Here is a 66,578-nt window from a genome sequence, read left to right as displayed (position 1 = left end):
CAAATGGATTTCTCTTGTTAATCCTTAAGTATGTGAACTTCTGTGCTACTCTAGTGTCTCATGCAAGCTCCTGAGTGTCTAGCCAAACTCACAGTAATTCAGATTAGCAAATGGAACTGGATGGAACTGAACAAGGCAGTGGGGCTATTGTGCAAACGCACTGCAAGTGGAGGGGCAATGAAGATGGAAACCGAAAGTGTTTGAAATTTTTATAATTGAAAGATTAGTCTTTTAAAAGGGAGAGAACTGAAGGGAAGAGAAGTGAGGAGGATGTGACTCAAGCTCTGTGGTGGTATCGGCAGACTTAGGTTTTCAAGCCAAATAATTTTTTTTTTTGAAAGAACAGGAAGTAGAGCAGTGAACCTCAAATCTGTCCACAGACCAATGCCAGTCTACATATACCAATGGCCTATGGCACGATAAGAGGTGAAAGAGGCACTAAACGTGGAGTTAATTGCTATTTAATTTTTATTTTTAGTTATACAACTTGGCGCTGAAATAATTTGAAATTATTTTTAAAAACAGACTTTTGTAAAAGATATTTGAGAGGTGAAGCATTAAGGTAGGGGACCATAACATACTTTCAAAATATATAGCATAAGGGCCAGCACTTTGGCATTGAGGGTAAAACCTCTGCATGCAGTGGCAGCATCCGATGTGCATACCAGTTTGAGTCCCAGCTGCTCCACTTCTGATCCCACTGCCTGTTAATGTGCCTTGAAGAGCAGTTGGTAGATGGCTCGGGTGCTTGGGCCCTTGCCCTTACCTGAGAGATCCAGAGGAGGCTGCAGACTCCTGTCTTCAGTGTGACAGCCCCAGCCATTGCTGTCATTTCAGGAGTAAACCAGCTGATGAAAGATCTCTCTGTCCTCTGTCTCGTTCTTTCTCTGTATAACTGTGATTTTAGGATAAATGAATAAATCCTAACAAAAAATACAAGTGTATCATTAGAAATATATCAACACAGGAAATACTGGTGTGCTTAAGTAATCAGACTTTTGAGGGGTTAAATACTCTTTTTAAAGTATTTTCATGGAAATAAACATATTAGTAAAGAATGAGCCTAGATAGTTTAGAGAGGATGAATTAGGAATTTCAAGAAGGAAATTGCTCTCACTTACTCTAACCACTCCAACAGTTGACATTTACTGGAAATTCTACTAGTTGTCTTTCCCTCTAATTAAGATCTTCAAACCTCAAAGTGTAAATGCCTCTAGAAATAAGTAAACTATCATTCATGTACATCTTAATGTGAGTAAGAGTTCAGATTAGTCTGAAGCACTACTCAAGGCAGAGAGAAGGGAGCAGTGGCCGTAGTAAACCAGGGATAGAGTTGCCTGGTTCCTTCCTGCGGAGTTTTTCCTAACTTGTATTTACTGGTGAGCTAATATTAATGTTCTTAAGATGTTAGGGTTTCATCTCACTTGATGACAAGCATTCTCAAGAGTCATCCACTGGAACTTTGAAATCGTCGTCAAGCCTCATCTACTGCAGGTCTATAAGAGTAGGAGCTCAGAGCCTTGGAATGAAGGAAGTTCCTTCCCACCTCTGTGCCCCACCCATGCACAGAGTGTACCAGAATGCTTGAAGACATTAACATCTTAGGTTGCTGTGCTGCAGTTTCAAATAGATTCTAAAGATGATGTCCCTGTGCTAGTCAAAGAAGGCATAGCCGTGTCATCAGGGTGTCTGCCTAGTAATTGTACCGGTCTTGTGTTCTGATTGACTGTTTGGCAAAGAAAAAAGTGGAACTATTTTCTGTCTATATAAATCTATTCACACAAATAACCATTAAACGATTTTGTATATGGATTATTATGGTGTCAGTAGTTTAAAGAAACAGCTTTCTTGGTTTTTTTTTTTTTTTTTTTTAGGACAACGCTCTTGACAAGAGTTACCGTGACGAGATTCATCCTAAAGAAAAGTTTTGTTTAGAAAAATACAGTCAGAAGGTGGTCATCACATATGTGAAAGAAGTTCAAAAGCTTAAAAAAATTTACCAATAGCCAGATCCCCAAAACACACAGTCTGTCTCTCACAGACACTCCTAATCCCTACAGAGGAGTCGGACAGATAGCCCCAATAAATGAAATAGAGTTAATTTCTCTGGGTATTTTAACCTAATTAAAGGAATACTCTAGTTTTGTGGACATTGGAGATTGCAAAAAATTTGTATCAATAGAGAGCATTTGCTGAAATCTGGACATGAATTTCTATAGTTCTATGTGACAGGTACTGTAATGTATGTTATAAAAAGTGGCATCTTTCCACCAAATAACTTTATAGCGCTAAGTATTATATTTAAATATTTATGTAAAAGGTGATTCCTTAGGTTACTGTAGCTTCAGGTTTAGCACCATCACAATAACTAAGAAAATGGCATTGCTGTGGCTAGAGCTTCCAACTGGTACAATTATGAATGTCCTTCTTGTCCAAAACTTTTTGTCACCAGCAGGGGCACCATGCAGTTTGCAAATGCTTCTGATGTCAGGGGCACCAGGCAGTTTGCAAACGCTTCTGATGTCGGTGGTACTGGTATAACCCTTCTGCAGATATTAGTTCATCAAAATGTATTGAACATCCATTGGTAAGAGGTGTCATGTTGTCTCTGAAGATACCATGGTGAAGCAAAATGAAAGCCCTGTAAGCAGAGTCTAGAATTTGTTAGTTGCTTGGCATCTTCCCTTGGCACCAGGAAAGTATCCTCTCGTCCAGAGAGCCATAGGGCTTAGAAAGCATCTTCTTTGGGCCCCCAGAAACTTTCAGAAGGATGGAAAGGATTCCTTTTTCCTCCCCAGAGGCTAGAACCATCACCCACACTAGCAAGGCAGACACCTTACAAGTACCTCGACCTCTTGTTATGCCTGCTGCTTCTCCAGGTCTCCTCATTGCTCTTCTTAAATTCATTACTGGGATCCTTCACACATCCAGACAGAAAAGATCCCTCAATTTCCATGACCATTATAGATTTAAGGGATGTGGGGTTCTAATCTGAGTAAAAATTCATGATTTGATAGATTGAAAATGGCATACTGTAATCTGTCTACCTCCTTTAAAAACTCATCTTGGGACCAGCGTTGTGGTGTAGTGGATTATACCAGTGCCTGCAACAATAGCATACCATGTGGGGGCTAGCCTAACTCCCAGCTACTACATTTCTGATCCAGCACCCTGATAATGTGACTGGGACAGCAGTGAAAGATGACCTAAATGCCTGGTATCCTGCCACCCAAATGGGAGACTCAGATGGAGTTCCGTGTTTCTGGTTTCAGCCTGGTCCAGCCCCAGCTGTTGAGGTCATTTGGGGAGTGAACCAGCAGATAAAAGATCTCTCTGTGTATATCTCTCCCTCTTTCTCTGATTACCCTTTAAATAAATAAATCAACATTTTTTAAAAGGCATTATCCTTTGTGGATTTTGTATAAATAACTTTAATATGCAAGAAAAATTGCATTGAAAAGTTCATTTAAATATTAACTTTTAGAGCATGTCTATCTAAAATAAGGGTCTTCCTTACTTAATAGATTCTCCAAGAAGGAAGTGTTAACTGCATTGAAGTGCCATCTCCCAGTCCAATTCCAGCAGTCATGAGCATTTGGCGAATAAACCAACAGAGGGGTAATCTTTCTCTGTCGCTGCCTTCCAAATAAGAAAATGTTAGGTTAACAGCAGAAATATAACAAAAACTATTGCTGATTATTTTTTCTTTGAAAGTAATATGTGTTTATTAAGGAAAACACAGGAAATTGGAAAAGACTTCATGGTCCCATCTCGAAAAGAAAATCAATTTTAGGAGAAAGTTAAGGTCTTACCAAAATATCGTCGATGATAAAAGGTAAAGTGACAATGTCATGCAAATTTTCTTAAAAAAAAAAAGAATTAAGGACTAGAAATTTTAAGCAACTGATCTAGCACTTACTGTATAAGATGCAAAATCAAAAGACTTTGGCTTTGTTTACAACAATACCGAAATTGTTGCTTTATACTGCCTTCTGACCTTACATAAAGTAGCTCATTTGATGATGTCATGACTGAGCTAGCAGCTCAGGAAACAGAGCTAGTGATGCGTGATCTCTCCTGCTGAGAGTCGAATGAAATGTGTGTACTGAGTTAAAACTTCAGAGTCAACGTCTCAGAGTGCGGTGCTATGGAGGCCTTCACTGTAGGCAAGGCCTTGCAACTGAACTGGTGAGTACTAAGCTCACTGACAATCATTTGACAAACAGCAACACTAAGTACAGGAATCTAGCCTAACCACCTGGAATACCTGTTGTTACGGAGGAAAAATAAGCCAAATAAATTAGATAATATATATAAATTAGAAGATGTTGATAATCAGTAGAGCTGGAGAATAAGAAGGAGGGATAGACTGGAAGGGTGGGGTGAACATAGAACTGGAGAAAACTTGAAGGAGAAGCCAAGGAATCAGCTATGTTTCTCTCCCTGCAGGGAAGAAGTTCAAGGTCTCCATGGCTAAAGCAGGCCAGGAATGATGATGAAAACTGCAAGAGCAGGAAACAGGAGGAGACCAGACAAGGAGGACAGATTGGAGAGGCCTTGGAAGAACTCTGGCTTCTATTATAGCTTCAAAGAGGGGCAAACTGCAAGAATTCTGCCCAGGGAAGTTCTGGGTAGCTGCTTATGTGGATTAATTGCTAATGGTGCAGTACCTATCCTTCAAAAAAGACAGGGCAAATTCTGTTCTGTCAACCAACACAACATGGTGACACAGGTTACCGTTAAGTTATTCTCTTAGTGGGCCTGGCCCCACAGACTGAGTTCCTAGGGACATAGTCCCCAGATGACAGGATTCTGTCTAGAGTATTTTTGAAGTGCCTAGAATGGCAACCTCTGCTTCACAGACAGGTTTTTGAGAGTTTCTTCCTTCTGTTGACACGCGTTTATACTCTGGGTAATTCCCTGGGCAGAAATGGAATGACATATCCAGGGCACACTCTGTAAATTGATCATAACAGTTTATATTCTCTAGAAAGCACCATTTGCCAAGTACCAAGGGGACTTTTTTTTCTGAGATTCTTTAACTCTTGCAATTCTATGAGATAGGACTATCATTGCTGCAATTTGACAAATGAGGAAACAAAGAGATAGACAAGCATGTTGGCCGAAGACTGCCTGTTAACTAGTGGATCCTCATAGAACCTTTGAAACTACAAACCATATTCTTAGCCACCAAAATTCACTGAATAAGATTTAATGCTCCTCATTGCCAACTGTGCAAACTAGAATTTTAAGACTGAGAGAAAGTGTAAAGTGGATAATTTTGACCTATGGTCCCCAAGTATTCTCAGACTAGTAAATAAACTTCTTATATTCTTGTAGAAAAATTTTAGCTTTCATATCTTATGTGTTGAATTGTGTTGTCTAAATATGTGGTGGCCCTAACTCCAAGCATCTTAACTAGTGACGTTATTTGAAATACAATTAGAGATGTGATTAAGGTGAGGTCATATTAGAGTAGGGTGGGTCTAGTCCACCATTTATGGTGTCTTATAAGAAGAGAAGATGACATGTTGGAAAGACAGAATCAAAACATAGAGACACACTAAGAGGAGGACCCTACTTAACAGCTGAGGCAGAGACTGGAGCTGTGCGAGCTGCAAGGTAAGGGGTGCCAAGGATTGTTGGTAATAACCAGAACCTGTGAGAGAAAATAACCATGCCATTGCCAGCACCTTCAATTTCACACTTCCTACACTTTCAGAACCATGAACGAAAAGATGTCCTTTTAAGCCACTAAATTCTTTTAAGCCATTAACTTTATTGTTGCAGTCTTAGGAAACTAGTATATAATTCAGGAACAATCTCAGGTGCTTAAAAAAATAATTTATTGTTTCATTGACAGAAAGATCTCCCACTCACAGATTTACTTCCCAAATGCCAGCAAGGGATGGGGCAGGGCTAGGCCACAAACAATATCCAGGAAGTGTTTCCAGACTTTCCACATATGTGACAAGGACCCAATTCTTGAGCTACCTGCTATCTGAGTGCTGCTTAGCAGGAAGTTGGAATTGGGATTAGAGCCAGGACTTGAAACCAGGTACTCTGATATGGGATAAAGGAATCAGGACCAGTAGCACTACACCCACACCTGCCACCCACACTCCGTACACTGACACAATTTGCCCTTAGTCTCTGCTCCACAGGCGCAAGTAAGCAATGGAACATGTAGAACATAATCCTCCTTGCTACCCTATATAAGAGAGAAAGGAGTTTGGAGGTGTCACATGTAAAATGAGCAGAGATACTTGGGGAAGATTATCACATTTGTGAGTACGATGAAAACTTCGTGGTTTAGAGTTAAATACTCAGAAAATTTTCAGAATAGTTCATTTCTCTGTGGCCAAATGTATTTCTTTCTGAGTCTACCTTAATAAAGAGGTGCTGCTGGGTAGGACTTTGGCAACCTCCTACCTGGGCCCTGGCATTTAGGCCTTGGCATTCACAACTCACTCATCTTCCCACAAACATTTTCATCTTTGCTGCAAAAGGCTGTAAATTTACTGTCTGCCTTCACATTCCAGTTGCTGAATGAATAGATAGCTAGATCATCCCACAGCAGCAGAGGGATGAGCCCAATTCTCCAGAAGATTCAGCCCTCCAGCCTCTTCCAGGACATTGGAAACTGTTGCACACTTTCTGAAACTCCACATAAATAGAGATTGGAGTCTCTTCCACTCTCCAAAAAGATGTAGTGTGTGCACGAGAGGGAGGAAAGGAGGAAGGGAGAAGAGAGAGAGAGAGATTGGCACAGTGGGAGGAGGCATAAAAGATATAAATCACACATGCCAAGCCCTTCCAGATGTTACACAGTCTTTAAAATGCTCACTACATGTTACGCTCTTCCTTCCCATCTTTCTACCTTAGTTTGTCCTTAGTTCACCATCTGTAGTTTTTCTACTTTTCTGGTAACTTATCAAACTGCCTATTCAGACTTTGGCAATCGAGCTCTTACTATGTGTCAGGCAGTATTTTAAGTGCTGACAGACACTATCTCACCTAATACAATATATTTACGAACTGGAAATCATCATGAAGGAAAGGTTACAAGGTCAGAGTAAGTGAGAGAACCAGGATCTGCACCTGTGCAGAGTGACTCCAGAATCCACACTTCACAAAAAAGTCATTTGTTTTATTTTATTTGAAAGGTAAGAAGACAATGAAACAGAAGCAGAGAGACTGCATGTGTCTACTGGCTTCTTATCCAAGTGCCTACAATAGCCAAGGCTGGACCAGGACAAACCAAGGAGCCCGGTACACCATTTGAGCCATGTGGGTGGCAGGGGCCCAAGCTTTTGTGCCATCACCTGCAATCTCCTAGGGTGCACATTAGCAGGAAGCTGGATCAGAAGCAAAGGAACTAGAACTTGGCCCAGGGACTCTGATACGGGATGCAGATCCCCAGGTGCCAATTTAACTGCTGTACCAAAGGCCATCCTCTAGAATTCATACTTTTTCATTATTTGAGTTTATCACTGTTTTATTGTGCAACACCTAAAGCATACACAGAAGCAGAATACTGTCATGAAATCCCATGTACTCATGTCGGTATTTGTGAACTCATGCTCAATCAAACAGGACTCTCAGGGAAGTTGCTAAAGCTCACACTAACACCACACTGACAAGATGAGAATATGATTCTGAGAATCCAGGCTGGTGTTTTGTTTCCTGTTCTTTGTCCCACATGTGGAGGGGGAAAAGAAGAGTAGTTTCAGATGTCCACAGGGAGATGAAGTAATAAAGTCAGCTTCCCGTGCTTCAGAGTTGTCATCAGTGGAAACTAATGGACTCACTACACCACTTACTGAATCTAAAACTAAATCAACATTGCTCTCCCTTTGCATACCTCTCTTTGTGTAGACTGTTGAGAGCCGAAGCTAAGGGATACCAGAGATGTCCCTCAAGGAGGATGCCAAGATCAATGATTTCTGCTGTGCTAAATGAGGAATGTCCTTTCTCACTATGAGGGGACTGAGGTAGACTTCAAGAAATACTCAGTTGAGAATCAGTCATTGCTAACGGCTCCTTAATAAACACTCACAATATGAATGTCTAAGTCTGTGTTGCACATTTGCCCCAACTAAATCATGATTAATTTGAAAAGTTTGATTCTATCCCCCTTGAAAAGGCTGGCCATGATCATATTCTATCATGTTAGAATTACTAACTAGGGAGCAGTGCTGTGTTATACAAGGCTAAGCCTCTGCCTACAGCACCAGCATCCCCTATGGGTTCCAATCCCACACGAGCTCCAGCTGTTCCGCTTCCATTTCAGCTCCCTGCTAACTGCCTGGGTTGGCAACATAGGGTGGTCCAAGTTCTTAAGCCCTTGCACCTATGTAAGAGACCTGGAAGAAGCTCCTGGCTTCGGGTGGGCCCAGCTCTGTCCTTTGCAGCCATTTAGGGATTAAACCAGTAGATGCAAGATCCCTGTTTCTTATTCTCTTCTCTTCTCTTCTCTTCTCTTCTCTTCTCTTCTCTTCTCTTCTCTTCTCTTCTCTTCTCTTCTCATCTATCTATCTCTCAAGAATACAAATTAGGATATTGTGGCAGTTTGAAAAAATATGATGTGATCTCTTTCATTCATGGAATTGGCTAGTCATTTTACAACTATTTGCTTTGTACCCATGAGGTGCCAGATGCCATTTGGGAAAATGGCATTTTAAAAAAAAAAAGGACTTATCTTTAGGTTTGATAAACATTGAAGAGAAAAAATAATTACAACATTTACAACTAAATTCATTCAATAAGTTTGACTTAAGAAGAAGGAAAAGTGCTCGGTGTGATAGCTCAATAGCTAAATCCTCACCTTGCAAGTGCCGGGATCCCATGTGGGCATCAGTTAGTATCCACTGACCATCCAGCTCCCTGCCCATGGCCTAGGAAAACAGCAGAAGATGGTCCAAGACTTTAGGACCCTGCACTCTTGTGGGAGACCCAGGGGAAGCTCCTGGTTCCTGGCTTCAGATAGGCACAGCTCTGGCCATTGTGGCCACTTGGGGAGTGAAACAGAGCTGGAAGACATTTCTCTGTCTCCCCTTCTCTCCATAAATTTGGCTAACAATAAATAAATCTTTAAAAAAAAAAAGAAAGAAAGAATGGGCTTGGCGGCGTGGCCTAGTGGCTAAGGTCCTCGCCTTGATCCCATGTGCCCGCTGGTTCTAATCCCGGCAGCTCCACTTCCTCTCTATCTCTCCTGCTCTCAGTATATCTGACTTTGTAATAAAAAAAAAAAAAAAAAAATACATCTTCAAAAAAAAAAAAAAGAAAGAAAGAAAATCGGTAGAAATCACATATTACTCCAAACCTGCAGCAGGAATTCATGGCTATGCTAAAATAGGATAAATCCAAACCGTATGCTTTTGCATCCAGGAGAGTTCCCATGGGTCCCTAAATCTATTGCAGACTCTGCTTGGAAATCATTGGATGCTTTTCTCATCCTTTGCAATGTTCAAACTGATAAACCGGGCCTCACATTACACAGATACAGAAACTATCAAGGAACAAAAATGCATGCTGGAGAGTGCACTGAGGGACCCTCCCCCTGGGGCCTGCTCATATGACACCCTGGCTACATTCCTAGTCCTTGTATACCTAGGGATGTGTAACTTTTCACTTCAGAAATCATGCTGTCTCTTAGTTTATCCAGCAGATGGCAGTATGACACCACAATTCTCAGAGAGCTCCTCCCAGTCACAAACAGCCTTTTGGAATTGCTCCTGTGGAGTTAGGTACTGAAGAGTAAGACTTGTCACTGGATTAAAAACAAATTCTGGACAAAGCCAGCTTTGGATAAGTTGCTGAAAGAGAGGATGGTTATTTTAGACACTGTTCACAGTCTGTCCCATCAGGATTTCTTGTGATACATCATCTAGTACAAAACTTTCTTCCAGGTTCGGTTGCTGGTGGCCCAATCTTTCAATGTCTTTCCAATCCTCCAGCTTTGACACACCTGCTGAAATCATGCAATATCTCCATGGTCTTCTGAGGCCAACCTTTACACAACCGTGTTCCCACTAGGGCACTCTGCACGTGCTTGCCAGCGATTCTCCTGTCCCTGCCCTCTCCTGCGTAATCCACAAAGCAGGAAATGTTGGCTACAAACTCACACTCAGCAGAAGCTGAGTAGTCAGTGTAGGGACAAACAAATATAGACTCTTTTACTTAACATTTGTTTATTTTTTATTGGAAAGACAGATATACAAAGAGGAGGAGAGAGCGAGGAAGATGTTCCATCTGCTGATTCACTCCCCAAGTGGCCACAATGACTGGAGCTGAGCTGATCTGAAGCCAGGAGCCAGGAGCTTCTTCCAAGTCTTCCACGCAGGTGCAGGGTCCCAAGGCTTTGGGCCATTCTTGACTGCTTTCCCAGGGCACAAGCAGGGAATGGATGGGAAGTGGGTGATGCGGTTGCCTGGCAGACATTCCAAGAGAAACGTAAAGCAGAGGACTGTGTGTCGGTGCAAGGCTGTATGTAGGCCTGGATTCCTGCAAAGACCTGACCCAGGGTCTGATGTTTTGTTGTCCGTTGGAATGTTGCCTGATTCCTTCTTCCCACAGGAGAGCTACTTATCTACCCTGTGCTTGGAACTATTATGGGCTGCTCTGACCTTGTAAAAACTCAGCTAATCTGTGCTCCCTGCACCTTCTTTCTCACCACTTGTATTATGTTTGGTAAAAGTATAAAAACTCTTGTTTGTTTTGGTGTGTCATCTATGAGATGAAGGCCACCCCGCTACAACAATAAAAATCCAGTTCTGCATGCCTTCTCACATTCTCTGTTAATTCATCTTGGACAGTGGGGCTGCCGTGACACAAACCAGCACCCATATGGGACCCCAGCATGTGCAAGGAGAGGACTTTAGCCACTAGGCTACCACACTGGGCCCCAAAATATAGACTCTTCATCACATCAAACTTCCTCCAGCTCCTGATGCCCTCCCCGTTTTTGGCTCTCGTTCTTTTCACACAGACCTGTCCGTGTGCTTCTTAGCACTGCTGCAGCACCACTCGGCTCCCCTTCCTCAGAGGTGACAGCAGTGTGCAAGGCGTAGAGCAGCAAGAGTCTCTTCCCCATTCGATAAAACGCCCTCCACTAACCTCTGAGCTGGCATGCTCTTCCAGGAAAGCAGGATGTCTGAGCAGAAGGCTGTCCCCAAATAGGACCAGATGCCACAATGCACACAGGAAGGGCATGGCCCACCCTTTCCAGCTCCCATGCCCTTTTCCCTACTCTGTCCAGGGAACGTAGACCCATGTCCAACTCCACCAGTTACTCACGAAGGGCTTCTCAGCGACTGGTGAGAAGTCTTGCTCCCAGTAATTCTGGGTTCTTAGCACCAACAACGTGGAGAGAAACAGGAGAGGGGCCTTCTCTTTCAAAGGCTCCATCTGACCACGTTATGCCAGGGGCTGCTTCCATCCTAAAACCCCTCTAGGATACAGAAACGGGTACTTTCAAAGCTTCCTCTAACTCCAACCATGCAAACCAATTCATTTCCTTTTGGGGGGGGGCATCAAACTCCCACTAACTGCTTCAGGAGCCACTCAGTGCGTTCTTGTCCTAGGCCCCCTGAGCTTCACGCTAATTCGTGCAAATCCAGCAAGGGGGTTTGCTTCAACAAGCAGCAATAAAAGTAAAGTTACTGTCTACACAGGCAGTAAACGGCCAAGACAGCAACCCACAGCTCCGTGTGAGGCTTATGACGCTCACGTCCCGGCATTGACCTATTGACCTATTAGGAAATGAGATTCCTGGGCTCCACCTCAGCTCTAAGAAGTACAAACTGCCGGGTCTCTAGGTTATGTTTGCTTTTTAAAAGTTTCTTGGACTGATGGACAGCTTTCCTCCTATTTTATTTTCCTCCTGAAAATGTCTCCAAAGTAGAATAACGCAGAAAGACACGTTTCATGAAAGGCCCGGGAGGCTAGCACACCTAGGACGGTATTTCACCTCAGGTATCCGCTTCTTCCTCATCACGCAGTCTATTAGAACCCGCTGCGTTTGCCTTTTTGATTCTGATCTCATTGCGGCTGCAAATTCAAACCAGACTGAGCTGGGCACCTTCTAGTGCTCGGGGCCCACGAGGGATGACTACCTAGGGTAATGCCCCTCGTGGGAGGAAGAGAGTTGAGCTGCAGGGACCCCACAGGGGATGGGGGAGTCCGGGCCACCCTGAGACAGCTGCCTCAGCTCACTCCCCAGCCCTGGACAGCAGAAACTCCATCATGAAAAATCTAGGGATCTGTGTCCCCCAAAAGTGTGGGTCTGACTGGAGGACACATTCACCATGAATAACCCCGACACGTTGTGGACGGGGCCCGGGTCCCTCTTCTCACAGCTCAGAGAGACGAGCGTCCAGGGCTCAAGGCGCCGGACGGCTCGCAGTCCCTCCGCAGCTCCTTAAACCGCCTGCAGCCACCCTGGATCTCGCAGCAAGAATGAACCGCCTCCTGCTCCTGGGCGAGGCAGCTCCCACGTCCCACCCTCAGGTCCACGGGGTCCTGGGTGAAACCGAAAGGGGCATGGCCGAGGCCGGACCGCCCACCAGCCGCGCCTCGAGATCCCGGCCCGGCCTGCGCACCGCGAGAAGGCGCAGTGCCGCGAATGCGCACGCGCAGGCCCGCCACGCCGCTTCCAAGCCCGCCCCCGGCACCCAGGCCCCGCCCCCGGGAGTCCAGTCCAGGCCCCCTCCCCCAGAGCCCAGCCCAGCCCCACGGAGCCCAGGCCCCGCCCCCGGAGGCCAGACCCGTCCCCCGGCGCCCAGGCCCCGCCCCCGAAGCCCCGCCCCCTGGAGTCCAGGCCCCGCCCCCAGCCCACGGTCGCCCCGGATGTTTGGCGTTACCATGGAGCCAGGGGAAGTTCGCCGACTCGGCCTGTCGCCTCAGCAACTAAAGCCGACCGAGCCTGGCCTAGGTGGCGGGGAGAGTACCTGCTGCGATGGTGTCCAACCCGGTGCACGGCCTGCCCTTCCTGCCAGGCACGTCCTTTAAGGACTCCACGGTGAGGACTGACGTGACCAGCCCCGACCTTTACCCAAATCGAGAATCCCTGGCGAGTTCGCTGCGAACTACACCTTGCAGGCCTTTCCATCCAAGTCTGTCCTTGTTTCTTCTATCCGAAGTTCTGTCAGCCCTCCTTTGCTCTCTGTGCCTCTCTCTGGTTTTCCCACTCCACCTTGGCAGTCTGTGGGCCCCTTTCATTCTGTGACTCCACGCCCCGTTTCTTGCTTGCTTTGCTCCCTGGATGAGTTTCCGCCTCCTTACTCAGGCGCAGCTTCCCTGGCTGTTCTCTCACTCCAGCTCCTGTCTGTCCAGCTCCATCCTTGCTCTCCAGGTCTCGTCTCGACCTTCTCTCCTTTAACCCCCATCCTGTCCACTCTCCCCAGGTCATGGTTGTCCCCCTGCCGCCTTCCTCTCCGGAATCCTGAACCCAGTCATCTCTCCCGCTCCCAGCTCCAGGTCTTGCTTTGAAAGGCCATATAGTTTCTGCTTGTCCCCTCTTCCCGCTGTGTGGGCCTGTTGTGTGTGCCTCCCAATTCCTGCCTTTTCTAGTCCCACTCCCTTCCTCCTCTTGATTCCATCTCCCAAGGGGTTGTCTTCGAGGCTTGCCCATTTGCCTGCCAAGCCATCCTTCCCTGCTTGCTGGGAGATACTGCACGCCATCTCTTTCCCGCAACCACAGTGAATCCGTTGTGCCTTTCCCTTCTGACATTTTTGTGAAATTCTTGTTTCATTTTTGTTTTGTTCTTTCCTCCAAAGCAAGTGTTTAGTAACTTCTTTGGTTTCGATTCTAACATGGTGCTGAAATATATATTATGGAAAAATCAGCACCTTAGTAAATCTTATAGGTTGAGGCAACAATAATTTGTATTATTATTTAATAATTTAAACACTTAAGTTGTTTTCCATGTTCATAAAACATTTGGTCTCTTTTCTTTAGAACAAAGAATTGAAATAGAACTTTTGGTAAGAGAGTTTGTATTCTTACAACAACCACAGATTTTCAGTTCCTGTCGATTTTTCAGTTGAATGTGATTTAGACAATATTGTACCCACTTTCCTGCCCGGTGCAGGCTGAGTTTAAACATTTGGTGGTGTGGAGTATGGGTTATCCACAAGGTAGGGTTGAGTTGGTTCGGGGAATAAAAGAGGTGCAGACGAAATGAAAGAGTCAGGCTCTACGGGTACACAAATAAGATGCATTGGACATGTTTCGTATATGTTTTATAATCTCTACTTCTTTATTTGATAAGGAGAAAGAAAGAGAACCAGGCAGAGTTAAATTTTTCCTGTCTGCTCATTTATCTACCAGATGCCTGTGACAGACTGGGTTGTGCAGAGGTCAAAGCTGTGAGCCAGGAACTAAATGGACGTCTCCTGCCCGTGTAGGTGGAATCCAGTCACCTGAGCTGTCAGCACTGTCTCCTGCACTCTGACTTATTAAGCTGAGTCAAGAGTATGGTGTTAACCAAAAAGTTCTCCAATGTGGTATGAGGGTGTCTTCACTAGATCGAACACCTGCCAATTGCATATTTTAAACATGCCAGTAGTGTGTTGAGCAAATAGGGAGTGCCTTATTTGAAATTTGAAAACCATGTTCCATATCGCTCCAGCAGTAAAGGGCTAGCTCTGTGTAGCAGGAAAGGTATACAGAGGGTGAAACCCTAGTGAATAAGGGGGGTCAGGTGGGAGGCCTTCCGGGGCCGTGCTTCGGGTACCCCTGGGTCATCATCACATGATGATAGAGACCTCTGTCTAAAGCAGCAAAGCAAACTGAAGTGCTGGTGTTGCTTCTGTATTCAGAGGGGGAGGAAGTTATCCAGGGAGGAAAGCAGCTCAGCTCGCTTTGGTCATGGCGTGTGCCCTGTGTACTTGGTGCATACCCTGTCAAGTGACCAAGAGCAGTGTCCACAGTCCATAACTCTTTCTGCAAAGAATCTCATTCTGTTACACTTCAGTGTTAGAGCAGATCGTAGAAGTGTGTAGGCTGGGCTCTGAAAGAAATTAGGATATGGCGATAAGTCTGTTTTTTTTCTTCATTAAAATATATTTTATGATCAAACCTAAATTTATTTACATCTTAGATAAAATTCTGCAAGTAATTTCGTGTTGTATTACAGAAAAAGGAAAGTCTTTATCAAATATATAGTAGTAGTGTGACTGTTATGAAATGCAGTATGGAGGTTCCTCAAGAGACTGAAAATAAGAGAAAAGAAGCTGAAAATAGCTAACCTATGACCCAGGAATCCAACTATTTTATACATATATAATTAAAAGGCAAAGCAATGAAACCATATAGCAAAGGTCTGAACGCCCATGTTTGTTGTAGCAGTAACCATAGGAACCAAGATACAGATGCAATCAAGATGTCCTTTAACAGACTAATGGATTTAAAACCTGTGATATTATTATTCAGTTATAGAGGGATAAAACCCTCTTGTGGCAACTTGAATGAAATAGAGGATATTGTGTTCAATAAAATAATCCAGGCCAAGAAAGAGAAAGGGCACATGTTGTCCTTCAGTTGAAGGAGCTAAGAATAGTTGAGCACATCGAAGCAGAGAGAAGGCACTAGACACTAGGAAGATGGGATGAAGCAATTTTAATGTTACAGAACTGAAGAGGATAACTAAGCTACAGCATTTAATTATACAGTTAAAATAATTAGACTATTTTGAAGCTCTCCATGTATAAAAGTGATAATATTTGAGAAAATTTTAATGATTATCCAATGTATACATGCATTGAATTATAGTATGGTACCCAATAAATAAGTGCAAATATATCAATGAGAAAAGTTTTAGAAGAGGGACCAGGACATCCACAGCACATGCAAGAATGCTGACTTGGGTCCTGGTTCATCTACCTCTAGTCCAGCTTTCTGCTAAAGTATATTCTGGAAAGTATATACCTGATGGCTCAGGTACTTTCTCTGCTAACCATGCAGGAGACCTAGATTGGGATCTGGGCTCCTGGCTGTTCCTGCTACTTGAGGACTGAACCAATGGATAGAGTCTATTAGCTTTATTGGTACAGTAAAAGGAATTTCAACAAAAGGATTTGTTGGTACAAAGCAAAACAGAATGGGTCTGTCAAACATCACATTTAATCTGATGCAAAGGCTCTAGGAAAAAATGAATATTCTCAACACAAAGACAATACAGCAGAGGCTGGTTCAAGTCCTTGGGCCCCTGTACCCACGTGAGGCACCCAGAGGAAGCTCCTGGCTCCTGGCTTCTGGTTTCACATTGTCTCATCCCTGGCCAGTGCAGTCATTTGGGGAGTGAACCAGTAGATGGAAGATCTCTCTGTCTGTCTCTGCCTCTCTTCTTTCTGTAAGATCTGCCTTTCAAATAGAAATAAATATTTAAAAATTTCAATGTGTGTATATATACATACACATCTATATTAAAATTATAAGCATGCACATTTGTATGAGGGACTGAAATTGATGAAATGGGGCTTTATTTCTTAAGAAAAAAATAAAAGGATTTATTTGGAAGGCAAGGTGATAGAGAAAGGAACGAATAAGACAGCTCCATGTACTGACTCACTCCCCAGATGGATGGAACAGCCAGAGCTGGGCCAGACCGAAGCCGGCAGCCAGGAAATGCATTCAGCTCTCTCACATGAGTGTCAGGCTCTCAAGAATGTTGGCTATCTTCTGCTGCTTTCCTGGGTAAATTAGCAGGGAGTTGAACTGGAAGCAAAGCAGCCTATAGTCAAATTAACACTCCAGTGTGGAATGAAGACATTGCAAACAGCAGCTTAACCCACCATGCCACAATGTCAGCCTCTGATTTTCGCTATTTTTTACAAGAAACACATTTTTTAGTATCACTTAAAAAAACAAAACTTGAATAAATAATTAAAAGGCAAAGTATAGGTTATATTAATTTGATAGGTTTTGTTGTCTTTTTTTTAAACATATATTCTTTTTAATTTGAAAGGTAGAGAGAGTTAGAGATCTTTCTTCTGCTGGTTTGCTTCCCAAATCTCCTGCAACCCCCAAGGTAGGGGGCCAGCATGAAGCCAGGAAGCAGACACCATCCAGGCCTCCCACATGGGTGATGGGGGTCCAGCTGGTTGAATCATCCTCTGTTGCCTCCCAGGGTATGCGTCAGCAAAAAGCTGCATCAGAAGCCTGGACTGGAACCCAGGAATTCTGCCGAAGGATGCGGGCAGCCTAAGTGGGGTCTTGACCACTGTGCCAACCACCTCCCATTATACTTTACATGTTGCCCTTTGGGTTTATTAAGTTGGCAGTTAAGATGCTGGGAAGGACTCAGGCATCATAAACCCGAGGGGATGCATTTGATCCCCAGCTCTGCGTTTGCCCCAACTGGGCTGATAACATCTCAGCAGTGCTGGTGGAAGTAACTGGATTCCTACTTTGATTGGATTGCCAGCCCCTAGTGTCAAACCACTCCCATTCGACTCCTGTCTCTGCCCTGCCATTTGCAGATATTTGTGCAGTGAATCAGCAGTGAGAAGTGCTTCTCTCTGTCTCTCAAAGATAAATAAATGTCCTCACCAGATTACTTCATGGACCTAAAATTATCAGGTTTTTTTCATGGCTGCATTATAGAGCACTGAGTGAGTTTTGTTTTTTTTCCATTTACTGACATGTGTATATCTTTGAGATTCTTTTCAATATTTTACTATTATAATGTTTAGTGGGTTGGTTCAAACATGTCTTTCCCACACTTTGTATTATATCCTTAACTGACCAAAGTTGGAATTACCGAATCAAGACTTTAAATGTATACTACTGTTACTTTCTAGGAAGGCTTTTCATTGCAGATCAAAATAAAATTTATGGATTTTCTAGATCCCACAGTTTATGACAATAGGATAATATGAAAAAAAACCAATGATTAATGAGAAATTAAGAGTTTAATAAATAAAGTACCATTTTTTCTGTCTCATGTATGATGGGTTGGTACCTAAAAAGGAATGTTGTAGAACTTAGTTCTATGTTTTATTTTAAGCTCAGGTGGTTACTTTCTTCCTTGTTCCTGTTTTAGGTATTTTAGCAGAAAATATCAAATCTTTTAATACAGTAAATTCTTGATATGTTTTGTGATTGCTTATAAGCAAATATTTAAGGTGTGATTTTTTTTCAAAATTCAGCTGTCTCTACCTGACAGATATGAATTTGTATAATGTTACTAATGGCACACTTCTTTTCTTCTTCAGAAAACAGCCTTCCATAGAAGCCAGACGCTGGGCTACAGGAACGGCTATGCAGTTGTCCGCCGACCAACAGTTGGGATAGGTGGGGACCGGCTCCAGATCAATCAGCTATCCCAGGCTGAGCTGGATGAGTTGGCGAACAAGGCACCCATTCTAACTTATGGCGAACCTAAGCAGGCCCCACCTGCAACTTTTATTCCTGCGCATGTGGCCTTTGACAAAAAGGTATCATGTAGAATTTTAGGGTACCTTTGGTTTTCAACTGTCTTGAGAGTCAACTGCTTGCAGAAAAGCAAAATAGTAAGCCACAGGAGTCCCACAGTGCTCTGGAAATTGTTTGAATGTCCCAACCCTTAGTCACAGGCAACTGAACTATGGCTTTGAAAGAGGCTCTCTTTAGTCACCAGGAAGCTGTTTATACAAACTAATGCCTGGTAGACTTCACTGGAATGTTTTCCAAACACAGCAAAAGAGAAGTTGTGTGGATTCTGCATTCTTGAATTTGTATTGCTATGTGGCTACCTGCTCCGTATTTCTTGCTTTTTAAAAGTGCTGTATTTTGTATTTTTGAGCAATCCTTAATTTCTATGAAATGTGAAATGATACCATCTCTTGACAGTTTTCTCCAAGCTGCTTCTAAGTTTTCCTCTTTTCTGAGAATATTTCGTGCTTGATATTACATAACCAGAGGGCGATGTAACATGTTTGGTCGCAGTATGCGTTGCTTCATTTCTGTCTGTTGACATTGCATTGTCATCCTTGCTTTTCCTTGTTGATAAGGCTCTTCTTCTCAGTGGAGGGAAGTGATCCTAGAGCAATCTCTAAACTTTAAAGCAACTCAGCTGTCCTCTTAGCCCAGATTGGTTGCAGTTTTCAGGTGATTTTATGTCTAACTGGATCTGAAAACCACCTACCAGTTTTTATGTTAACATCATTAATTTCCTCCATCCCTGTTTTTTTAAAGATCTATTTACTTTTATTGGAAAATCAGATATACAGAGAGGAGGAGAGGCAGAGACGAAGATCTGTCCATTGATTCACTCTCCAAGTGGCCACAGCAGCCAGAGCTGAGGTGATCCAAAGCCAGGAACCAGGAACTTCTTCCAGGTCTCCTTTGTGGGTGCAGGGTCCCAAGGCTTTGGGCCATCCTCGACTGCTTTCCCAGGCCACAAGCAGGGAGGTGGATGGGAAATGGGGCTGCCAGGACACAAACTGGCACCCATATGGGATCGCAGTGTTTGCAAGGTGAGGACTTCAGCCGCTAGGCTACCATGCTGGGCCCTGTGGTTTGTGTTTTTGTTTTACAGTATTAATTTTCATTGTACTATTTCTTTTTTTAAAAAGATTTATTTATTTTTACTGCAAAGTCAGATATGCAGAGAGGAGAGACAGAGAGGAAGATCTTCCGTCCGATGATTCACTCCCCAAGTGAGCGCAACGGCCGGTGCTGCGCCGATCCAAAGCCGGGAACCTGGAACTTCTTCCAGGTCTCTCACGCGGGTGCAGGGTCCCAAAGCTTTGGGCCGGCCTCAAAGCTTTGGCCCTGCTTTCCCAGGCCACAAGCAGGGAGCTGGATGGGAAGTGGAGCTTCTGGGATTAGAACTGGCGCCCATATGGAATTCTGGTGCGTTCAAGGCAAGGACTTTAGCCGCTAGGCCACGCCACCAGGCCCCATTGTACTATTTCTATTAAATGTCTCTTCCCTTTTCATCCTTTTAGTCAAATTTTATTGAGTATGGATTATAAACTGCAGAGAAAGAGCTATGCCATTTATGTTAGTAGTCATTTTTAAAAACATCTTTAAATTGTTATTATTTTCCATGATACTTTTGCAGATATAGGCATTCCCTCCTTGCTTTCCCCTTCCTCACTTCCCTTTTTTCCCTCCAGCCATCTCCCCCCACCCCCATATTTTTAGTCAGTGCCTTGGGATGGAGAGGGTCAGTTGATGTCCTGTTAGAGATCCTGCATGGGAGGAAATGTTCTGAGGGTGCTGCTTGAGTGGTCTTGATAGTTCTGAGGTGTTCAGCTTTGTTGCACCAGAGTTGAGAAAATCTTTCTGAGATCTATGGGCTGACCAGGCCTACTTCAGTGTATCCACAGACCTAGACATTGCTCTGCAAGGCCTGATCAGGAGAGTTGTGCAACCTGTTGTGTTTTCTAGCTTTTGCTGAGGTGGGTGCTCGACATCCTTCATTAGCTTAGATGAGCTGGCTGTCATGGCTTTCACGAGCATCTGGGTATGCTTTCCTCTGCATGGGCTTCAGCAACTGAATAGGCCCAGTCTTGATACCCATATTCAAAGGTCAGATCATATATCTTGTGATTTTTCTTTTCTGAGGCCGGCATCTGTGTCCAACAGTCTCAGTGGGGAGTCCCACACAACACCCTGCCTGGCGAGTCCTCAGACTTGACTCTTGTGTGCACGTGCTAATACAGTGTCGGGTTTGTTCTGTCAGCCACACCAGCCTACCCACATACTGGTAGAGGTAGATTCAACTACATGGTCAGTTCCCCACCAGCCCCATGTCATGCTAATCAGTGGGTGCTGTGTCCTAGCCCTGCCAGCCAAGCCCACCACAGGCCTGGCCCTCATGCACACCGATAGATGCTGCAGCCTAGTTAGAGTGACCCCAATAACCCTCACAAGGTTCACACCCATCCCTGGTTTTTGTGTACGCTGAAAGTTTCTGTTGTCTAGCCTGGCATCCCATCCAACTCCCGTGCTCACACATGGGTGCTGTGGCCTAGCTCAATTCAGCCTGTCAGTAATCACTTTAAGTAGTTTTTAAATCTATCAGCCAAGATCCCTTCTGTTTCCTCTTCATCGCAGTTAACTTATTTCCAGGAACATTCTTAGATACCCATTCACAGACTGAACTCAAACAGCCACAAAACAGTATGATGCAATCAAGTATGTGTTTTAATTTTGCTTGTTTCTTTTGTTTATTTATAACTTAAAATTAGTGTAGCGGGTGGGCATAACACAAGTGAGAAGTAGACCAGGCCTTTAGTAACTGTAAGATATACATCCTGGGCCCAGTGCAATAGCTTAGTGGCTAAATCCTCACCTTACATGCACTGGGATCCCATATCAGTGGCGGTTCTTATCCTGGCAGCCCCGCCTCCCATCCAGCTCCCTGCTTGTGGCTTGGGAAAGCAGTGGAGGATGGCCCAAAGCCTTGAAATCCTGCACCCATGTTGGAAACTCAGAATAAGCTCCTGGCTCCTGGCTTTGGATTGGCTCAGTAGTGGCCATTGTGGCCACTTGTGGGGTGAACCAGCAGACAGAAGATCTTCTTCTCTATATATATCTGCCTTTCCAATAAAAAAGTAAAATAGATCTTTACCAAAAAAAGGTATAAATCCTGATGTTCCATTTTTACAAGAAGTAATAAAATTACTTATAGTTCAAGGACTTATTAATAAGATTCAGAGGAATAAATTGCACCTGAGAGGATATAAGGCTCCTCTGTTTCGTCTCTATGATATTTTATATTACTTGGCATTACTTAGCTTATACTTTATTGATATTGTTCATAATTCACATAATTCATAGTATGCATGAAGAATATTATTTGATCCCAACTCATTTTACTTGGATCTGCACAATTTCCATATAATTCATGTAGCCTCAATAATGAAGTAGAGAGTAAATGTGTGATATTGAAATGGGACGTTTTGAAATTAGGTTTTTTTGTTGTTGTTGTTGTTCATTTATTTGCATTAAGGGAGTTATTTTTCCTAATTAACCCAGAACACAGGTCTTTTTTTTTTTAAGGAATACTTCATTACTAGCTAACACTTATGTCCACATTTTGGATATTGTTATGGCTGTTCCTCATAGTTGGAATACAGTTCCACTTCTTAGGTGATAAATCAGCCTTCTGCTGTGAGTGTCCTCACCCTTTCCCCTTGCTCCCCTGTGATTTTCTCTAGCATTACTCACTGGTTTCTACTTTTCCCACTGTGTTCCTGATGTCATTGTTGTGTCTTTTTCAGACACTCCAAGACCACTTCTGCATTGCAGCTCGTATTATCTTGTCCTTGCATTCTGTCTTTCTACCTTCTAACTTCTTTAGCAAGAGACCTTTACTCCACCCTTGACTTCAGTCCACTTAAACAATCTGATGTTTCCCTTCCCCAAAGCCCTAAATGATATCTTTATTTTTTAAAGGTAGCATATGTTGTCGTTTTTGCCAAATGTAGATAGAGAGGTTTGCTTCACACACATTCTGTTTGACCTATTTGCAAAGTTTGACACTATTGGCCTGCCCCCCTCCTTTTTGTCCTCCTCTTCTTTCTCCTCCTCCCCTTCCTTCCTTCCTTCATTCCTCCCTTTCTGCCGCCTTCTTCTCCTCATTCTTCTATTTAAAGATTTATTTACTTTATTTGAGGAGAGGGAGGGAGAGGGGGAAGGGATTGAGAGAGATTCTCCAAGCAGTAGTTCATTCCCCAAATAGCCACAGTGGCTTAAGCCAGGTACCTGGCTCCTGTTTCCTTTGTGAGTGGTAGGGGCACAGGTGCAGGTGCTTGGGACATCCTCTTGTGCTTCCCCAGGCATGTTAGAAGGGACTTGGGTCAGAAATGGAACAGCTGGCATTCAAACTAGTATTCTTGTATGGAATGCCAGTGTTAACAGGTTGTAATCTAACCCACCGTGCCACAGTGCTTGCCCCCGCCCTACTTTTTCTGGCTGTGCTCTCTCTGGCCTCCCTTTCTCTTCTCACTGCTTTTCTGTAAGCATTTACAAACACTGTGTTCTTTTTGTTATTATTATTATTTCATTTTATGACACAGTTCTGTAGGCTCTGGGATTCCACCAACCCGTCCCCAAGCCCTCCCCCCATATTGATTTCCCCCATATATTACAGTAGTACAGCTCATAACCAGTCATAATTCCATCATTGTGGCCATGGACCATGTAGAGAGTCCAACATCTTATTGTCCAGATAAATTCAACAGTTTCATTGGGAGACCATCCTTGGCCTAAAAGTAGAGCTGGCAGAATATCATCCCCTCCAGTGAAAAGCCACAACACAAATTCAATAACAGGAAGAAACATGGAAATTTACAACATCATGAAGTTAATTGACATGGCACTGAGTGACCAATGCAAACACTATGTTCTTGAGAGCTTGTTTGGAGGTTCTAGCAGGGGAGTGCAGCTTGTCGTATACCCTTGACCGAAGACCGGTCCTCCTCTAGCGGGGATGGTCGTCCTCTTCGACCGAGCGCGCAGCTTCGGGAGGGACACATGAAGTGGTGAGGGAGGAAGGGGACACCCACCTAGCCAGCCAGATCAGCCGAATCAACCCTGGCGATCAATGGGGTGACAGATGTCGCAGCCAGATCGCCCTCACATCCAACACTATGTTCTTGAGACAGCCCATTCAATTGTTTGGTTTCCCTGCCACCTAGTATAGAATAATTCTCAGTGTTTCCAACTTTGGACTCAGAAACTTCAAGTAGCATGTCCTATCGCTGATGAGGTATCTTTACCAGGATGAGAAGCTGGCACTTAAGTTTTCTTTCTGACTCTGTAACTCACTTCATCTCCTCCCCTAGGTGTTGCTACCAGGTCATCTGGCTTCAAATCTGAGCCATGTTTGTCTTTTTTCTGCCCTTTCATGCCAAGGCCGAGAATCAGTCACCTTCATTTCCTCCACCACAATTATAGTTCAGATAAGCAATCTAACCACTTACTGCTCTCATCCATAATCTTTTTTTTTTCATTTGCGAAAATTTATTGATATTTCAGATGTTCACCGTCTCTTCCAGGAGAGTGCGAACAACTCCCTGCAAGACAGACAGCACCATCAATGCCAGTGGATCTCATCCATAATCTTTAAACTCATAACTGGTCTACTGCCAGCTGAACTCCAAAGCATAGCTCTGATTATGTCTTTTCTCTGGGAAAACACCTTCAGACTCTTTCAAATACAACTCATTTCTTGCTCTGTATTCATTTCAGAATGACTTTGTAGAGAAAAGAATAATTATGTATGTATGGTATTTGCCTGAAAAGTTGACTATCCAGCTAAGGTATTTTTTTTTGTCTAAATTTTTTATTATTTTTTTTAATTCATTAATTACATTGTATTATGTAACACAGTTTCATAGGTACTTGGATTCTCCCCACCCCTCCCCAAACCCTCCCACCATGGTGGATTCCTCCACCTTGTTGCATAACCACAGTTCAAGTTCATATCCAGCTAAGGTATTAAATTCTCAAGCTCACTACCCATGTGAGAGCTCATTGTTTGACATAAATCATAAATAGTCAAATTTTTCTATTAAAACTTATCCTGGAAGGTTTTTCTGTTTATATATTCATCTCCATTTATTCAGTATATAGGAAACTATTTTAAAAAGCTCATGAAAAATGAAATCAAGAGATGAGATAATTGTAGTGCAAAAACCCTTGAAATCCATGTGTAAATTTTAATACACATAGTATGTACATACCTTTTGGAAGCCTCTCATATGTATGGATTCCAAAGTCTTTTGCACTAAGTAAAACTTTATTTTAATTCCATTTTCCAGATTATTTTATTTACTTTAAATGGAGAGGGAGAGAGACAGAGACAGAGAGAAAGAGAGAGAGAATGAGAATGAATCTTTAACGCTGGTATATTGGCCAAATGGCCTTGGGGATAGGTTAGGCCAAACACAGGAACCTGCATTCCATTCAGGTCTCCTACATGGTTGGCAGGGGCCCAAGTACTGAGGCCACTCTCCACTGTTTTTCCCAGGCACATTAGGAGGGAGATGAATCAGAAACTGAGTGAATGAGACTTGAAATGGGAAGTTAGCTTTTCAGGCAGAGGCTTAACCCACTGTATCACAATGCCAGTCCCTCCAGGAACTTTTTTTTTTGTCATCAAGATTCATTTTATTTTTTTTTTGTAAAGTCAGATATACAGAGAGGAGGAGAGACAGAGAGGAAGATCTTCCATCCAACGATTTACTCCGCAAGTGGCCACAGTGGCTGGAGTTACGCAGAACTGAAGCCAGGAGCCAGGAGTCTCTTCTGGGTTTCCCACATGGGTGCAGGGTCCCAGGGCTTTGGGCTATCCTCTACTGTTTTCCCAGGCCACAAGCAGGGAGCTGGATGGGAACTAGGGCCACTGGGATTAGACTGATGCGCATATGGGATTCCGGCATGTGCAAGACAAGGACTTTAGCCACTAGGGTACCACACTGGACCCCCCAGGAACTTTTTGAAACACCCTTATCTGTCTAGTAACATAGTTTCCTTTCAACAGCATATGCTGCACACATTTAATTAACATGAAATATTTTCAACATGCAATTCATATTAAACAGAACCAAGCTAATATGTGTGTTCATTCATAATTTAGGGAAGAAATGCTGAATAAATATTTTAATTTCATACATAATTATAAGAAGTCTAGTGACTCTTGTGCATGCATTACATGTTCAGTGTGTCAGGTTGCATCAGGGACACTGACAATAATTCATCTAATTTTTAATTATTCATTATTAATTATTCATCTAATTTTTAACCAATATTTAATGAGTATTCATTATAGACTAAAACAGATTAGTCTGTGCCCTCTATGAAGTATTCATGCATTTCTTGGGGAGAATAAACATGAAGCAAATCAGGCATACAAACTGCATTATAGTGCTGTAAAAACAAAACAAAACAAAAACCCAAAGTAGCAGAAAAAAGCACAGAGGGATTTACTTAGTACACTGACCAGGGGAAGCCTCGTCTAAGATGGTGTCAGCCTTAGGCCATCTTCTGCTGCTTTCCCAGGCACATGTGCCATTTTGATATCACAGCAATGCTGGTGTCCTTCAGAGGACAGTTGGCTTTCAAAATCTGAAGGATCTTCAAGCAGTTCATGAAAAATGAACTTCATGAGAAAACCCATGGAATTTGAAATTCTTTTGTACCCAAATTATCTTTTAATTGACTTATTCCCTGAAACTTTTGCAGTGTGCTTGTATATATATTTCTGAGCATAGTGATGGTGTCGATGCACTCTCTAAATGTTCTTTGGTAAATTGGTGACTTGAAAGTCTTTTATAGAAGAACTGTAAGTACTAATGCAGGACACTGTCACATAGTGGATGAAGCTGCCACCTGCAGTGCCAACATCCCGTTGCATGTCAGATTGAGTTCTGCTGCTCCACTTCCAATCCAGGTCCTTGCTAATGTGCCGAGAAAAGCAGCAGATGATGGCCTTAGGGCTTGGGCACCTATACCCATGTGGATGACCAAGAAGATCCTGGCTCCTGTCTTCAGACTGGGATAGTTCCAGCCACTGTGGCCATTTAGGGGGGGGTCCATCAACAGATGGAAGATCTCTATCTGTCTTGTCCTTTCTCTCTGTAACTCTACCTTTCAAACAAATAAAACCTTTTTTTGAGAAAAAGTAATGAAGGTGTCATTCATATGAATTTATAGGAACTCCACTCTTACTATAATGCAATGGAGTCAGAACCAAAAATCATGGTTGTCAAAATGCTTTACTCCTTCCAGAAATTTGAAAGAACTTCTAACATGGAAGTGAAGCTACCAGAATTAGGATTTGTAGGCTGTATTAGCAATAAACAAGCACAATAATTAGTGTACACATCGTATTTAGAACAAATTTCAGCAAACTTCCTTTGTAAATATTTTGGATATTATAGCAGTTTTAGTCTGCTTCAGCTGCCATTACAAAATACAACAAACTGGGTGGATCAAACAATAGAAATCTATAGAAATATTGCAGATGGGGTAGAGATTGATTTTCTCATAGTTCCAGAGGCTAAAAGTCCAAGATCATGTTCCTGCCAGTTTGGTTTCTGGTAAGCCCTCCCTTTGCTCACAGCCTTCTTCACATGGTGGGCGGAGGAAGGGAATCTCTCTCCTTCTTGCCTTACAAGGTATTCACTGCTTTTGTGTGAGGGTGCCACCCTCAAATCTCCTTTTATCTTGTCTCCTAAAGACCCTCTCTCCATATACAGTTGCTGTGGAATTCAGGCTTCACCATATCATCCATTACAGCAACGTGTATAGTTCTGTCACAACTCTTGCAATGGGAAAGCAGCCATTAAATAAACACATGTTAATTGTTTGCATAATTAGTTGTGGGTGCTGATAATTGAAATTTGCATCATATTTTATGTGTTATGAAGTCATATTTAATTTTTCAACTATTTAAATATGTAAAAATGTTCTTGTTCATACAAAAAAAATGGTGGCAGAATAGATTTGTCCCATGAACCAGACTTTGCCAACTTTTGATTTAGATGATGATAAATATCCAAATCTCCATGAGCGGTTCCCTTTTCAGGAGAATGTTAGGTTTTATTTTTAGATAACTGTAATAAACTGATTCTCATCCTTTCCTTGAACATTCTAGGTACTGAAATTTGACGCCTATTTTCAAGAAGATGTCCCTATATCAACTGAGGAACATTATAGAATCCGTCAAGTGAACATTTATTACTATCTAGAGGATGACAGCATGTCTGTCATAGAGCCTGTGGTGGAAAACTCTGGGATCCCTCAGGGCAAGCTAGTCAGACGTCAGCGGCTAGCCAAGAATGATGTGGGAGATCATTACCACTGGAAAGACCTAAATAGAGGAATAAACATCACAATTTATGGCAAAACATTCCGTATTGTGGACTGCGACCGTTTTACACAGGTAGAGTTAAATAATTTTTGGAAGTTGTGGGCTTTGAGTCATCATTTTGATTTATAGAAAGATTCATTTATTAGGGAAAAAGGAGGACACAAGTAATGTGTTTTATGAAAATTACTAGCAGATTTGTGAAGCATTTGTATGTGTGTAATCTGATACATACAGACACTTTGTGACAGATGTCTATTCAGTAGCAAACACCTCTCACAGCTTTACCATTTGGTAAAGGAACTAGTTCATTTGGCAGTTTAAGCAGAGAATACAGAAGAAACTATAGAAGAAGGAGATAGCTACGGAGGGGGAAAATTATGGAAAAAAGAATTAAGTATTTATATGAAATTTGGGTTTACAAAAATAATACTGTTGTTACCAACAGAGATGATCTCAAAATCTTTTATGTCATTTTATTTTTCATAAGTCATAGCTGCTAAATTATAGGATAATTTACTATTTAACATGTTCTTGAAATCAAACCATTTCTAAATGGAAAAGGGCCAGTTGTTTATATTGAAAAAAGTTCTTTATGTTCTCTGTTTCATAACTTCTGAACTTTTGAGACAGACACACGGAATAGTCTTCTATCTGCTGGTTCACTCTGCAGATGCCTGAAACGGCTAGGACTGGATAGGACCAGTGAATTCAGTAGGAACTGAGAACCCAATCCCAGTTTCTGACTTGGGTGAAAGTGGCCCAGCCACATGAACCCTAACCTTCTGTTTCTGAGTGTCTGGCCTGACAGGAAGCTGATACTGGGAGCTAGAGCTGGATAGTGAAGCAGGTGGAACATGGAAACCTTAGCTACTGCTTTAACCCTGGATCAGACACTCTCCCCAAATTTGAGAATTTTTTTTTTAATAAAGAGACAACCTAAGTTACACACATAGAGGATATGATTACTTTTTTCAGTGTGGAGTATAGGGACTAGGAAATTAATCCTAAATTTGTCTTAGCTTAAAATATTTTTATAGCAAATATATGTTTCCTAAAGTATTTTATATCTTTTTCCATGCTAGCTATTGCGGAGTGTGATGAATTTTCGCCATGTGCAGAGCACCTATGAAATAGTGCTTGTGTTTTTCCTATTTGACAGTTTACTTGGCATATAGTTTTTGACTCTCTGCTATGTGCTGGACACTGTTTTAGGTGCCAGATATAAAGACTTGCCTTTAAAGAGGTTGTATTGTAGTTGGATGACAAAAGCAACCAGTAAAAAAAAATAGTCTGAGGAGACACTATTTATTAAGGCTTATCAGAGAAGAACTCTGATAAGAGAGAGAGGTGCACAGATAGCTTGAGGGGCAGAGACAGAAGGAGTGCTCTTCACTGATTGACTCCTCAGCTGCCTACAATGGCTGGGGCTGTGCTGGTTTGAGCTGTAAGCTGGGAACTCATTCCACATCTGCCACACATCTGCCTCCCAGAGTCTGCCTAAGCAGGAAGCTGGAGGCACAAGCCAGAGCTGGAAGTCCAATCCAGGAACTCCAAGGTGGGACACAAGTGCCTTAACCAGCATCTTAACCGCTAAGCTGAATGTCTGCCCCTCAGATTATTTTTGATCTCTTGCTTTTTAGGTTTGGGGATTCTTTGTATCAGAAGCAGTTTTAAAATTTTTTGTACCAACAGTGAGAAATCAAACAGTTTTGTCTCAACCTACAATTACTAACAATTGTTTTAACAGTTGTGTCTTTATGAGCAATTTGAGCAGTTGCGGGTTCATCCCTGAGTAGTTATGATTGCTTCTCTTCAGTCACAGTAGTTTTGGCCTATAAATTCACCACAATCATTTAACAGTATTATATATTCTTATCACTATATTAATATTATATATTATTAATCATTAATCAATTATTAATTGTTAATAATATTGAGTATTAGCCTGTTGCTCCTAGGGGAAATGAAGAATTATCTTCCTGTTAATCTCTCAATAGTTCTGTGAACCAGTCAATAAAGAAATCTGCATTATGTGTGTTTCTGTTCTAAGACATGCTGATTAGTATAAATCGTTGATTCATTAATGTCCAGCTGCACAGCATCACAACTCATCCTTGCATGAAGTTTACCTAATCTGTGCTTTTCTCCACAAGAAACATTTTAACCTCATGCTTAGGAACCTTAAACTGCATCTCAGCATTTTGCCTGAGGACCACTTTAGCAACAACATCAACAACAAAACACAAAAATGCAAAAAAATGTGCAGCTAAATAGTCTGAAAAAGGATTCTTATTTACACCATGAGAATTGAAAAAGAAGACAGAGATACACCTTGTTTGACCTCAACTGAGTAATGTCCGCATTTGCACATGTCAGATACTGTGCTGGTCTCAGCATGTCTGTGATTGAATGAACAATGTGGCAAGCATTGATTTGAGGGTTGGATTGAACTGTTAGGAGGAAAATTCACAAAGACAGACTCCATGAATGATGAAGATTGATGTGTTTTAATAACTGTTTGACTGAAGCTATATATCTCAGGAGCTGATGGCTACATTGAATTGTTTCAACAACCGATCTTTTCAGTTGGAGGCTGGCTTCTAAACAGCTTAAAATGTGTACGCGTATAATTTGATGGCTTCCATTAGGGCTGAGCCTATGAATAGGTAATGGAGGTAGCTGTCTTTTTTATGTGGTTGGAACCAGGAAGCTCTTCTATTCAAATTTTTCACAATTGTCACCTCCTCTCACCCCGTCCTGATTGCTCTAGATAAGTGTTCCTATAGGCAGAAGTGATTGAACATATTAACAAATAAGAGTCCAGAAAACACAGATCCAGAATATGTTTTTGTTGTTGAAGTATTATTAGTAGTGTAGTAGATGTGAACTCTATACCACACATGTTAGCGTCGAAGAAGTTTGTATTTTTTTTTCAAAAATTACATAAAAACAACTTAAACTCTAGTCCTAAGCTACTCAGGACTATCATAGCAGAAATACTTGGTAACTTAAATAACAGAAATCCTGCTGCCTCTCAGTACTGCTGGCGGCGAGTCCAGGATCAGCATGCCGCCAACATGGTCAGGTCCCAGTGAGGACCTCTTTCCAGATTTGCAGATTGTTCACTTTTCTCCAGATGCTCAAATGGCTTTTTTTCCCAATACATTTACAGAGATAGAGCAAAAAAATATGCTCTGTGATATCTCTTCTTCCAAAGACACTAATTCAATTGGATCAGATCTTTAGAATCTCATTTAACATTATCATTTCCATAGAGGCTGTATCTCTAAAGAACTATTAAGGTCATATTCTACTGCTTTCCCCAAAACTGGATCAGGACACTGGATCAGAAGTGAGACAGTTCAGACTTGACCCAATGGCCCTATAGGATGCCTGCGTCACAGACAGTGGCTATTTTCTGATTTTTCAGCAAGAATATTATTTATTGTGATGCTTTAATAAGGTGGAGAGTCAATTTGTATAAAAGGATATAGTCTAAAATATTTTCTGCATAATTAGTAAGGTAGAATTCATGATTATGTCAAATTAAAGTGCTTCTGGTGATGTTTGAGCACTTAGTTTGTTTTTCCTACTTTGCTGAAGCATTTCTGGTCTAAAGTGACCAGTGGTTATGTTTTCTGTTCTTTTTGGTAAGAGGGATTGTCTTAATTGTATGCTTTTTTCGTAAGAATTTTTTTTTAATTTGAAAGGCAGAGTTAGAAAGAGGGAGAGATAGAGATCTTCCATCCTGTGGTTCACTCTGCAAATGACTACAGTGGTGGGATCTGAGCTGTTATGAAGCCAGAGCCAGGAGCTTCTTCCTGGTCTCTTATATGGGCACAGGAGCCTGAACAGTTGGGATATCCTCCTCTGCTTTCCCAGACCATTGGCAGGGAGCTAGATAGGAAGTAGAGCAGCCAGGACACAAACCTGTGCCCATATGGAATGCCGGCACCACAGGCAGAAGCTTAACGTGCTTTCTATGTCACAGCTCCTGCCCCAATCATACACTTGTTTTAAGTGAAAGTTGGAAAGTGAGGAATTTGAGTTTGGTTTCACTTTCATACCTACTATGTATTCTACGTTGCTTGAAACTATAGTTAAGGTCCAAATGTGTACATGTAAACAGTCCTAGTATTCACCCTGTTCTTAGACATCTAAATATATTTGATTGATCTACATTGATATTTGAATCCAGTTACCTTACCATCATGCCTTTCAACTAGTTTAGCATTTTACTGATAATTCTGTAATATAGAGTACTTCAGGTAATTTTAACTTTGATCTGATTTGTACTGCTGAGTCAGTTGGAGATAGTGCTTCTGTGTCATATTAAAGCTGCAAAGTAATGCATTGGCATTAAATTATGAATGTACTTATTTCTATACTGTCTGTTTATTACTTTTAGAATCCTTAAGAAAGGTGATCATTTTTAATTTTTAATTATTTAGATATTTTTGGAAAGTCAAGGAATTGAGCTAAATCCACCAGAAAAGATGGCTCTCGATCCTTACACTGAACTTCGAAAAAAGCCTCTTCGTAAATATGTCACCCCATCAAACTTTGACCAACTTAAACAGTTTCTCACCTTTGACAAACAAGTAAGTGACCTAGGCACCTCAGCGGATTTACTTATTTCCAACTGGGGCTCAGTGTTCATTGGCAGGCTTTTCTTTTTTTTAATTATTTTTTATCTTACTTAGTTAATTAGGGTACAAAGGGTCAAGGGCTACAGGGTGAAAGTGGGTAACACCATTGTTTCCACACTAATATTATCATTTTTCCCCATATCTGGGATCAGGGGAGAAAGAAAGGGAAAAGCCCCACCCAGCCTCCCACCCTTCCCAGATTCCCAGTGGGAGGCATGCTCCGAGTGTTGGGAGCACTGCACGTGTGCCCTGCCCTAAGATGATGCCTGGTCCCTACTTCCTCTTGGAGACAGGTTTCAGGAAGTGCCCTGTGATTGGCCCTTTACTGCTTGCCTCAGGCATGTAAGCTGATTGGAGGATTGAGAGATAGCCAGGGGCCTTGGGGGAGGGGTGAGGAGTTTCTCTGTGTAACGGAAATAACGGACTTAACTGACTTAACTGAAGGCTTCTGGGTAACGGATTTAACGGATAGGAGGGATATATAAGCCAGGGGCTTCTGCCCCAAAGAGGGAACTGAAGGTTGGAATAAAAGTGCCTCTGAAACGCTCTCCAGTATCGGGTGATTTCTTCCGCGGGACGGGAGACACCGATACCGAGGGTCCTGCTCAAGCAGCCTTGATAGTTCAAAAGTTCTGGATTGCTGCCAATCTTGCCGTTCCAATCACAACGAAACCTATTCAGAATCCACTGGCTGACAGTCTCTTCATGGTTGGGTTTCTGAGATCAGCAGTTCAGTTGGAGGGATCTCCAAAGAAACTTCATCTGAGATGATCCCAGACCTGATTCTTGCATGAGTTTGCTGGTACAGGGGCCAACACCGACTGTCGCACCAATCAACTTATGCACATGCTGGTCGTTGATATTGATGGGTCATTTCTATTTCCAACCCTGTCTTCCTCGTGAACCAATGAGTGTTGTAGTCCAGCTCGATCCTACCCACTTCATACTCAGTCCTTACACAAACCAGTGGGAGCTGCAGCCTAGTTGGCGTGACTCCGCATAACCCCCACCAGGTCCGCCCCCTACCCTGGCTCCAATGCTTGCCAGTATGTACCGCAGGCTTGTCCAGTCTGTCCCACATCCCATTTAGCTCTCGTACGTGTCAATGGGCACTAAAGCCTAGTTCAACCCAACCAACCTACTATCCAGCCCATACACTTACTGGCAAGTGCCTTTCTGTCTAGCCACTCCTGCCCCTGTCCTGGTTTTCCTGCTGTCCAGTGGGAGTGGAGGGAGGTGCCCACTATCTCCCTACTAGGCCATTCCCACTCCCAGATTATGCACACACCAGGTGGTTCTGGCATTTGACTTGACAGAATTAGCTCCCAGTGCCAGCCTCTGCCAGCTGATGCTGCGGCTAAGCCCAACCAACCCTCACCTACTCTAATTTTTGCTTGCAACAATCGGAACAGTTAGCCCACCATGGCCCTTCCTTTATCTAGCTCACATGAGGCCCACAGGTGTTATAGCCCTGCCTAGTCTGATCTGCCCCAATCTTGACTCACGCTTTCCAATGGAAGTAGTTGTCCAGCAGGGGAGCCCACATTTCCCTGCCAGCTTTGCCTCCTCCCCCGTTTTTCACATGTGCTGTTAGGGCACTGCAACAACATCTGGTACGGCTCATCTCACCTTGGCATTCCTTAATGTGTACTGGTATGTGTTGCAACCAAACCTGGCCCGACCCACACTCTGTTCTGGTGCTTGGATTTGCCAGCGGTTGATGTGAACAGGTTCAGCCTGGTCTTCCCCCAACCCATGCCAAGTGTATGCCAGTGGGATAATTTCCATAGCCTGTTCTGGGCTGTTTCCTATTGTGCTTCTTGCACTTATCTGCAGGGACTGTGTCCTGCCAGAGAAGTTGTCCAGGCTCCTCTATCAGAACCTCTCCCAGTGCCAGATTTCACGCATACCAGTGGGTCCATGAGCCAAGGACCTACTCAGTTCACCTCCTGTCCTAGCAGGAACAGTGGCTTTTCCTGATTGGCCTTCAACCCAATCTGGTTCTTACTGTTGCATGTTTCAACCTAGTCATGGCTCTTCCATACCCCCATACAGCTCACACATGGTAAAGTAAGGGCTGACACCCAGCCCAGTCTGTCTCACATCTCCCTTGGTCCTCTAGAGAACAAGATGGTGCTGGAGTCTAGGCCGGTTTGGTGCTTCCAGTCCCAGTCCACACTTGTGCTAAGTGAGATTACAACCATATCCTGATCAGAACGCAGCCCCCATTCCAGCCCATGTGCTCCTTGGTGGGAAACTCAACCCAGCTAGGGTATCTCCTTAGCTGCCCAACCGGGCCTGTTCCCAGCCTTAGATCACGTGAAGGCCAGTGGTTGCTCTGACTCAGCTTGGCAGAGACCCTCACCTGTCCTGGCCCCTGCCTTAGATGCTGTGGCTTAGCATCCCAGGCTCACGCAGGTTGGTAGGTGCAAGGGCCTACTTGGCATGACCTGTGTTCCAACCTGATTTCTGTTGTTTCTTGTGAGTTAAGGTTTGCTCAGCCCTGCCTATTCTGCCCCCTTCCAATTGCAGCCCGGCCCACCCCACATCCTGTTTTAGGATGCACATTCAGGTGTTGCTGCCTTGACCTGCCCTGACTGTTGTGGGTTCCTTTACCCGTGGATGATGGCAGGTGCCATGGTCACACCTAGCTTAGTCCACCGCAACCCCAGCTTGCAAGCTAACCAGGGGGAATTGTATTTCCATAGGGTTGGGCCCACACAACCCCACAGATTCTACCCCCAGACCAAGTTCTCTCACGTGCTGGATAGTGTCTTGACCCTGCCAAATGTGACCATTCCACCACTCCACCACCCAGTTGGGTAATGGTACCTAACCCTGCCAGACAGGCCCCCATCCATAACTTTGGTGTGGACTGGTGTGTGGCCATCAGTCATGTTCTATGCTAACAGCCCATCTTTGGATTCCTAATTGGGCTGGTGAATCAGTCTAACCCAAATTATCTTATGGATGCTTCCCTCCAAACCATCTGGTCTCAGTCCCCACATATGCCTGAAACTTTCATGACCCTATCACTGGGAATCACCCAAAATTCACCTCTCACCTGCACTAAAACTGGCCTTATTCATGGGTGTCCCCAGGCAGCAACTACATATCTTAAAAACCCCAGAGTTCGCCGCCGGGTGGCCAGCAAGCAAAGCCTGGCACCACTTGGTACACTGGCCGCCCTGGGCGAAGCTGAGGACTCATTCACTGCCTTCCAGCAGTGTCTTTAGCTTGAGTCCCCAGCATTGGGTCTGACCCAGCAGGGGCACCCCCCTCCACAGCTGCCACGCTGCAGGGAGCTGCAGTTGCCCCCAACCCCAAGGCCCGAACCCCTCCCAAGCTCACCCAGCCGCAAGATCTTAGCGGCAGGGTGGAGCTGGCAGGCTTTTCTGATAGCTGTATTGAAAGTGTTTTAGAATAACACATCTGTAATTTAATAATTTGGATACAATATTACATTTCTGATTTCACCTAGGGTTAGGGTGTCAGAATGCTTTCATTTCATGTGAGGGATCAAAGCAGATCACAGAGTCAAATCTTACATATCCCATTAACTGTTTGAATCTTGAAAGTATTTAAACTGAGCTACATTTGATTTCCATTTTACATTTCAGTTTGCTATTTACTTTCCTAAATAGGAGATAATCTCACAGAATCCTTCAGGAAAACTTAAATGAATTACTAAGATGTTCCAAAGCTGTTGCCTAATTGTAGGTTTCTAGTATTAAAATAATTAATTTTGCAGAATACCTATTGCAGATACTTCCAGGATGAATGCTATATTAGTGTAGGAGTACAGAATATTCTGAGCATTTTCCAGCTCTGTTACAGTTTTCCTAATCCCCCTGTTTGTACATAGATGTGTGTAAACAAAATGGGTTTTCTTTTTGTGCTAAGGGGGAAGAGAAAAGAGAGAGATTGCTCTCAACTTTGCAGCTCTTGTTTTTCTTTTCAAGTGGGAAATTTTACTTAGCATTATTATCATCTTTTAATAAGTCCTTTATATCAATCATGCATCTGGGATGGTTTTGTATTTTAAGATTGTGTGGATACTGTTATTAGATATGTGTTGATGGGATCAAGACAGGATTGGCTATAAATAAATGAAATTTCTCTCCAAGCCAATTGTATATAACATATTCACATGTACCTTTGTTCATATTTTTAATTTCTCTATAAAGGATCCCACTGTTCTTTTACTTCAGCTTCTCTTCAGTAATATTTTAGATGAAAGTCAACCCTTTCTTGGCACAGACTTATTAATTCTTTCCAGCTGTTGACATTTGTCATGGAATTTCAGATGTTTAGTACCTTGATGAGTGTTTCTTTTCTTTGGCTTACTATCTGAAGTTACCGCATAGTCTTTTCAGCTAATATTTTCATCATTGGCTGACGTATACATGCTTAATTCCCTAAATTGAGCTTTCTGTTCAGCATTCTTACCGAAGTTTTCTCATTGGGTTCCCTGAAAGGTTCTTCGCTTCTACGCCATCTGGGATGATAGAGATAGCATGTTCGGTGAATGTCGGACCTACATCATTCATTACTATCTTATGGATGACACAGTGGAAATTCGGGAAGTCCATGAACGGAATGATGGGCGAGATCCTTTCCCACTCCTCATGAACCGCCAGCGCATGCCAAAGGTTTTGGTGGAGAATGCAAGTATGTTTGGTTCCGTGTATCCATTATTACCTGGAACTTCTTCTGGAAAGAGTTACTTAGTGTTTGCTTTTACACTTACGAAGTTCTAGCAATAATGCCTTGGGTGCTCATAAAGTGGCTTTCCCACAACTTTCCTTTTTCATTAACCCCTAAATCTGGGCATGGCTCCAAAATAGTGTGTGGAAGAAATGATCAGCACCTAGATCAAGGGAACAAAACCAAAACAGTGACAGGAGATTCACTGAGCATGTGGTACAGTGAAATGTCTGAACTGATAGTTTGATATTAGATTTTTAAAAAATATATATCTATTTTTTAAGGGCAGAATTACAAAGAAAGAGGGAGAAAATGAATCTTCTATCCACTGATTTACTCCCCAGATGGCTGCAATGGCTCGGGTGGAGCCACATCACAGCCAGGAGCCTAGAACTGTGTTCTGGTCGCCCACGTGGGTGGCAGCAATCTAAGCACTTGATCTATCCTCTGCCCCCTTCCCAAGTGATTTAGCAGGCATCTGGATTGGAAGTAGGGCAGCTGGGACCTGAACCAGCACTCATAGGAGATGACAGTGTGGTAGAGGGCTATGCCATGATGCCAGCCCCATAATAACATATTTTTCAAGCATTTTTCAAACAGGCCTGTTTTAGTTCAAGGATATAGCTTTTCTTCTTATGTCACTACTTTCTGCACAGCAAGTGTATATGTGGTTTAATGGAGAATGGAAAAAGTATATTTGCAATTTCGAAGTGAAGCCCTAGTGGGCTGAACTTAGTTCTTTCTTTGCTGGTTTAAAATAATCTAGTATGGGCCCATCACGATAGCCTATCGGCTAAAGTTCTCACCTTGCATGTGGTAGGATGCCATGTGGGCACTGGTTCTAATCCCAGGAGCCCTGTGTCCCATTCCTGCCTGTGGCCTTGGAAAGCAGTCAAGGACAGCCCAAAGCCTTGGGACCCTGTACCTGTGTAGGAGACCTGGAGGAGGCCCTGGGCTCCTGGCTTCAGATCGGTGTAGCTCTGGCCATTGCAGCTGCTTGGGGTGTGAATCAGTGGACAAAAGATCTTCCTTTCTGCCTCTGCTCCTCTCTGCACATCTGCCTTTCCAACAAAAATAAAATAAATGTTTTTTCTTAAAATAAAAGAAAATAATCTAGTACGTTGAAGGGAAAAAAACGCCATGTGTGGCGGTAGATACCTGATGTTCACTATTTCCCAGAACAAGCTCACTTATTCTGGCTATTGACTTAATAGTTCATGAATTTTGTTTTAAAAAACTGCCACCTTGATATCATGTAATGATATCTGTCATGTTTGGGTGACAAACAGAATTGTGTAACTATTTCCATTGATTCCCCTCCCCTTTTTATTACATTTCTGGAAACTGGGAAGTCAGAGGCTGCAGGTATTGGGCAAGATGTTTGTCTAGATAAGAAGTTATAGATAAATTGGTAGTCTGAAAGCTAAACCCCATCTTATCTGCATGCATTTCTTTACCTTCTCACTGTTTCTGAATGGGCAGGAATGTAGGTAGATAAATAAGATGTGGTAAAGGTACATCTGTATTAATATACAGGAGTTAGATGCAGTAAGCAAAGATGCACATAGAGAGCAAATGAATAGATCCTAAAAACATAGTGACATATGAAAAAGTAATGCGAGATATATGAAGCAGCACAATGGGATAAGGTGAAATACATACAAAATATGCCACATAGTACGTAGTCAACCAAAAAGCTGCACATATAAATGGTTGCATATCAAGGAAAGAAGGATGAGACCAGAGAAAAGGAAGATGTAAAGATGGTTGTCATTTTACAATTAGGAGAATTCATGTTCAACATAGTCTGGCCACTGTCTACTACAAATATTTTTAAGATGTATTTTATTTTTAATTGGAAGGCTAGAGTTACAGAGATAAGGAGAATCATGGAAAAAGATCTTCCACACACTGGTTCACTGCAGAAGTGGCTGCAACAACAAGCTGGTCCAAAGCTGGGAGCCGGGAGCTTCTCCCAGGTCTCCCATGTAAGTTCAGGGTTGCAAGGGCATGGCCATTCCCTACTGCTTTCCCAGGCTACAGGCAGGGGGTGGATGGGAAGTAGAGCAGTCAGGACTAGAACCGGCAGTTGCAAAGTAAGGATTTTGCTACCAGACTATGGCGCAGAGCTCTACCACAGATATTTTTGTGCTCATCCTCCTCATATGTGCTGTTATGACTAATATTCTAAATTTGGCCTTCCAGAATTCTTAAATTCTTAATAAATCTATAATTCCTTTAGTCTGGAGCTAATGAACATTGAATTTACAGATTAAGAGAAATAATAGGGTCCTGGTGCAATAGCCTACTGGTTAAAGTCCTCATTTTGCATGTGCCGGATTCCCGCTTATGTCGATTTTTATAGCAACTCTATTTGTAAAAGCAAAAACTGGTAGCAATGTAAATTTCTAATAACAAATGGAGTAATAATTTTTACCTAACAATGCTTTGGAGCAGTTCAAAAAGTAAAAGGAATCAGTTACTTAAATGTACAGCAACATACATGAATCTCAAGGTAATTATCCCAAGAAGTAAATTTTAAAAAGAATACACACTATTGGGACTGGCATTGTGGCACATTTAGTTAAGCTGTCTGTTTGCAACACCAGCATCCCGTATTAGCTGTGATCTGGCCCTACTTGGGCCATTGTAGACATTTGAGGATTGAATGAACAGTTGAAAGAATATATGTGTGTGTCACTGTGTCACTTAAAAAATAATAATAAAAATTTTAAAGCAAATACTATCTGATTCAGCTTATATACATTGCTTAAAATACAATGTCAATAACCAAACCAGAAATGATTACATAAAGATGGGAAGCAGTAGTTACATATAAGGTGAGAAGTCTCACAATTTATTTTTATTTATTTGAGAGAAAGACACAGAAAGACAAATAATCCACTGGTCTGCTTTCCAAATGGCTGGGCAAAAACAGAAGCCACGTCTCAATGCAGACCAGGTATCCCTCTCTAACACTGCATCGTGCCCTAATGTCTATTTGTATTGTATGAATATAACCTCATCATTATACTTCATGAGTTTCCTTAGTATTTGACAAAATCAAAGCCTTAAATGCTTACGTAGGAGAGAAGATATGTGCAAATAAATGTTAGGCATTCTTATTTAAAAGAATAAAGAAATTAAGTGAAAGGAAACAGTAAAAATAATACAATTAAAAACAAAGACAATTTACTAGAAAGAATAAAGTGGGAAACTGTCAAAAAGATTTATCAAAAGAAAACACATATAACAATACTAAAAAAAAGAAGACACATTAAAAAAAAGAAGACACATATAACAATACTAAAATAGAAGGTACACTTAACACTTAAGTATGAAAAAAAAAAAAGTATCATATCAACAAGTTTCTGTCCTGGGTAGTGAGTGATATTTATTTTTTAAGAAAAGCCTAACTTATTCATGAAGAATTTAAAAAAAAAGAAACAAAAGAGATTCAATTTAAAAAAAAAACTCTCATTGTAAAGAAAATGCCAGACCCAGATAATTTTGCAGAAGCTTTTTGCTAAGCATTTAAAGAACAAATGATCTCAAACTTAGTGATGGCTGAAATAGTGAGAGTCCTGTCACCCACATGGGGTCCTGGGTAGAATAAGCTCCGTCTCCTAGCTATGACCCTGGGCCGTTGTGGCCATTTGCAGAGTGGATTGACAGATGGGAGATACTCTCTCTCTCTCTTTCTCTCTCCCTCTCCCTCCCTCCCTCATAAATAACTTAAAACACAAAAATTGAAAACTTACAAAGACCAGTGAAACTAAAAGACACTATGAAAAATCAAAACTAGTCAGTCATACTCATGGATATATGTATCAAAATTCTAAATAAAATATCAGTATATAAAACCCAACAACATAAAAACAAACAAATAATCAAACAAACAAACAAAAAATCCAGAATAGATAGACAGAGAACAACAAGGAAAGCTTAGAATCAGACAGGAAATGGTCAGCGTGGATTCACTTGCACCTTACTAGGTGGGACACAAAGATCAGTTACTCCTCACTAGGGTATTGAAGATTTCTCTGCACACCCCTCCTAAAACTGTTCTGCACCTAAACTGATGACGTATGTCTTGTTAAAGTTATAAGCCAGTCTAGACTACCCAAAAAAAAGCCAGGTTCAGCAAAATTATGCTTCAACACTATAAAATGCTAAATATTATAATGAAAATAGACACAAGACAGCTGAATAGTAATCTATAGCCATTTTAAGTTGTATGGAACCCAGTTGTATATAAACTAAACTTGAAATGTCAATGAAGTAGTCACAGGATGTGGTTAAGAACTTGCATTTTTTTTAACATATTGGTTACTCAATACTATGTCAATTAATTCCATAACGTTATAAATTGTTGCTGATGTTATGTTGGGGCTTTTAATTGATCGGGATGATACTCTGCTGGCTCTACCTTCAGACCAGAGAAGGTCTCCCCAACAAGCCGTTGAACTTATCTGGACAATAAGATGCTGGACTCTATGCTTGGTATATGCTTGCAATGAAAGAATCTCAACTGAACTTGAACTGTGGTAATGCAACAAGGTGGAGGAATCCACCAAGGGGGAAGGGTTTGGGGAGGGTTGGGGGGAATCCCAGTACCTATAAAACTGTGTCACATAATGCAATGTAATTAGTAATAATAAAAAAAGATATAGTAAAAAAAAAAAAAAGAACCTATTAACCTGTGGCACAACAGGATAATGTGACACTTGGGACACTACATCCTATATCAGAATTCTTGCTTTGAAACCAGGGTACCTGGGGTTCCGATTCAGCTTCCTGCTAATGTACCAGGAGAGCAGCAAATGATGACCTAAGTATTTAGTTTCCTGCCACCCACATAGAGGAACCACACAGTGTCCTTGGCCTCTGGCTTTGACCTGGCCTATCCTTCAGGCTATAAGCCAGCAGATGGAAGATTATTTCTCTCTCTCTTGCTATCACTCTCTTCTTCCTTCCCTCCATCCCTTACAACCCTCTTCCCCATCACTCAGCCTTCCAAATAAATTTTTTTTAAATTATGAAGGAAAGAAAGAATATATAAATTCATAGTTAGAATCTATTTCAAGTAGCAAAACAAACAAACAAACAAAAACAACCCTGAGCACTAGCAAACATCCATTCAAAGATTTAGTAAAGACGACAGCACTTTTCAGAAGTGAGAAATCAAATTCAGAAAGAAGCAGAGTGACCCAAGAAACAATAGGCAGGAGAGAAGCTGGTGAACACATCAATAAACCTAAGAATAACAAAACAGCAAATGTTGAGGGCCAGTAACCAAGTGGTGTGAGACTGCCAGCTTAGCAACATGAAGGAATGAGCAATACTGGCACACTCAACAGGCTGGATGGATCTCAAGTGCACTGTGCTTGGGAATAGAGCCAATTTCATAGTCACCTGCTATACAATCCCATTTCTAGGATAATCTCGTTGAGGGAATGCTAGGGGTCAAGGGTAGTGGATGAGCCTGGGTGGGGATGAGTCAACATCTTTGTGGTTATGGAATAATTTTGTGCTGTGACTGCAGTGTGATCACACACATCTACACAAGGAATAAAACAATACAGAACTATACACACACATTGTAGCCATGTCACTTTCCTGGTTGAGAGACTGTACTATGATTCCATAACATAACTGTGATGAGCTAATGAGTGAAAGGGGTAGGAACTTCTCTGTATTATCTTTGTGAATAGTTATTTAAAAATAAAATGTTTTGTGTAAACAAATTGAAACTATTACAGAACAAAACACACACACACAAAAAAAAAAAAACCCCCAACAACATAGAGGGTATTTTAACAAATTTGTGAAAAACAGAATTTAAAAATTCAGTTATTTTTTGTGCAAAAAAATTTGAAATGCATGTATTTTTTCTAATATGCGTTTTACATGTAATTTTTTTTACTTCTTATTATGCTTAGACTCAAATTTTTTTGCACCAAAATAAACATATGTTTTCATTACATTTCCATGAGGAGACTGCACATATTGAAGTTTGTTTTTTTATTTAAAGTTTAAAAACCTCTTTAACATGTAATACTTGTACATTTTGATAGGGAACAATGAAATGTTTCACCACAAGTATAGAGGGTAAGCTGATCAAATCAGGCAATTAGCATTTCCATTTTCATAGTTTTTTCCTTTATGTTTAGAACCAATCAACTCCTTTTTTTATTAATTATTTTGCATTATGTGACAGTTTCATAGGCTCTGGGGTTCCCCCCCACCCCTCCTCATGCCCCTCCCCCACGGTGGACTCCCCCCACCCCATTGCAGCATTACAGTTCAAATTCAATCAAGATTCTTCCCTTGCAAACAGATGCTAAGCACATAGTCCAGCTGCTCATTGTCCAGATGGAATGTACAGCTTTTTGGGGAGACTATTTAGCTGCGATCAACCCCTAGTGGTTTTAATATTTCTCTAGTTATGACTCACTGCCAGTCTCGCCACTCCCATTTTGATGAGGTCGTTGTAGAGTTCACTGGTTGACACTGTCCATCATAGAGTCTTCGTTCGCCCAGTTTTCGCTGCCAACATATATCTGAGATGGTTGATTGACCCGTTCTGTCCTCTGTCTTTTCTTGGCTAGGGTTCTGAGTCCAGGTGGTCATCGCCACAATCAGCTTGTAGGTGCAGTCCCTAGGCTGGTTTGTTTTCGAACTGGAGTTGCTCTGGAACCAGTGGGTGCTGCAGACTAGGTTGGTTCTGCCCAGCACGCACTCGGCACTTGCGTCAGCCAGTGGGGGCTGCGGCCTAGTCGGGGCGACCCACAATAACCCCCACCAGTCCCGCCCCCATCCTGGTCCACCTGTGTGTATAGCAGACTAGTCCAGTCTGTCCCACATCCCATCTAGCTCTTGTACTGGTCCCTGGGTTTCAAAGCTTAGTTCTGACTAAGCAGCTCGGCCATCCAGCCCCCACAGATGTTGATCAACTCCTTTTTTAAAAAGATTTATTTATTTTTATTGGAAAGGCAGATTTACAGAGGAGAGATAGAAAGATTTTCCATCCACTGATTCATTCCACAAGTGACCCTGTGGGCCCTGTGGGCCCTGTGAGCTGATCTGAAGCCAGGAGCTTCTTCTGGGTCTCCCATGCTTGTTCAGGGTCCCAAGAATTTGAGCCATCCTCTAAAGGGAAGTGGAGTAGCCAAGATATGAACCGTTGCCTTTATGGGATACTGGTGCATGCAAGGCAAGGACTTAGTCACTGAACTATCATCACACCAGGCCCCAACCAATTCCTTTTTTCTCAGTTCTTTATACAGTGTTCCATGAACTTTCATGGAAATTTTTACATTTTTATTTATTTATTTTCATTTCATTTGAGAGGCAAAGAAATAAAAAGAGGGATACAAGGAAATAGTGAGAAAGAGACTTTGAGTTGCTGGTACACTCCCCAAATGCCCACAATTGCCAGGTGTGTGCCAGACTAACACCAGGACTATGGAATTCCATCCAGGTCTCCCATGTGGGTGGCAGGACCCTAGTACTTGTGCCATTACCTACTACCCGGATATGCATCTGCAGGAAGCTGAATTGGAAGCAGAAAAGCTGAAACACAAGTGAATTAGGCACTTGAATATGGGAAGACGGTGTCTCAAGTGGTACTGTGCCAGGCATCTGCCTATCCACCAAGTTTTTGAAGCACCATCATATAAACAGTTTATTGAACCAAAAAGGCAAATGGCTTGATAGCATACATACATCCAACAGAACATCTTGGAACATTACATCCAGAAGGAAACTTATGTAGTTAGAAGCTATGTGTCCCGTTTCCCATCATTTCCTAGGGAGCTGGATGGGTTAAGATTAATCTGGGAGAAGGATGTCAGACTGTAGAGCTTTTCAGATACATGACTGAGAAAGTACCAGCCTTTCTTTGCCATGGTCAAGAGCTAGGGGTGAATACTTTATGTATGGAATAGCAAAAAATTAGCCTTCTGACTCTGGTTTTTCATCTTAGCAGTTACCAGTTAGGAACACACTAGTCGATTTCTCATTCCCCAGGTCGTCAGAGTTGTGTGTCCAGGTTTTGTGGTGACAACTGTAAGATGTGGCACTCTAAAAGAATTGACTGACTCATGATTTCCATGGAATCCAGGGTACAGGGAATAAATCTTACGCAAATTCACCCTTAGTTCTTATCAAACAGTATGACAAAATTGGATTTATTCCAAAAACAAGGCAAGTTTGACTCTACATGTAAAAATCTATTGATTACCAATACAAATGGAGTACTATAATCATCTCGTTGACTTTGATTGCATCCTGCTGCCTGGTCTGGGTCACACAGACATAGCAGTAGTGATTACTGTTGAAGTGAAACCATTATTTATGTGATTGTTTGGAATTTATATCAATCTCCTCAAACAATTTTCTCCATGCAAGCAGGAAGTATATCTATATACTCAGTATTTAGCAATGTACTTCATATGTAATAAAAATTGTCACTAATACTTTGTTGAATAAATGGACCACTGAGAGGGAAGTTTAAGTAAGTAACTTGTATCCCTCACAGACCTATAGTTTATCCTTATTGGAAGGCATTTGTTCTTTCTCCCTGTTATGATTTCTTTGAAGCATTAATTCTACTAAGATTAGTGACTTATAGTGATATTTAAAGCTGAATATGGGAGACAGATTTTACAGGAACCATTTAGGGTATTATGTGTTTTATCAATATGTGGAAATACACAGCTGTTTCTGGTGGGAATGCAATGGAGTCCCTGATCTTTGGCCAGAAAAGAAAGGTTCTTAAGAATGTCTGGCTTTTGTATATCAGGGTTGCTGCATATACTCATTCCGTCTCTTCTCTCTAACCCACTGCTTCTCTTAGAGAACTTCCCTCAGTGTGTGCTGGAAATATCTGATCATGAGGTGTTGGAATGGTTTACTGCCAAAGACTTTATTGTTGGGAAGCCACTCACTATCCTTGGGAGAACATTCTTCATTTATGACTGTGACCCATTTACTCGTCAGTATTACAAAGAGAAGTTTGGAATTGCTGATTTACCGCCTGTTGATATAAGCAAGCAGGAACCACTTCCTGTAAAACAGGTAAAGGAATAGATATTCTGACTATCATGAAAAAATTGATTTTGTGATGTAGAATAAAATTACTTCTATATGAATACTCCATTAAAAATGGACAAAGTATGTATAATAGCATAGCCCAGTCAGATCCCTAGACTGAAGTAAAAGTCAGTGAGTGATTGTGGAATTCTTTCCCAGGTAAAACTGAGTGGCACAGTGTGCGACTTCTTGCTACCTTGACTTGGCAAGACGGTGGCTCACAGGCTGCAGTTGGCTGTGTTGCACAGCCAGCTGCAGCAGCATTTCTGTCTTCTCCCATCTGGTCCCAATCTTTGTTGTTCTTTTTCACTTTCTCCATTAAAAATTTACATCAGTTACACCCCTGGAAATGTGGTGCCTTCTTTATTCTTTTCATACCCCAAGACAGCTGAAGTTGGCGTGGCTACTCTCCACTCAACCTACTTGGATCTCCCTTTACAGTGAATTTCTAATTTCCCTCATAAAGGAAGTTCTTTTTCAGTGCCCTAGTCTTTTATGTCTGACTCCCGGAAGAGGAAAAGGAGGAAGAATAGAACAGGGGGAAATGGAATAGCAGCACTTTAGATTCTCCAAGGGTTGTCTGCACATATGTGATCTGAGTAATGGGTAATGCAAGGATAGATCCTCCATATTTGGACATCAGAATACTCTTTTTCTCACTCTGGTTCCTGCAAGCTGTTTGCAGGATGTTTGCATTGCCCATCATAGGATAGGGGTGTAGGGTAGGTAGCTGTTACTATAGTAAGGACAGAAAATTATAGAAATTAGTCACAACTTAGTGTTCACACTTTTCTGTGGAGGTTAGAAACCTGTGTTAGTTTCTAGAATCCCCAAATGATTACTTTAGATAGGGCTTGCCAGTGCAGTTTTGTCTAGGTGGGAAGCAGATTTCTGGCATTGTTTGCTTCACAATATCCTCCAAATCGTCCCTGTATTACTTTTTTGTAATTGTTTTAAATGCTATTTTTTGGCAATTATTTATTCTTTAATACATTTATTTATTTTCATCTACTTGAAAGGTAGAGCAAAAAAGAGAGATTTTTTTTCATCTTCCAGTCATTCCCCAAATGCATGTGGCAGCCAGGGGTGGACAAGGCTGAAGCCAGGAGTCAGGAACTCCCTCTGGGTCTTCTGCGTGGGTAGCAAGATCTTGAAGCACAGGGCCATTCTTTGTGTCCCTGGGTCCATTAGATTAGCAGGGTGCTGGAATGGAGTGAAGTGGCCAGGATTCAGGCTGGCACTCCAATGTGGGATATGGGCATCCCAAGCAGAAGCTGAGCACACTGTACCATAATATTCATACCCGCTCATTTTCACTTAACGGATGTCTTCAAATTCCAGATCCCTAGGGAATTTTATTCTTCTTTGTTTAATCATTTTACTTAAAAGGTGGTTAGAATCAAAACAAAGATTGATTCATTGAAGACACAGGAAGATGATTTCCTTTGATTGCAACATTGTCTTCCTTAGAACCACATGGAATCACACAATTCAGTTCTCTGCACAGAAGTCTACTGTGGTCTGACAGTGAATTCAAAGAAAAGAAGCAGTCTCATAAATTTGAGCCTTAGAATTCTAGCAAAGCCAAGCACTGCCTAACGAAGGGAAGATGTATAATATATTTCTTGAACTGTATGGAAGGAGGTTGCCTTTCTCAGCCTTTATTTTATTTCAAAAAACGGCAGTAGTATCTTAGGCAAGTCTTTTAGAGCCATTGTTTCATAAAAATAGTTAGAAGGAGGATTTTAATTTAGCATTCATGAGTTCACAGGGGCAATAAAATTTCGGGAAGTTTGGGTAATAATAGTATCTTTTTCTGTCAGTTTTTTCTTTAATATGACTTTATTAATGAATGTGTTGTTGATATAAAAATATAATGGGCAACATTTGATGCAATATAAAGGGAAAAACACTACCAGAAAAGATGCATAATTTGATCAAGTGGACTATTTCACTACTCGATTATAGATTTGGGTAGTATGGGATAACAATTTGAAGAACTTACCTAAGATCATATTGTAAGGCACAAGGACATACCTGCTGTACCTCAGACATTCTATGAGAAGGAGTCGTATTAACCGAGAGGTCAGGAGCAGAGGTATTGAGATACAGTGATGCCCTTTTCTTTGTAAAAGAGCTTTGATCTGTCCTTTGAATTTAGAATACTTTTGTTCCCAATCTTCATTACTAACATCTTTTTTTCCCCTCCTAGCCTTAGGAGAAAAAAAGGAAAGAAGGGCTTGGGCAAATTTTCTCTAAGGAAAGAAAGGAGAGGGAAGGTTTGAATAAAGAGTAGAGAGAACTTAAAAAAAAAAAAACACTGTAGGTTTTGGTCTGTTTCTTTGCTTTATCCCAGGTACTCTGTAAAATAAAACTAGTTGTGAATAATAAATATCCCTACATATGGCATATGAATCACAGTATTTCATCAGTTTATTTCCAGGAGGGTGAATATAGAAAATAACTTTGTTACAGGTTCAGTATCCTTGGTCTGAAATACCTGGGACTAGCAAGGTTCCACATTTGGGGGATTTGGGAATATTTGAATAGACTTTGTTGCTTGAACATTCCTAATTCAAAATCTAAAATATTCCAAAATCCATTTCAGATTTTTCAGATTAGGAATTCTCTCTTCTAGCTCCTGAAAGTATTTGTTGGTGGTGAACAGGAGAGTACCGCTTGCCAAGTGCCATATACTTTTCAGTCATTACTTTAACTATCCTTAGTCATTACATCTCAGTCATTTTAACCCTAAACAGTGTAAGTGGAAAAGAAGAGTATGAAGCCGTAGCACAGTCTAGAGGATTAAAGGTAGAACAGAGCCAGTGATTGGAAATCTAAATAGATATGAAATGGTGTGTTCAGCTTGAGAATCATACACTCATAGTTCAAGATTATATGCTAGTTCTAGCATAAGTAAACATGGAGCCATTGGTGAGATATGTTTCACCTTAGGCTGGCTCCATCAGGAGGCATACTGGTAAAGAGGAAAAAAACCAGAACTAAGAGAGCTAATTTTCTACGGAAGTGGCTCTAGAAGCAGTATCTGGGAGAACTGTTGCACTCCCAGGTGCCACATGTGCCAGCTTAGTTATGAAAGCCCAGGCAGAAAGAAGAGTATCTGGGAATGGTTATGTTTGTGATCGAAAGAGTGCCTCTTTCAGGTTAGAGTAAGATACCAGTGGGAACTTGAAGTATGAGAAGCAAGGTTCAAGGACCTGTGATACATGGGCTGAGACTGAGGAAGCTCTTTGAATGGGAGGGGTGGAAATGAGAATTAATTCACGTAAAACAGGTACAAGTCTTCTTAATCACAATAACAGTGAACATGATGTGAATCCATAAAAAAGGAAAGGGATAAGAAATATATTTTTTTCAAACTACATTTGGGCATAGAGAAATTATTTTAGACTAAATATTTCCAAAGTTTTCTTAAAGGAACATTGTTATGAATGTAATTTTAAATTAACATAATCTTAATAAGATACCATTTTCTTTTCTTCCTGTGTATCTTCAGGAATTACCTCCTTACAATGGCTATGGACTAGTTGAAGATTCTGCTCAGAATTGTTTTGCTCTCATTCCAAAAGCACCAAAAAAAGATGTGATTAAAATGCTGGTGAATGACAACAAAGTGCTTCGTTATTTGGCCACACTCGTAAGGCTAATATTTTATATTCCAGATTCTATTCTGTCCTTGTATTGTGTCTGTTGTCTTTGTGTTTGTCAGCTGTAGGAAGGCAGCTATCAGAGTTATGTGTTATCAAACAACCATTGGATTTAGTGCCCAGATTTTTGGCAGGTGGGATAGTATGAAGTGTGTGCATTCCTGAACGAAAACCTAGTTGAATTCTGTATCCCTCCAAAATATTTCCTCGATCTCTAATATCTCTGTTATACTCATACTTTGACCAAAATTTTTGCTTCTTTTATTAAGCAACTTTGAAACTCTGAGTTATAGTAGAATCATTCGTGTGCCTTTGTGCCTGATTTACTGGGACATTTTTCCTCTGGGCGTATTTACTGTACTGATTGGAGAAGCATCCATGAGGGCAGACATTGGCATTTAGAGCCCATTAAAAGAGAAGCACCTGGTAAACACTCATGCTTTAGGCCACGAGTGGCGAATCCTTACAGAGATAATTGTCTAGCTTTGAATAATCCCAGTTCCAGAAATCTCAGTTTCACCAACCAAATTAAGATTATTCAGATACCATTGACACTAGGTGACTATATAAATTCTCTGAAGACAGTGTTATTATAAGCTTCAAATTATTTCTACAGTCAACTTAAAACATACATTGTTTTGAATGTATGTTTTAAGACAATATTATGTTGCAGTGTTCAAAACAAGGCAAAGTGGGAAAAATGGCCAAAGCCAACAGAAAATAGAAATAAGTCCATAAAGGATTCAAGTACTGTGTTATTGATCTTTAAAAAAAAAAGCACTGAATTTTCTGCTTACAGAGATAATGAATAATATTGAGAATATCAGCAGAGAATGAGAACCAATCCAGCAAGTCTATTTCAGTTTTGAAAAATCATCACATTAGCAGAATGAGAAAATGAAGTTCTAAAAATTATTTGACTAATTCATTTAAAAACAAAACTTTTAATAAAACAGAAAATAAATGGAATATATTTATACTAATAACAAGTATACACCAAAAATATGCCGTAAAAAGTACTCTTGGGGATAAAATGTTGAAAGTTACCTGCTGAGATTAGAAATGAGGCAAGACTGCTGTCATTACATCTATTCCATGTTTTTTGGAAGGTCTAACTAGAGCAGTCAAATAGGAACAGAAATAAAAAGGAGAAGAATTGACTGGGAAGAAATGGAAGTTTCATTACATAACAGTTATTAAATACCTATATGTAGAAAACAAAAATGAATCTACATTCTATGTTAGTAGGGTCAGTATACTAATAGCAACCAAAAAAATGTCAAGTTAAAAAGGCTCCATGCTCCACACCATGGTATAAAAATATTAAGTCTCTAGAAATAAATTAAGCAAAAGGCATGTAATATCCAACATATTATTGACAGAAAATTAAGAAAGACCTAATAAGTAAAAGAACATATCATGTTCATTGGTGAGAAACTCAGTATTATAACATACTGCAAATTGATGTATGATTTCAAAGCAGTTGCAGTCAAATTCCCAAAATGTTTTTATTTTGTAGAGCCTAACAAGTTGATTCTATAATTTATGTGGAGAAGCAAAGCACCAAGAAGAATCAGTAGATTTTTATAGAATATCAGTAGATTTTTTTTCAACAAAATATTTCAACACATTATAAAGTCATAGCATTTAAGATGATACGTATTGATTCAAGGATAGATGGACAAACATAACAGCCTAGACACAGAACTAAGTACATGTGAGATTTATGACAAATATGGCACTGCGGAGATGCTGGGAAAGGAAGGTCTTTTCAATAAATAATAGCAGGTCAACTAGATGCTCACCTGGGAAGAAAGAAGAAAATCTGATCTCCACTTCTTGCCAAAAATAGAAATAAACTCTAGATGGGTTAAAATTTAATGTGAAAGGTAAAGGAACAAAGCTTCTTAACCATAACACAATCTTAACCTTGCGGTCAGGAGAGATTGATTTAGCAGAACACAAAAATAGTTGCTATAGGACCCGGCGGCGTGGCCTAGCGGCTAAGATCCTCGCCTTGAAAGCCCCGGGATCCCATATGGGCGCCCGTTGTGGTCCCCGCTGCTCCACTTCCCATCCAGCTCCCTGCTTGTGGCCTGGGAAAGCAGTTGAGGACGGCCCAAAGCTTTGGGACCCTGCACCTGTGTGGGAGACCTGGAAGAGGTTCCTGGTTCCCGGCATCGGATTGGCGCGTACCGGCCCGTTGCAGCTCACTTGGGGAGTGAAACATCGGATGGAAGATCTTCCTCTCTGTCTCTCCTCCTCTCTGTATATCCGGCTTTCCAATGATAATAAATCTTAAAAAAAAAAAAATAGTAGCTATTTAAAACTGAAAACATTGGTGTGAGTGTGTGGTTACATCCCATATCAGCAGTTTTAGTTCAAGTCCCTTTTACTCTATTGATAATCTAGATTCCTGCTCATGGTGTCCTGGGAAACAGTAGGTGATGGCTCAAATAATTGGATTCTTGCCACCTATATGGAAGATCCAAATGGAATTTCAAGCTCCTGGTTTCAAGCTGGCCCACCTCTGGCTATTGGCAGGCATTTTGAGAGTGAACCAACATCTGAAAGCTCTCTTTCCATGTATTTCTCTGTGTCTCTTTGCCTTTAAGTGAAACAAATATATTAAAATGAATATGCTTGACCATATTAAAATAAAGAATTTTTCAAAAAGAAGGGCAAAGCCAAGATGGGAAAGATGTTTTTAGAAACCAACCAAAAACTTATACCAAGAATACATAAAGAACACTCATACCCTAAGAAAAATGAGTGAGAAACTTGAATAGGCATTTCACAATAGAGGCTATAAAAAATGTCCTATAACCATATGAGAAGATGCTTAGCTTCTGTAATAGACAGGGAAGTTACAAATTACAACTACTGTAAATTGCCTCCATTTACCCACCAGAATAATTAATATGTTGGTAAGACTACAGAATTATAGACATTTTCAAACTCTCAGTAATACTTCCACCTAGTAAAAACAGTTTGATGTAATCAGGCATTATGGATTGTGGCAAGATGGTATACTGTATGTGCGTGAGAAGATTAAGAATTTATTATTTTTTTAAATCTATTTTATTGTATTGTTGACAATCTTTACATAGTTAATTACAGTTAAAGGAAAAAGAAGAAAAAAAGAAAAAAAAAGGTTCAGGGGGATAGGGAAGTGGGTAATGCTATTATGTCAATATTGTTTCCATCATGTATCTGAGGTAAAGGGGGATATTGAGGGAGAAGCCCCACCCGGTTTCCCGCCCACCCCAAGTCCCGGATGTGGGGCATGCTCTGAGATATGTGCTCAAGTGGTGTTAATAGTTCTCCAGTTATGAATCGCTGCCAGTTTCGCTCGATGAGGTCGTCCACTGATTGATATGGTCCATCATAAAGTCTCCGTTTGCCCCATATTTCGCTGCCAACATATAGCTGAGATGAATGATTGTCCTGTTCTGTCTTCTGTCTTTTCTTGGTTAGAGTTCTGAGTCCAGCAGTACACATTATGGAATGCCAGGGCCTGGTTGCCTGTACTGGATATGAATGCAGCACCCATCCAGCACACGTGAGATCCAGGAAGGAAGGAAGGGGCAGAGCTGGTGGGGGGGATTAAGGGGCTGGTCCCCTCGCTGGACAGCTACTCCCACTGGAGAGCGTGGGCTGGGATAGAGACAGACCCGACTAAGCAAGGCTACAACACCTGTGCGCTGCATGTGGACTAGATCAGGGCCGCAGCATCAGCTGGCAGAAGCTGGCACTGGGGACTAATTCTGTCGAGTCAAATCACAGGACCACCTAAAGAGTGCATAAACCGGAACAGAGAGACCTGGGAGGGAAAAGTGGGTTCCCCCTTCTTGGGTCACTATTCCCGTGGGAGGGCATGAAAACTAGGACGGGGGGCTGGGATGGCTAGATAGAGAGGTATTCAACAACATCTGTGAGGGCTGGATGGTTGAGTTGGTTAGATAGAACTAAGCTTTAATACCCATTGACAAGTACCAGAGCCAAATGGGATGGGGGACAGACTGGTCTTTTGCTACACATACTGGCAAACCAGGGTAGGGGGCGGGCCTGGTGGGGGTTATTGTGGGTCGCCCCGACTAGGCTGCAGCTCCCACTGGTTGATGTAAGGGCTGAACCAGACTGGACTGCAACACCCATTGGTTCCAGTGCAACTCGGGACCGATAACAGAACCAACCCAGCAATTGCAACCACCAGCTGATCGGGGTGATGGACTGTGCCGGGCCCTGTGCTTGCTAGAACATACAAGAAACTAATCTGGGAATACCTCAAAGTATCTTTGAAGAATTTATTTTTTTTGAAAGATTTATTTTATTTATTTGAAAGGCAGAGTTACTGAGAGAATGGGAGAGAGAACCAAGAGTGAAAGCAAGAGAAAGAAAGAGCTTTTACATTTTCCATCTTACTCCTCAAATGGCCACAATGACAAGTGCAAAGCCAGGAGCCAGGCACTTCTTCCCAGGCTCCCATGTGGATCTAGGGACCAAGTAGTTGGGCCATCTTTGATGGTTTCCCAAACACCTTAGCAGGGAGCTGGACTGGAGGTGGAGCAGCCAGAACTCGAATAGGTGCTCATACGGGATGCTGGCACCACAGAGACATAATCTGATATTGTTAAGTTATATCTTTAATCATTAATTCGTCGTCTAACAAATATCTGAGGTGTTTTTACCAAACAATGTAAAAATTATATGCATGAAGAACATTGAACAAAATAACTATTCAATGGATTTCAAAAAGTTCAAGGTCATGAAAGATAAGGGCAGACTGAGGAACTGTCAGGTTGGAGGAGACCAAAGAAAAATAATAAGTGAATTCAATGTAAGATCCTAGATAGGATCCTGAAATGGAAAAAAAGTTCTGAGAACAGGTGAAATTTGTTCTGGATCAGTAACTTATTTAATAGTATTGTGCTAGTTTCCTATTTTTGATTACTGTGTGTTGGTTATATATGACGTTAACATTGTGGGAAATTTGGCTATGGAAATGTGAGAATTCACTGTGCTTTTTTATGGAATTTTTCTACAAGTGTAAACTTAGTTCAAAGGGTCCAGTGTTGTGGCACATTAGATTAAGTTGCTGCCTGCCTGCAGCCTGTGTAAATACTAACTCGGGTTCCAGCTGCTCTGGCTCACGTGTTTGGGTCTCTGCCACCTATATGAGTGACTCAGTTGGAGTTCCAGGCACCTTGCTTTAGCTTGCTACAGTACCTGGCCTTGGTGGCCATTTGGGGAGTGAGTCAGCAGGTGGAAAATGTCTGTCTATCCCTTTACCCTCCCTCTCTTTCCATATCTCTGTCTTTCCAACAAATAAAATGTGAATCTTAAAAAAAAAAAAACATAGTTTAGTATTTGCAAACCATATTGAATCTTAAAAAACTGCAAAAATACAAAAAGAAAAAAAATTAAGTTCTAAATTATTTCTTCCTACCACACTGAGACATTTCTGCTGTCTCCTCATATGTCTTGGTATGCCCCTACTTAAAATTTGTATATCATTCTAAGCCTAAAGGAAATACTTTGTGGGTTCTTTGATACAGGAATTCTTATGGTTTTATTTCTACTAACTATTCTGTAGATACTCATTTAAAAAAAACTGTATGATATGAATGCCCAGTCTAAAAGGCTTGGAGACATTATGGGATGGCATAAAAACATTTTACTAAGAAGAAACGTAGTGATTTTCCTCAAAAGATGAACAATTATTACACAATTTATTTCATAGTCTAAATTAGAAGCATGTGTGCTGCAGTTGAAATATGAGAGAACGGTCTGGAATAAGCGTGTTTGTATTTAAGCTTAGTCAAGCTAGAGTCTATTCCATAAAGGCTGTTATTTGCTTGGGTTTTGTAACCTAATAACAGAGATCCCTCAGTGATTTGAGTTTGGAAAAAGTCTTGTCTATAAGATAGTGTCTTAGCATCATGCTCCATTCTGTGATTTGTTTTTACTACCCTAGCCGTCCTTTATTAAATGCTATTTTAAAATTATATGGGTAAATGGGTTTGTTTTTAAAACTGTACCCTTCGTAATTGTCTCAAGTTGAACATAATGCTAGCCAAGCAGCCTCAAACTGGTTGAGTGTCAGCAGAGTGGAGCCCGCATCTGTGCTTTGTTTTTACTGCATGCTACTTCAAAAGAGTTGGAATCCACATTTAAAAATTGGGCGGTTACACTGTATTCCAGATTTCTACCTTTAGGAAACCTTGAAGATCTGGAAATATTGGACTTGACACCCCGCACGGCAATAATCAACAGTCACTGAGTTGAGACTTCCCTTGGATGAGGCATGTCTTCCCTGGCCTTTTGATTACCCCCTGTGCAGTTGGTTTAGGTTAATTTAAACTTGCTTCATTTATATCACATACCTGGCCCTATAAGCATTGTTTAAGAAACCTGGGTACATAAACCTTCATAATATTCTCTTTTCATTGCCTTTCTAGGAATCCCCCATTCCACAGGACAAAAATCGCCGCTTTGTCTTCTCTTACTTCCTAGCCACTGACATGATCAGTATCTTTGAACCCCCAGTTCGCAATTCTGGTATCATTGGGGGCAAGTTCCTTGGCAGGACCAGAGTTGCTAAGCCACATTCTCCAGTGGACAACCCTATCTACTATAGCCCTAGCGACTTCTACATCGGTGCTGTGATTGAGGGTAGGTCTAAAACATAGCTCAGATTTCCTGCCAGTTGGGAGAATGGAGTTATTTGGAATTTCCTTCATTAACCCTGGTAAAAGGTGATTAGGTTGTATTCCAGCTAATGTAGTGCTAATATTCTAATATAACATACATGTTAGAATGTCTTAATCTTCCTCATCAGTTAAACTCAACTGGTTATATGTATAGATGTTGCCACTGGTTTTTCTAAGTACTAAGTGATAAACTGCTACATATTGGTTTTCAGAGCTATTGTACATCTTTAGTCTGCCTCACAAATGCATGTCTCTCAATTTGTCATTGAAGGGTTAATAATCTTTTACTCCTTGAATTCATGAGGGAAACATAATCAAGCTAAGTACATTACTATCCTCTCCACAGTGTTTGGCCACCGGTTTGTCATCCTTGATGCAGACGAGTATGTTCTGAAATACATGGAAAGCAATCCTACCCAGTATTCTCCAGAAGCACTCACATCGATTCAAAAACTTGCCCAAAAACAAGAAGCTCCTGCATCAAAGTTGGAGAAGTATGCCTGACTGCTTAGAATTCACTTTAGCTTTGGCACATATGTGATATTCAAGAAGTAGTATTTTTTTTTTGACAGTGAATGAATAATTGAACTTTAGATTTTTGGATTTCCTCTATTCAGCATACATAGAATATTACCTGGGTTCACTATGAAGACAAACTTAGAAGTTTTTCAGTCCCATTTATTTAAAAGTCACTGAACATGTTAGATACTTATCACTAGGCCCTTGATTTTATTCAAATTAGAAATTACTTCCCTCGTGGAGTTATTGACCTTCTAAGGAGGGGAGGGATAATAACACAAGTAACTGATAGGTTATTTTGAGTGGTGAGTCTTATGGAGAAGTGGAGCTGAATATGAGTTGATAAGGATTTCTGAAGGGTGGCAGTGTATTAGACTTGAACAGGATAGGTGGTTCCACATTCAGAAGGAGATAAGGAGCTAATACTTGAAGGTAAGACAGTTGGCCAGATAGATGCTGAAGGAAGAGCTTTACAAGAAAAAGAAATGGTGAATTCTGTGACCCTAATTGGTAGCATGTTTAGCTTAGATTCCTGAAGTAACTATGGCAAGAAGTAGGCCAAGGCGTGGCAACATTGAAAAGTAGCCCAAGCCTGCACCTGCAGTGCTGGCATCCCAATGGGTGCCAGTTCATTCCCAGGTGCTCTACTTCTTATCATGCTCCCTGCTTATGGCTTGGGAAAGCAACGAAGACTGGCTCAGGTCTTTGGACCCCTGCACATACATGGGAAACCTGGAGGAAGTTGCTGGCTTTTGGCTTTGATCAATGTGGTTCCATCCATTGCAGCCATTTGGAGAGTGGAAGATTCTTTCTTTTTGTGCCTTTCCTTTTCTCCATGACTCTGCCTTTCAGATAATAATAAAATAATCCCCCTCTTTAAAAAAAGAAGTAGATCAGTGACAGTGGCTAAAGAGGGTTGAGTAACTGGAAGAAGAATGAGAAATAGAACCGAACAAAGGGCCAGATTGTATAGAAAGACGTAGTTTGTGTAGACAGTTAATGGAATGTATTGAGTAGAGGAGTGGCAAGATTGAATTTTTCTTTTTAAAACAAGCTGCTGTGGCTGTTGTGTTGAAAATAAATTAGGAGGAAGATTAGCTAGGAGAACATCACAGTTGAATAGGTAATAAATGAGAATTTATGCACCAGGCAGCATTAGCAGAGGGGGGTGGTAGTTTGATTTGGATGCATTGTGAAGGTAGAGCATGTGGGACTTCAGACAGATTGAATACAGACTGTGAAAGAAAGAGCACAACAAAGGGCAATTCCTAGAGTTTTGGCCTGAGCAACTGAAAGAGAGGTGGTTTTGTCAACTAAGGTGGGACAGATGTAGACTCGGTAGAGAAGTGTTTTGGGGGGAGCAGGGAATTTGGTTTTAGACAAATTGGCTTTAAATATTTGATACCCAAACCAAGAGTAGCACAGGCTTTGGAATATGTAAATCTGGAGTTAGGTGACAGATTGGGCTAGAGCTGATTCTGTGGCAGTGTTGGGCCACCAGACTGGATAGACTCTCTAAGGAAGTTACTGTAGATGATGAGATAATAGCTCGAAGGATTAAGCTAGATGTTGAAGAGATTCAGAAGGACAATCAGAGAGGGAGGAAGAAACCCAAATGAATGTGATACTCTCATAGTCAAAGTTCAAGCCATTCTCCCTTTGTACTGAAGTATAGGACTGTAAAAACTGATCATTAAAAAACCAAATTAATAGTCAATCAAAAAAGTATAATATTGTTCTGTGACCTTCAAAATTTTTATCACAACATTGAGAATTCTGATGGTTATAAATGTATAGGGAAAATTTTAATGAATTTTTTAGTTATTACTATAGAAACAACCTGCTAATTATTACTTATTTTACCATAATGTAAGACACTGGGAATGCTGAGAATTTAAATGATTTCTCATTTGTACAAAATATATCAAAAATAGTTTGAGCAGGGAATGGAGAGTTGTAGAACAGTGGTTCAGCCACCACTTTGGGATGCCCATATCCACATATCAGAGTGCCTGCTGCTGAGTCTTGCCTCTGTTTCTAGCCCAACTTCCTGCTAAGGTATCTGGGAGGCAACAAGTAATGCCCACAGTATTTGGGCTTCTTCCCACCCTGGAAGGAACCCAATTGATCAGAAACCCAATTACTTGAGCCATTGCAGCTGCTTTCTGGGTCTGCATTAACAAGTTGAAGTCAGGTGTTTAAATCGCTAAGTTAAATGTCTTCTCTCTTTCTATAATTCCATTTATGGAGTAAATTCCATTTACTGTAATTTCATTTCTAGTGTTACCATTTTTTGTGTTTCCTTATGCAAAGATACTTAATTGTGTATCTGTTTCTCTATTTAAAAGTAGTTTATTTATTGGAAAGGCAAGGCAACAGAGACAGTCAGATCTTGCATCCACTGCTTTATACATCAAATGCCTACAACAGCTGGCCAAGGCAGGGGCCAGGAACTCCACCTGGGTCTCCCATGGGGGTGGCAGGGATCCAAATACTTGGATTATATATTGCTTCCCAGTGTGCATGTTGGCAAGAAGCTGGGTAAGCTATTCTCATTGTCTGAAGTCCTATTGTTTTCATCCTGCATGTCTTAACTTCACATCTTTCCAAGGGTGAGATCAGTTCAGCTCTTCCTGGTTCTGCCATTCTCTGTATGCCGCTTACATGGTGATGGTACATTCCTCCCTGCTACTAGTGATTTTAGCTTCTGTATGTTAATTTCTTTGCTAGAGACCAGGGATCCTTTTGCTAGAGACAGAATCCTATCACACTCAGCAGTTTATCCCTCTCCTCTGCCAGAGTTAGCATTGAGCTCACCATGTCCAGTAAACAGTTACGGAGTAGACAGTAGTTCTAGCAGGACAGTGAAAAGAACTTTGTTGAAAACTAACATGTGTGGTGTGCCTACTATGTCAGACACTAAATAAGTTTTATGTAATAATTCATTAAATTATAACAGACTATATGAGATTCTTCCCTCAAAAACTCCTTCATTATAAACAAGGAAACAGCCACAGAGCAGCAATTGGTCAAGTCAAGGCTGAGATTTAAACCAGGTAGATTCAGAGCCCACACTCTTGACAACAGTCTGTTCTGCTTTGCTAGAGACAAGCAGTAAGAGACTGGAAACCCAGCAGTCTCCCAGCTAGCTGGAGTCCCTGGGTAAGTGACTGTCCTCTTAGTAGATTTGCATTTATCATGGCGGAGGGGAGGCCCTGAGTCACAGAGAAATCAAAAGCTGAGGTCAGGCCAGGCCATACTGAATCTGTAATTTAAACAATCACATTTTTTTCTTTTAAAGATATTATTTTTATTGGAAAGTCAGATTTACAGAGAGAAGGAAAGACAGAAAGAACTTCCATCCACTAGTTCACCCCGAATTGGCCACAATGGTCAGAGCTAAGCCAGTCCGAAGCCAGGAAGAAGGAGCTTCTTCTGGGTCCTCCACGTGGATACAGGATCCCACGGCTTTGAGCCATCCTCGACTGCTTTCCCAGGCCACAGGCAGGAAGCTGGAAGAAAAGTGGAACAGCCGGGATATGAACTGGTGCCATATGGGATCCTGGCGCATGCAAGGTGAAGACTTTAGCCACTAGGCTACCACACCAGGCCCATGGTCATATTCTTTCTAAAAAATAGTAATCTACTAATCTCTACTAGTTAAAGGCAGAGAGACAGAAACATAAAGATCTTTCCTCTACTAGTTTATTCCTTAAGTGTCTTCCAGAGCTGTGCCTGGACCAGGCCAAAGCCATGAGTCTGAAACTCAATCTGTGCCTCCCATGTGGGTGGCAGGGACCCAACCACTTGAGCCATCTCTACTTCTTCACCCGGTCTGCCTTAGCAGGGAGCTGGGACTGCAAGTAGAGCCAGAACCCAGCAATTCTGCTTTGGAATGGAAGTCCTCTGAGTGGCACCTTCACTGCCACCCAAATGCATGTCCTGCACTGGGCAGTTGAAAGCTCCACCACACTGTTGGTGTCAGAGTTGCTAACCACCAACACAAACTATTGCAAGAAAGGAAAAACAAAATTGTGGTTTGTTTGCTGTTTAAGAAAATATGTGTGGGCCCGGCGGCGTGGCCCAGCAGCTGAAGTCCTCACCTTGAATGTGCCAGGATCCCATATGGGCACCGGTTCTCATCCTGGCAGCTCCACTTGCCATCCAGCTCCCTGCTTGTGGCCTGGAAAAGCAGTTGAGGATGGCCCAATGATTCGGGATCCTGCACCTGTGTGGGAGATCTGGAGAAGGTTCCTGGCTCCTGGCTTCAGACTGGCACAGCACCGGCCGTTGCAGTCACTTGGGGAGTGAATCATCGGATGGAAGATCTTCCTCTCTGTCTCTCCTCCTCTCTGTATATCTGACTTTGTAATAAAAATAAATAAATCTTAAAAAAAAAGAAAATATTTGAATTCCATTTGGTTCTTAAAAAGTTGAGGATTTTTCCAGGGTGCTCGCAGCAAATTAATTTTAAGAGCAGATTGAAAATTGCGACATCCCACTTAGCTAAGGGAAAGAATTAGTCATTCTTTAAAACTCAAAAACACTTTTATGAAAAGTCAGAGTAGGGCATTGGTGTGCTTGACACGGTCTTTACCTGTGGCATGCGGAAACCTCCAGTCACCTTTCAGTTGGCTGGTACCTGTTAATTATAACCAGCTGGGCCCTGTGTGGTCCCTTTTTAGCCCATGGGAAGAAAACTTTGCCTTGAGATTTATAGAGCAGTCCCTGGCTTGAGCCACAGCAGTAAAATATGGGACTGTGACTCTAACCAGCCCTGACTTAAACAGTACCACCATTTGCTTTGCTGTCTTATCTGTGAATGTACTCTATGCCTCTTGGAGGCATCAGGTGCCAGGAATATCTTCCTTGCTATATGAACACATATAGTATGTAGCTGTGTCAGGTAAGAGAATAATATATCCCGCCCAAAATGAATGGATCACACATTTTTACTTTCTGGGTTCCATGTCTGTAACTCCTGGCAACATGTGATTGTCCTGCCATTAAAGTTGCTCCTTACTGCCATTTATAATGTAGTCCATGTGATTGGAGTTGCCCCAGCCAGGTAAGCATTCTTCTAGATAAATAATGCAAAAAACAGAGAAAGACATTGGGAAATTTTATAATAAATTGTTATTTTTGTCTTACTACAAAAGCAGTACGTGGCCCACAAATATTTGGAGAGTAAAAAATGTACTACAAGAAGTGAAAATATGTAAAATAGTTTTAAAATTCTATAACCCAGAAATGACTACTTCGCATTTTGTTTTCAATATGAATATGAAATTGAATAATTCTGTAGGACTACTGGATTTTATTTTTACTTCACAGTCGGTTGTGAACATCTCTGATGTCCTTAGTGGTTCTCAGAGCCTTGACGGTTTCATCCATCAGGTGTGTGTCCATCTCAGTCACAAACACGCAAAGGGCCCAGGGAGAAGCTTTGCTACTGCTTACTCCCACTCCCAATGGGCAACAGCCTCTCTCATCAGCTTTTTGATTATACTAGTAGGGTTTCTTGGCACAATACAGGCAAAATTAGATATATTTTCTTTTTAAAAAAATTTGTAAAGATTTATTCATTTTTATTGGAAAGGCTGGAGCTGAGCCAATCCAAAGCCAGGAGCCAAGAGCTCTTCCGGGTCTCCCATGCTGGTGCAGGGTCCCAAGGCTTTGGGCCGTCTTGGCTGCTTTCCCAGGCCCCAAATAGGGAGCTGAATGGGAAGTGGCGCTGCCAAGATTAGAACTGGTTTCCATATGGGATCCTGGCACGTGCAAGGCGAGGACTTTAACCACTACGCTATCATGCCGGGCCCAGGTATATTTTATTTTACTTTAACTTTGTACCAAAAAGTGGCATTCCACATGCTTTTGTGTCTTGATTTCTTCACTGACAATGTATTCATTATCAGTGCCTGTATTATCCTATTGCTCAATGTTAATGGAAATTGTTTAACTAATTCCCTATTTCTTGATGTTTAGGCTATCAAAATTGTCTTACAGATGTCTCTTTGAATGTAATTCATGATTGTTTTCTTAGGTCATATTATTGTTCTTTGCTAGCCTTTTGTTCCTTATTTCCAAACTGTTCTGTAGTCATATCCAATACCACCTTATACCTCTCTGCTATGGTTTGCATAAGATTGAGTGTGGCCTCCAAAAGTGCACATATTGTGAGCTTAGTCCCTTAAAGAAAAATAGGGAACTTTTTAGGGGTAGCGTTAGTGGAAGTGGTTAGGTTATTGTGAATGCTACTTCAGAAAGAATTGGTTTGGGCCTGGGTGGTAGCCTAGCAGCTAAAGTCCTCACGTTGCATGTGCCAGGATCCCATATGGGCACTGGTTCTAATTCTGGCAGTCCTGCTTCCCATCCAGCTCCCTGCTTGTGGCCTGGGGAAGCAGTAGAGCACGGGCCAAAGCGTTGGGGCCCTGAACCCTTATGGGAGACTCAGAAGAGGCTCCTGGCTCCTGGCTTTGGATCAGCTCAGCTCTAGCCATTGCAGCCGCTTGGGGAGTGAATCAATGGATGGAAGATCTTCCTGACTCTCCTCCTCTCTGTATATCTGACTTTCCAATAAAAACAAAATCTTCACACAAAAAAATTAGGTAATATTGCCGTGAGGCTTGGTGGAGTGAGCCTGACAAGTGTATGGCTCTGCCATGAATTCCTCAGCTGAGCTCAGCTGATGCCGCACCATGCTATTGAGCTTTCCAAACTGGGAGCTAAATAAACCTCTGTTCTTTATAAAGCACCTAGCCTCAGATGATTTTATACATTCCCATCAACATCTACCAACAGGTGGAGAGAGAAGAACAGATGAAAGAGGCTATTTGAGGCAGTTATGCTATGCAAGAGTGTGAAGGACAGAAAAACAGTGGTGGTCTGATAGTTTTGAAATGATGGAAGGAGACAGGTTTAGTGTGAAGTAGTTGGGCATACTTGAAAGAGCATGTTGGAAGTGTAGGAAGCTGTGAGTTTTTGGCTGGCCTCTGACTCATGCTATAGTCCCTGAATCTTGGAGTCTTGTTTTCTCATTATTGGGAAGGATGGGAGTGTTGACTGGGCTTATGAGGGCCAAATTTGCTCTTAAAGGATTTGTGAAGATGAAATATGAAGAGGTCTTTTCCAGTCCTAAAATTCTTCCCGTTTATAACTATAAAAGTTAAGCTGCAACTTCCCAAGGCTGGGTTTGCAAGGGGGAGGCCTCCCTCTGCCCCATGTCCTGTCGGTAATCTCCACAGTAAAGGCCGAGCAGTCACTTAACTGCTGCCAGTGGCTTTTCACAAAATTCACCATGGACTTGGAGGGAATGTTAACATAGTAAGAGATCTGGCTGCATCATTACATACATATCTTCTTTCTGGGGCATTCACTGCTAGATGAGGTAATGTTCATCTATAACAGCAGTGAGAGGCACGCATGGGTTTCCCACAAATACCAAATCTGAGGGCGATGGTATTCGATTTGGCTGCTTAGGTGCAGTGATTTCACAGATGGCAGGAAGGGAGGCAGTTCCAGACTTCCCCCTCCTGTCAGGCCTTCCTGACGTGGATGTCGGCCAGCAGCCTGCCTCTGCTAGCAAGCGTTTGCTTACTGGTCAACTCAGTGTCAAAGCTGTTTGTCCCTAGAAGCTTCCCTGACTTCATCAAGTGAGAACTTTAGTCCCCGAGAATAAGATAGGTTAAGGAAAAAAGAAAAACGTCATATCGAGTCACTTCCTTTCTTTCTCCACAGCAAGCAAACTGAAGAGGATCCAGGCATGCAGGAACTAGAAGCATTAATAGAAGCAATCCAGAAGCAGCTGAAAGATCATCCATGCAAAGACAACATTTGCGAGACATTTCAAACCTACGACAAGGAAGCTTCGGGTTATGTGGACAGAGAGATGTTCTTTAAAATCTGTGAATCTTTGAATGTCCCGATTGATGACTCCCTGGTGAAGGAGGTCAGTATGAGTCGTGCTTTGGGTCAGTGACAGAGGCTGGGCACTGATCATTCCTTCCTAAAGGCAGTTACATCGGGCAAGATTTAGGGGGCTCCAACCAGATCTATGCTGCGCCAGTTATAGTACCCCCCCAGATACTAGTGGTGGCATTCTTTTCTAATTGCTGTTGGACAGCTTGGGACTTATGAGTAGATCATGGTGAACATAGACTTATGAGTAGATCATGGTGTCGAAGCTAACGGAAGGCATCAGAAGTGGTCCTTGGTGTGCGGGAGTTGGGGGTGAGGTGGGTTGGGTGGAGGGCGGTGGTGGAGTAGATGCCAAGGAGACACACAGGCAATTTGAGACCATTTGGGCCAGGCACGTATGCAGCTGCCCAAATTTTAAATAGATGGCATGCTGAGCTTTAATTTTCAAATCATTAATTCTCTGACCTGGGAAGTGACAGGCAAGGGAAGAATGGTAGCCACTGGGAAGTGATCAGGAAAGGACTGGGTGGGGTGGATATTTTAAAAGGATAACCATAGAAAATCAGTCTATTACCAGGCCCAGTTGGGATTAAAGGGACATGGTTTGAGCAGAGACATAATAGATTCTTCTATTTGCCTGCGATAAAAGAAATGTTATTTCAAGAATCTCACTCCTTATGAACCGGTTGGGTGAACAAAGTCTTCAATTTGACTATAAAAACAGTAAAAAAAAAAAAAAAAAGAAAAGAAAGAAAGAATGGTTAGTGCCCTCATACTGTTGAATAGGCCATATACCATCTGCAGCTTTGGTTTAACTAAACGTAAAATTGGGATAATGCCAGAACCTACCTCTCAGGTTCCTAGCGTCATTTCAGCATCAGCTAAAGATATGAAAATGCCAAACTGGTTTACCAAGGAGTGAGGTTCATCATCCCCAAGTGCATGGCAGGTATGTTGAAGGAAGCTCTGCCATTAGTTTTACCTGTTCTCTCTGTTCTCTATTGCAGCTGATCAGGATTTGCTCTCACGACGAAGGCAAGATTAATTACTATAACTTTGTGCGTGCTTTCTCAAACTGATTTGGCTGATGAGGAAATGCAAAACAACTCTCTGATTTTAGACTGACACTCTTTGAAACACATCTTGTTTTCTTCACAGAAACACAAAGTCTCTGAAGTTATATGTCTGAAGTCTAAATAAAGTTGGATCTTTTAGGATCTAAGGTTGGCCCTTTACTTGGAGGGATTGGGTCATTTTAATGGTTAATTTTACATGTCAACTTGGCCAGGTCAAACATTATTCTAGATGTTCTGGTGAAGGTTTTTCTATTGAGGTGAACATTTCAATCACTAGACAAAGTGAACAGACTGCTCTCCCTAGTGTTGATGGGGTTCATGCAGTCCTTTGACCTAAGATTCAAAAGCCTGACCTTCACCCTGATGAGGCCTCCCACCAGACTGCCTTCAAGCTGTGCCATGGCCTTTCCTGTCTTCT

The 66,578-nt window shown here is 41.7% G+C and overlaps 1 protein-coding gene across 1 annotated transcript; it reads left to right on the top strand.

The window, feature by feature from the left end:
- Positions 1-12,847: 12,847 nt before the first annotated feature.
- On the top strand, positions 12,848-66,265 carry EFHC1 (EF-hand domain containing 1). The gene is made up of 11 exons (XM_058662225.1): positions 12,848-13,021; positions 18,220-18,441; positions 27,600-27,887; positions 32,267-32,416; positions 36,943-37,135; positions 46,032-46,252; positions 49,785-49,925; positions 56,397-56,610; positions 56,995-57,142; positions 64,905-65,115; positions 66,092-66,265. The coding sequence occupies exons 1-11, from the start codon at positions 12,959-12,961 to the stop codon at positions 66,161-66,163; spliced, it is 1,923 nt and encodes a 640-aa protein (XP_058518208.1). The 5' UTR covers positions 12,848-12,958; the 3' UTR covers positions 66,164-66,265.
- The last annotated feature ends 313 nt before the right edge of the window (positions 66,266-66,578 follow it).

Source organism: Ochotona princeps, chromosome 1 (genome assembly GCF_030435755.1).
Source record: "Ochotona princeps isolate mOchPri1 chromosome 1, mOchPri1.hap1, whole genome shotgun sequence".
NCBI lineage: Eukaryota > Metazoa > Chordata > Mammalia > Lagomorpha > Ochotonidae > Ochotona > Ochotona princeps.
Note: the sequence above shows the minus strand (reverse complement) of the source record. Positions and strands in the feature narration are given on the sequence as shown.

What these genes read in the sequence shown, in the direction of transcription:
- EFHC1 (XM_058662225.1), top strand. Translation starts at nt 12,959, where the DNA reads ATGGTGTCCAACCCGGTGCACGGCCTGCCCTTCCTGCCAGGCACGTCC. An exon ending in ACTGCGACCGTTTTACACAG is followed by an intron (nt 27,888 to 32,266) that starts GTAGAGTTAAAT and finishes TTAATTATTTAG; the next exon opens with ATATTTTTGGAAAGTCAAGG. An exon ending in CATCGGTGCTGTGATTGAGG is followed by an intron (nt 56,611 to 56,994) that starts GTAGGTCTAAAA and finishes TCCTCTCCACAG; the next exon opens with TGTTTGGCCACCGGTTTGTC.